We start from the raw sequence: 72,089 nt of genomic DNA on the forward strand, positions 1-72,089 counted from the left end.
GGTTCTGCCGCTGACATATGAAACATGCTGAGCGTGGGCTTTCCCAGCCAGTGCAAACTGTGAATCCACAGAACAGAAAACGATGCGTATACATCCAGTCACTTAAAACGTTAAAGAGGTAAATAATCAACCAGGGTTCCAAAAATATGAGTGTTACATGGAGGAAATTGTAATATAGAGGAAATGCAGTAAAGAGGAAAATTCAACATTGTTTATATGGGCTTTTCATTGAGACTGAAAAAACAGATGTAACATAGAGGAAAACATATGGTGGAACGTTATAAAGAGGTTTCACTGTATACCAAGTGATAATATGCAGCATGGGCTAGACTAAATCTAATGAAATAATTCGATACGCCAAGGCACAGGGTTGTTCCCTGTCACTGAAAAACTTTATTGCTTGCACCCACTTATAGTTCAGACAATTGTTTCTTCTCCAATGCTCAAATGTATATTCAACATTCTGCACATTTCAGTTTAAAAGTACAAAACCTGCGAAGTAGTACACAGTAGAAATCACTCGAGAAATGAAAATTTTCAGTTCTTATTTTCAGTCAGATTGTTTTGAACCAGAAGTAGCAGAGGTATTTTGTTGCCTACGAAATGCTTTGCCAGTTTTTCGCATAGAGCAATCTACTGAATGTCAAACGCCCTGCCGACGGACATTCAGTAGACAACTTGTCGTCAGTCCACTTCATCCGGTCGTACAGGATGAGTCAGCGGAATCATCGACTTTTTCTTCACGTCCCTAGATAGTGCTTTCCGCATATCTGAAAAAGAACCCAAATGTATGAGAAATGAACCAAGAAATATATCTAGAGAACCAGCTATTATAAATAACTTCTGTATGCTATATTAATTGCTATGTATATTATTAGCTCAGCTTAGCGTTTTGTCCACCCCAAATGGCTGCAAAGATTATCTCAGATACATCTCTGCACGACCAAATGAAGCGTCAGCCCACAGAATGGCTGATTTCAGGACCCCTACGCTAATCATCATAGCTAAATGTAAATAAAATTATTAAAGTTTGGAAGTAGTTTGAAGAACTTACCTTCAACATGTGCCAAAACATAGTTATGATTCACATTTAGAACACACACTTAAGCCATCACAATTTTATCAGGTTATTGCACCATATCATATTAATGTACAGTTATTAAAAATAGGTTGTAAATTGTTCAGTCCACAATGCTCAGCTATTTTACAGAGGTTCATTGTCTTTTTTTGTCTTTATTGTCAGCACGCATGACAGCCACACTAAATATCTACATCAATAAGGAGGTGTTATATGAATTCACTGCTGCGGGTGACATGTCAGGTGTGTCTACAGGATCCAACTTCATCCATAGCGTATCCTAACATTCTACAAATCTAGTATCTGTTGTTAAAAGGGGGACATCTGAAGACGTCCCCTTGAAAATAAATTAAATCACATTATTGCAGAGGCCCAGGAGACCAACATCATAACTAGTGATTAGCCTTGCCAATCCGACAGTCCCGTACAGATGTTTGTTAATACCAACATTTTGTTGGAAGTAATCAGCATCATCATTCTGCTTGGACTCAAAATTAAGGAGATGACCTGCTAGTTGAAGCATGAACTACCAATTACAGGTTCAGGTGAGAAAGGAGACAGACTTGTCTTGGCAAAATATGAAGTGCACATTCTGGAAAATTTTTGATTCGGTTTTTTCATGTCTACAACGGCATGAGCATTTCCTGTGCCCCAGGTACTGACATTTCTCCACTCTTAGAAAATGTTGCTTCCATTACTGAACATTAATTTTTTTTATCACATTACAACAAGTATTTTAGTGCAGAAGGCTGCTCGTTTTGCCTTGGGTGCTGTCTCAACTTCTGGGCAAGTTAAAGCCATTAAGTATACAGGACAGATAGTTTAATATGCCAGCTAGTGGACTTTCGACAATTATGAACTGGAGATTTCTCTGGACATTTTGCATCAGTGGATTAACAAGACGTTTTATGAAACACAAAATAATGATTTAACCAGCTGCATCAAATGTGATACGAAGTTCCTACAGGATGTTCCAAAGTGATCTTTACAACCTTGGGTTGGGTTGTTTCAGGGGAAGGAGACCAGACAGTGAGGTCATTGGTCTCATCGGATTAGGGAAGGAAGTCTGCCGTGCCCTTTGAAAGGAATCATCCCGGCATTTGCCTGGAGCGATTTAGGGAAATCACGGAAAACCTAAATCAAGATGGCCGGACGCGGGATTGAACTGTCGTCCTCCCAAATGCGAGTTTAGTGTTGAACCACTGCTCCACCTCGCTCGGTTTTACAACCTTGATCGCATATATTCCAGGATATTGTGTAGAGAGAGAGAGAGAGAGAGAGAGAGAGAGAGAGAGAGAGAGAGAGAGAGAGAGAGAGAGAGAGAGAGAGAGAGAGAGAGAGACAGTGTGTGGAATGCTTGATAGAGAGCAAATCTGACACCCAGGTCCAGCGGATGTTCCAGACATTACAGATACGCACACCACAATTATGTCTGGCACACAAGGTTCAAGAAATCTGGAAGTATCATGACGAGGACAAGTTCTGAGCATCCAATCATGAGGTATGCAGATGTGGAATGAGTGCAGCATGAATTTATCTACAGCCCAAGTAAATCAATCCAAGTGTGTCAACAGTTTCAGCTACCACTAACCACGGTGCACAGTAAGCTACACAGAAGAATGAAGATTGAAGCCTAGAAGGTGCAGCTGCTGCATGTACTCCAACCTGGTAACAGGCCAAAGCACAAAGCATTAGCAATTTAGATTCTGAAATACATACATGATGGCAGACTATCTTGAGAGGAAAGAAAGGCAGTGTTCATGGGTGAAGCTTGCTTTCATGTGTCCAGGAAGGTAAACTGCCATAATGTGAGGCTCTGTGACTCCAAGGACACCCAACCCTAGCATGAAAATATTGGTCCAAAGGTAAGGATGTGATGTGGTCTACATCATGACTGTCGCAGGTCCTTTTTCTTTGTAGAGGTATCAACCTTGGCTGTTTATCTGGGAGTGTTGGAACAGTTTGAATTTCTGTAGTTTGATATGCTGGTGCTTTGCGTGCAGTCTCCCAAACCACAGCAGAGGAACTGCGAACTTGCGCAAGAGCGGCAATTTCACATTAACAAAGGCATGCAAGGCCAGACGGTGCACACATTGATCTCTTTAACAGCCACTGAAATGTTAGGTATGTGTGTACATTATACCTGAAAACCACATCTTACTACCTATTCAATTTCTGAAATATGTTGTAAAAATAATTTTGCAACACCCTATATGTAATGGGTGCTATTTATGCTTTGCTCAGAAAAGGTTGTGCAATGTCAAAACAGCTCCTGATAATACAAACTGCATCATAAATTCCTTCTCTTGCAGCAATACCATTTTGAGAAACCCAGTGAATTAACAGACAGTAAACTTAGGAAGCAAAGGCAACTACTCACCAAAAAGCTGAAGCTTAAGTAGTAGATATTCACAAATATTAAGTTATTGGACAATATCCTTAGATGTGTGTGTGTTATTTGAGCTCAGTATACTTAAGTTTAAAAATACACAACTTGCAAAGTAGCACACAGTAAAAATCACTTTAGAAATAAATTTCTGTTTGAGACACAATTAGAGACATTTTGTTGTTTTGTTGTCTACAAAATGTATCAGTTTATGTGGCTGTTCATCTCTCAACACCTCTACTATACACTGAGACATATTTACTGTTTTCATTATATGTATTCCACCTATCACCTGCCTATACTACAAGACATCCCCATCCATTAAGTGGTACTAATGCTTCCTTCCACTTTTCAACTTACACTAGCATTGAAATTCTAAGAAAATTGTACACTGTCCAACAACAAACAACTCCTGCTACCAAACAACAGAAGCATTTTAATGAATCTTAATTTATCAATTTCTCATCTGGCACTTTAATACTTTTGTATTAGTTTCTAGAATAGATTTTTCTGCCAACTATCCTTAACAACGCATGTGGGGGTGGAAACTGAAAACATTAAGAAGGGACAATCAAACAGACAAGGTAGTAAAGCTCATTTTCTTAGTACATAAAGCAAATGTAATATCCCTTCTATTACTGATACTTACCAAAAGCATTTTCATCAGGATCACCTGAATAGTATTCCAAAACAGTTCTGTATACAATGTACCCTAGGGTCTTGTACATGTTTATTGCAACTTTGTTGGAGACACGTACGAACAGATCAACAAAGTAGGCGCGCTTTCTGTAACAAATTTTTGCATTTGAATGAAACAATTAAAAAATCTAAGTGATCTACATTGAATTAATGAGAAAAATAAATCTGATAACCTAAAATAAGCTATTTGGTTTTTTGAGCAATGAGACAAATCAAAATATAGCCACTATACAATGTGGTTAGTGATTCAGGACCTATTTTGAAAACAACACATGGCCAACACCAATAATTAGTGTAGTACCTTAATAAAAGTAAGTGATTTTATCCAAATTTTGACGTATAAAATATGAAAATTTAAACGGACAGAAAACATGTGCCAACTTCTCAAACCATTTAGTTCAGTGTCTCCCTAAAGCTGTTTTTACCTAAGTGGCTAGTCTCAGCTACACATGGTGAATCTACATCAGTGCATCTAGATTTGTGTATAAACAACAGTATTAAAATTGCTTGTGCCTTGAGTGACTGCTGCCTGCTGTACAGTTTGGCACCAGAGACAATTCACATCGGACGTAAATAAATGTCTTGAGGTATCTCCATCAACAGGTGACATTTTCACATATTAACACCAAATTGCAGTAAGGCAAAAATGAAGTCATTAGGAACATTTATCCGAACAAAAAATCTGAATATAGTAACAGCATTAAAGAACCAGCGATGGTAGAATATATTAATGACTAATGCAATGTTTGTAATGGATATAGTAGACAAAGGTCACAACACAGTACATTCTTCACACTGCTAGTAACAGAAAGAATGTGGAAAGTGTGGTCCAAACTTTTCAAACACAACTTTCACTCCAGAACTTTTATAGTTTTAAACATCAACCAATATTCTAAAGGTAACATGTGCTCCTCTCACTTTAGTAATTGTATCTTTGTAGTTCTAAGTGCCAGATGAATTCAAATTTGTACTTTGTAACATGAAAATACAAAGTGTACATTTCTCTGCACATGAAAGATCTTTTCAAAACACTTTTTTTGTGGCCAGGTTTCGTGTCCTAAAGTGCTGCAAAGTTCTACGTCACTGTATAAAATCTTTACCATTCAAAAGCTTGTTAAGTTTTAGAGCTTCAAGGGAAATTGTATTGTCACTTCACGCGAAAAACTGCTTTCATTTGGGGAAAAAGTGTGTTTCCAACTGAGGGAATTTCTTCTTCTTCTTCTTCTTCTTCTTCTTCTTCTCCTCATCCATGTATACACCATGTAAGTGCACATTGACAAATCAACACTTCTAATATTCAGTGAGTGGCCTCCTTTACACTTAAATTATTTACACTTGCTTTCAGATACTGAGGAAAAGTAACAATTTCTCATGAAACCCCTGCAACGAGTCATGAAAACAAAGCAATTAATGTATTACTATAAAACAAGGGAGTGTGGCGAACAGGCCGTAACTTTTGAGTTAACAGACAACTGTTTCTGTGCATACACGGTGAACAACATACAGGATTTTAGAACTTTGTACTTGACACAATCAATTTGCTGTACCCTTCGCTGTCCCCCCTTCACTAAAGATTATTGGCAGCTGATGTACACGCTGGCATGTGACCAACGAGGAGCTCATTCACAAACAAAAACAGTTCTTGTACAATAGGCTAAAGATAATATTATACACAAGTCCACCATGTATGCATACTTCTCAGACACGTCCTCGAGCCAGGCCATTAGTGTTGCCGCCAACCCCAGTCGACGGTACTCTGGCGACACCGTCAGTGCTGTCACGTGACCATGCCAGCTTTCTCCGTGGCCCTCTGCCTTGCCCATAACTGAAAATCACAAACTGCTGTATTATTTGATCCTTGATTAAACCCTGAAGCATTTTTTTCCTAATTATGTGCCAAAAAATAATATTTTTTATTAATGAAAAACATACTGTAGTGAATTATACGATGTATGGACATATTAAGGTAGCTTTTACAGCTTATAATAATGAGTTACAAAAGTTTGAATATCACCAACAATAAAATCCCAAGTATACTCGTGTACTGGACTTTGACTAAAATACCCTCAAGCCATTTTTTGGAGCCTGTGTAGCTATGATGTTAAACCATGACCATCCATCAATGGAGGAGCTGTCTAGGCACAGTGGATGTCTTTATTTCATATAACTAGCAAGCTCTTGTCACTCAATTGATTATCTATCATCTCTAATGAAATAACATCACATTCTTCTCCACTTTCTGAGCCACTAAATTCAATGTCAAACTCAGGATCAATACAGCCATCCTTTTTTGAAAGCATTACTTAAACAGCAACAATAACAATACACGAGAGAGACCAGGCACGTTTTGATATCAAATGGCAACTACCTCAACCAAAACACGAAAGCCAGGCTACAAATTTAGAAACTGATGCTCTCTAGCTATTAAATCCTAAACTATAAGTGCTCAGATATAAGTGGGGTTCTATTTTTTTTGAAGGTTTGTTCTTAAAATCCCAAGTATACTCAGGATTTGATGATTCTGTCAAAATAACAAGAACAAGACAAGAGGGTCTTAGCTTAAGGGTTTAACAACAAACAAAGTCTAAAAAAAAGGAGTACTTACAACTGCAGCACATGACATTTGTACACATGGACTATTCGAATAAATTTACTACAGAAGTTTCAATTTAATTCCAACTTGGGATGTTCCCTTGATATTTCAACATTAATATTCCGAATTGTCCTAAATCAATTTTTGTTGTATGTGAGAAATTTGAGTTGCCACATAACTTACTACTAGAGTACCAGTAAAACTGGTAAACTCTCATGTACGAAACAGCTTCAAACTTCTGATTACTTTACAAATGAGTCAAACATATATTCAGTGTTCATTGCAAGTCAAAATACTATCACACCCAAGTACTGGGGAAATGTAGTCTGAGCATCCACATGTGAAGAGTTACATTGTCTGAAGGTGAACCCACAGTTTCTGATTGTAACACTTCCAGTGTTCAAGATTATACCTCTTAATGAATTTATTATGACATTTTACATTCAGTCAATAATTACACAAAATTATGAAAAAATTTTGTTGCACCTGGAAGCTCTTCGATACACAGCCCTGCAACTGGGTTGCCTATCAGAGTTGGTGCCAGGAACAGGGTTAGCTATTTAGTAATATAGATTCAAAGTTTAAGTCAATAATTCTGCAAGTTAACAGGCCTGGCCACCCCTCAAAATTTCATTAACATTGCCCATCACCATTACCAGAACCTGTGGACAACCATGAATACTCCCGAGGTCACCAGGCAGACAATTGAGCAACGGATATCACAAAAATTCAATTTTGTTCTTGACTCTCCATTACAAGGCTCCACAACCTCTTGTTTTACTGACCGATTTATAACACAATTACTAGGAAGATTTCTTTCTGTAAACCAACAGTTCTATCCCCCCCCCCCCTCCCTCCCTCCAGAGTCTCTCAGAATTTTCCAAGATTTCCCTGACTTTTCCAGTAAAATCAATATCACTCTCAATTTGCAATTTTCCAGAGAAGTCACCGCCTTGAAATTACACAAAGAACAATTATATTCACATGCAAATGAAAGGAAATCTTGTTGCTGAAACAGTTATTTAGTTAATTTTTTGGGGGGGAGGGGGAGGGGGGAGGAGGCGGTGAATAGTTGTCAAGTAGCAATGCAGGGAAACACTCATAAATGGCTGATAAAGTACTATTTTTGGAATCCAGATTCCTTCATCTGGCTAAAGGAAGAAAGACCAACCAACTTATCAACAATTGTCTGAACACCTTGAGCTAAGGAAAACAGCACGGTAGAAAATAAAGAGGGAAATTTACACGAATTGGGAAAGGAAAAAAAATTCGCTAAAGAGGGTAAATGACAAGCCAGTAGTCCACGAAGTACTGACTGAAATCCCACAGAAATAAAAAGGAAACTGGAGGCTCTAGCAAGACAGTCTATTTTGATCTGGTGACAACATTTGCCATTTTGGGGCAGAGGAGATTTTCTTTCTGAATGGTTTCGATATCATCCACCAGCAGATTTAGCAATATAGCTAATCAAGCATCTATCTCTACCCTTTAAAAAGCTCAGCATGGTGCAAATATGTAGGACCTACTGTGGAGATTCACTCCTGCTTCCCATGAGTAACAGGCAATTTGAAAGGGTCAAGTTGTGGTCTTTCAAGTACCAGGAAGCTCCTTCCGAAGAACTATTGCTACACAAGGCTCATGTGCCACATCATGTGTAGTGAATCTGGGGACAGTGGACACATGAACATTTTCACTATGGTTTATGTGGTCCTGGATATCCATGAAATACAAATATAATTCCAGGGCTGTCAACAGTTGCAAATCAAAGTTATTAGAATTGAGCATACAGGCACACATTTCTAACCTATCTTCCACTCAAAACCTCTATTTTTTCTGAGTTGTTAGCTTTACTCCTAATTATGAACAGGCAATTGTTATCAAAAGCTCTAGCAAACCTCACAACAATTCCAGCTTTGAGAAGCCCCAAAAAACATCTTTGACTTCGACAGTCAAAATTTTCCACTTCAAATAGAACAAGTGCTGGCAGACTGGAGGAAAGCTTAGAAAATGTAAGTTTCTATGTAGTGTAGTTGTACAGTTTATACGAATCTGTTATGAACTTGAATATACAGGGACGTTGTGGCTCTTAGATAAAGGCTCTGAGCCGGAGCTGCCACAAAAGTATTATTACAATACATTTCTCAATAATGGATTATGGAATTTAAATAATCAGGCACATATTGAGTATTTCCAACACAAATTTATGTAGTGACAGTTAGCATTTTTGGATCTGCTGATATCGAGCAATATTTTTTGTACAGGTAGTAACTACTCTTAAGGTTGCACCTAGAAATGCCACTTAGTTCCATGTGGCAGAGATTTAGGGGCATGGTTCTACAGAGTAGAACTCTCGAGGTCCTCCCAGAGACTCATTCTCTTCAGCCTAGCCACCCCATGTCACGTTATGTCTGTCACACTAACAACTTGGGAGATGTTATACTGAATTTTCTCCTCATCCAAATAAACCCATAGGTAGGTTTTACATTATAACTTACACCCTATGAATAAATGTCAATTCAAAGCACTAACACACTCAGAATATCTTGAGAATATGGGGGGGGGGGGGGGGGGGCTGTAGTCACACGACATTTACATTTACCTTCACCTACTTCCTCTTCCCTTTACATAATATAGCAATTAAGTTCATTTCCCTCACGCATCCCTACATATGCCTTTCATCTTCCAGCTTTCCCTTCTTTATCTCATACTGGTTTTCCATCTGAGCTCTTGATATTCATGCAGCTGCTTTTCTTTTCACCAAATGCCCTTTAATTCTCCTGTAGACAGTATCTATCTTTCCCATAGCAAAATATGCTTCTAAACCCTTACACATATTGTATCATAATTTATTCTGATTAGAAACTGTAATTCCATATTTGTTATTTAATCTTTACATTTGATGAAAGCAGATTTCAAATGAAAGTAAAAAGTTGTTGCTGCTACTGAGAGGTGAACCAATAATTATGCAATACACTACAAACTCAGTTACTGGCAGCTCTCTTAAAATGAGTAACATGTTTTGCTCTTGACGGAACTCAGGTCTCAGACTTATGTCTGCTACTTCAGATTTAGTACTTTACCTGTCTTCAGCAACTGAAAGTGTATTTGTTGAAATACATCAGTACATATAACATGTGGCGCAATGGAGGCAAGTTTAGGAAGTATGTAATCACATAATTGCTGAAGTCCTAAATACGCTTTGTGAAGTAAATATAATTGGCAACATTTTATGAATTAAGTACAATAAGTCGGACTTCCTGATGCTGAATGATGAAGTCCCTGTTAACTGTAAACACTACTTGGATCTATGAAGTAAAGCACCATTACTGTTGTATTACATATCGTTCTTGTGATTTTTTAAATTTGAGGATTACAGTAATATGTTGCATAAACGTGCTTACTTTTGACACTTGCTAATAACATGATAATTTTAAGTATGCAGCACCTCTATCTTTAACTTTTCTTCCTTAAATTTTAAAATTTTATCAAGCTTGTACTTATTGGTGGTATATTTTTTCCTACAAAGTCGTCTTCAGAAGGGCACTAGGTGCCTGACACTGGCAAAGAAATGAAATTCTTTTGTGTCACTGGTTGCCTTTTATAACCACAAAGTTACATCATATGCCACCCACTGTATCGATGCAACACTGCTACCACTTTCCCTTCACTGCCACTACTTTCATCACACACACAGAAAATCTCACCTCAACAAATGTAAACTATTTTTCCAGTTTTTCCTTTTCTAAATTAACTTGTTTTGTTAATGTTCTCATGCAATGTGGCAGTTTTTAGGTAAAACTGAAAAATCACATGTTGTCCTTGTTTCATTGGATATATTGTTCCCTGCTTTGACTACATCATCTAAAGTGCTTAAAAACAAAGTATGTGACAGCTGGTTGCCCTTAGGGATATACCTTAAGAGTACAGGCCAATAGTCCACTACCAATGAAATCCTCCCATGCACATGAAATCATGTGGTCAAAATTCAATCAGAGCCTCTGCTGAAATTGGAATTGGGCAGGAGGGGCACGCAAATTTTCCAAAATTAACTATAAAAGATGGAATCAGAGAATCTGCAACATGAATATGGACGTTGGAAGTGTCCAATTCCACCCATCTGCTTTGACCCACGACGTAAGGGTGTTGTGGCTGTGATGTAATTATGCACGGGGTTTATGAGTTGGTTGTGTTTGTAGATGTCATCTTGTGTTTCGTGGTGCCCTCTGATGGTGTGTATGAATGTGCTGAGTATAATGTGTTGTATTGGGTTTATTTGAGCCTTGGTGTTGGATGTGTGAAGTCGTTGGCGGCAGTGTTTGTAATTCCAAATTTAAGGTTTGGAAGTTTTATCAATGAGTTATCGTTCTTGGCGTGTTTCGCCATTTTTGCCATATTGATGATATTATGCGTCAAAACAGACAGGTGGAACCCGACACTTCCGTAATTCCCTTGAATACTATGGGTCTGCATAAAATTTATTGATATTTGAAAGATGTCAGTGATATGTCCAAGTCACCCAACATCTAAAAGCGGCTGTTAAGTTTTCCTCTACATGCTAAGCATTTCTGGAAGGACAAAATTGTGAGGAGGATATATTGCTACTCGCCATATACAGGATATGATGAGTTGCAGATAGGCACAATGAAAAGAATGGTGTGCATTTAAGAATTCAGTCAAAAGGCCTTCTTCCAAAATCATGTGTGCATGCGCTCAAGAAACACTCTGGTCACTTTGGCTACACAGTGGTCACATGTGTGCAACTTGTGTGAATTTTCATGTGTTTTCTATTTTTGGAAGAAGGGCTTTTCATTGAAAGCTTTAATGTATACCAGTCTTTTCACTGTGCCTATCTGCAACTCAACATCTCCTCTATAGGCCCTATGGTAACAATACATCCTTTTCATATATTGCTATTCCATACTGGACTCTCCACTGAACTTTTGTAATGGTGACCTATGGAAAGCTATTACACAGTCTGGTGAATAAATATACATCTGAATGTTTAAATATGTCCACACAATGTTTAGGGAAGAATATGGAATCTTTTACCTCAGCTTAATAAATATTTGTTTTGTCTACAACTTATTTTTAAAAATCAAACAAACAATGGAAAACACACACACACACACACACACACACACACACACACACACACACACACACACACACACACACACACACACACACAAACTGTAGTCTCAGGCAGCAACTGAAGCCATGTTTTTATTTTTTTTAAATATATTCTTGGGTGAATGGAAGATTAAGGTAAACAAGTGTCTTCAACAACTGCACAAATAAGAATGTTCCCTTCCTAGTAATAGGGAAACAGATTCTTGTAGGATAAACTGGCCACATTATTCACACTATAGTTTTGGATAGGCTACTATTTAATTATTTTTTTTTTCAACTAATACCATTCACTTGTGGTCAGGTTCCACAGTCAGTATCCATACTATTTCATAAAATATTTGATTCCATTATATTTATAGCTAGATTAGTATTTAACTAAATCCATATCTATCAGACCTCAGCAGATAGTTTGGATCAGGGTATGGTCTAGTGTGATGTTGCGTAATGCCCCCTGGCCCCCCTCCTGCATTCTTCCATATTTGATGCACAGTATACGTACATAATATGTACTCAAATCCTGAGATCTGTGTGTTAATCTTACGGAAATTATAACTTTTCTGGATGTGCCGTGGGTCATTCCATGCCAGGTGGTCTAGAGGCTCCCACATGACCCTCATGGATTTTGATGAAATTTTGCATAAACATTCACACATGTTCTCAATGAACAGTGGTAAAGTTTCAGTTTCAGAAATTAAATACTTGCCCAACTGAGCATGAAGGAATGCTGTTCCCTTCTGCATCCATATCTAATCAGTAACTAAATAATGTATTTGGCCTCTTAAGTGCAAATTATAATCTGCTTAAATTTCAGACAAATTGCTACTGAATGAAATTATACGCAATGTATAATACCAATTAAAAAATCTAATAAGAGATATATGCTATAAAAGACACAATCAAAACAATTTTTTGTAAATTAGATTACAAACTTTGATGGTCTAACGAATCACTTAACAAGCCACACTCAGTCAAGAGAACCCACTCACTGCTACAAACACACCACTGAAATACTGATTGTTCAAACAAGGCTCACAATAATGAAACATTGTTAAAGTAATTGTTGCCATTATATTTTCTATAAACAGTGAATCTTGCGAATTTTCTCTGTGAAACTCGTGATTACGTATTTACCAAGGTAGTAAGCTAGATTTAAGTGTGATTAAATACAAAATTAAAACTCTTAGATGTTTAACCAACCAATTTAACATGTTTCCCTAATAACTTTAAGACAAAAATTTACAGGTTACAACACCTAGGTATTAATCTCTGCAATATTGATTGGAAAATTTACATCACTTGATGCATGATTCAAGCAAACATTCTTTTTTGGAAAAATGTTTTATACAATTGAATCCAAAAATTAGGTCTTCATTTTCCACTTTTAAATATTTACAATTTTGAGAAGTACAAAAAATATGAAGCTATTATTCATTGAATTCTTTATGATCTATCTTCTTCCTTTCTCTCTCTTTTACAAATGGGGAGAGTTTTATGCAGATGAACACTTACGATAAAAGCAGAAGGGCTACTTCTCATAGATAGTTTTCAAGTTTTTCTGACAAGTCTCATTGCCTATTTACCAGATTTTTTATTTCAATTATTCAAGGCACTAATAAACATTTATTAGGCATAATAAAAGGTTTCAGGTATAATTTGAGTGCCAGAAAAATGTGTTCAAACTTCCAGTGCGCCTCTTTGATGATGCTACTTTTTAGGGCCTTATATGCTTGCATTGCAAAACCATATCCACTTTTCTAGATAGTTTAGAATATGCTCTTTCTAGTGACCATAGTTTAGAAGAGTTTGGAGAAAACGCTTTTTTGAAAAATTTGACTAAAAATACCCATTTTTAGCACTTTTTGAAAAATCGTCAACTTCACCCTAGATTTGTGAAATAATGGAAAGCAATATGAGAATGAAATTTTATATTCCAAGACCGTGTGTTGGTGAGTTATGGTGTGCAAAGTTTCATGTACATCCCACAATTACTTTTGGAGATATAAAAAACTAAAGTTCGCATTTTTTTGCCCAACTTTGCTTCAAATTATCTATATGAAAATTGCTCAGAAATCCTTTTCTTAATATTTTACTTTAAAGAGCTCTAAAAGTTGTATAAGATGGCCAAGTTTTGTTTCTTTCATGCAAATACTTACGGAGATATCTCATCTCAAAGTTGCTGAAAGTTCAAGGATGCACTATTGGAAGCTGTGCTATGGTTTCAAACAAGTGACTATATCTCTGCAAGTATTGAATTTCTGAAACTGAAGCTTTACCAGTGTTCATTGAGAACATGTGTGAATGTTCATACAAAATTTCATCAAAATCCATGATCGTCATGTGGGAACATTTCTTGATATTAGACCACTTGGCATGGAATGCCCCCCCCCCCCTTGCAATTTTGGTTTTTATAGTGGAACGTGTGTTAAACATGGCACAAATATGGATCTCAGGCTACACTATACATCTATCTGTCAACACAATCAAGATATTAGGAGAACTGGGTGTGGGGGAGTGGAGGGGGCACATGGGGGTACTATGCTATTACACAAGTAGTGGTATTCCCTTTATTTGGCAGTCCCTCTTCTTTTGAACAAAGGAATGATAATACAATACAGGTTTGAATGTCAAGGCTGCACATACCCCCCTGGCTTCAAAACAAAGACTGATAAAGAAAAATTTTCCGTTTCACATCCATGAATACAATGCAGGAAAGTCTGTGTTATAGAAAATTCTCATTTTATTTTTTGGATTATAATTAGAGGGCTTTGTTGTCTAAAACAAATGTTGCAAATAAAACACCAAAAAACTACTCTAGAGAATATTTATGTAATTTCAACATCAGAAGTATACAACACGAAACTCATTTGAATATTATAAAAAAGGAAATACCCATAACATGAGCAAAATATTTTTGTTTAATACTTCAGAAATCTTTAAATAAAATTAAATTTTCTAAAAGAAAGCTGGGGCAGGAAATTAGATGGAATTAAAATCAGCAAGATAATTTAACAACTGTTAGTACATCAATTACGAAGTATTAGTTAGTGTGCTTTGGAAATGGAGCGTACTACACATCTACTGCAGCTCCAAGTCTAAATACCTGTAAGTTAGAAAGTGACTATTTACTTTTAATGTTTACAAACAACCTTGTAAACAACATGAACGTATCACTGATTAACTGAAAAAAATCTGCTATTAACATACTATTTAAAAGTCTACGAAAATGATTTAAGATAATTATTTTATTCCAAAAATTCATCATAAAAAGTAAATACAGTTATAAGTAATACACTACGTTCCGCACACCGTGAAACTTGAGCGCCGTATACAGGCCGTACTTACTGTAACCCATGATTTCCCCATTTGGTGATTCTGCCACTTGAAAATATTCTGGCCAGTGAGCCAGGTACTGCATGTAGAAAGACAATCCATACTGTACAAATATTAAGGAACTTTCTGGTAACTTTCGTACACTATAGTTACAACTAGAAGTTTAATATAAGGATACAGTTTCAGTCAGTGGGTCTAGATTCCTGCAAACAAGAAAAAACGGTGTGTTAGTGTTGCGATGTTCAATAAATAGACTCCTTCACACTTAAAATACTTAATGTAAATACGATACGTGAACGACGTACCATCCTACTACATCTTCACACTTTGGTGCCAAAGATTTTGATGAGGAGGGCTAGCTGATAATTCTCACCATAACAATGTTGCTATTATATAATTTATGCAAATACATTGGATTTTTCACACAGTGACTAGGTGGAAATAAGCACATGACTGTTACGGCAGAGACGAAATTATCAAAACTGAGCAATGTCATTACGCAAAATACACTTGCTTATACCTACGAAACAAGCCTACATAGTGCGTCTTCTACTTAGCCAACGAATAAACGTCTGTGAAGCAGTTTCTTAAGCCTCACTGCTGCACTACTGCAAATTTTATATTTACTTACACATTATTGAATTTGAACATGTCATTACAAGTGAAGGGCCTCAGGGTTGTCATGCTTACAACTTTCGAAAACAAGCTTCCAAGAACCTATTCAGTAATTGTACAATCAATCCATTTAACAGTGATACAGCACCGAACTCCGAGACACACTAGCATCTAATTATACTGCACCTAGCAGCATGCCAAGGGCTGCATTACCAATATCAGGGATCTTAAACAACTGCCGGCTTGGGTTGCAGGCTGCCAACATAGTGAATAAAAAAGTACTGGGAAAGAGAACGTGCCTTCGAATCTTCATTTCGCAGACTGCTAAGAAAATGGCAAAATTTGACGAACAATTATAATTTTATGTAATTAAAGTGAGTGCAACCAATAATTTATAAATGATGGTAATTTTGAAATATTTCAAATCTGTGGGTTCAAACCACATCTGCGCAGACAAGTTGGAGCGTGTGGACAGGAGATCGCCGCAAATCTGGCGCGAAACAGCTGTTTGTTCAGTCTAGTGTTTGTATTTGTACGCACAGGGCATTAAAATGGCTGATACTCGTCAGTGTTCTCGAGAGTTTGTCAGTGAATTCATTGAAATATGTTTGTGGAAGATTAAAAGTAAAGAATATAATAGTGACCGAGACAAAAAGACAGCAGCATACAATGCTCTAGTTGAAAAATTGCGGGCAGTTGACGCCTCGGCAAACAGAGAAACAGTAATAAAAAATAAAAAAAAAATCGTTGCGAACTGGCGAAATTATTTGTGGATGGATGTCGAAACTTATAATTATCTCTTAAAGCTTGTAACCCCTCACATTATGAGAAAAAATGCTTGTATGAGAAGGGTCATTTCTCCTCATGAACGGCTGGCGGTAAAATTAAGATTCCTAGCAACAGGAAGGAGCTACAAGGATTTGGAATTTTCAACTGCAATACCGAAACAAGCGTTGAGTGAAATAATACCCAACACATGTGAAGCTATTTACGCTGTCCTGAAGGATGAGTTCATGAAAGCAAGTCAAGTAAATCAAGTCTGTCAGCGAACTGTTTACTGAAAAGAGTTATCCAAGGTTCAGAAATCTAGAAGATCTGGTGTAGGAGTAGATCAAGTGTACCAGCCAACGTTATGGTATTTTGATCTGCTTGGCTTACTTAGTGATCAAGAAACGCCAAGACCAAGCAGGAGTACAATTGAAGATGAAATTGGAGTGTCAATGTGCGAGGAAATGGAACACGAGGTAATGTAAAACAAAACCGGTTCGCCCTGCAACTCTCGCAGTAAATTTACGTGAGAAAACTGCTTTCGCTTTAGCAGCCACTGTCTACAACATTTTGGCCGCTTTCTCTGTTTCCTGCGGTTGGTCTGAATGTTTTTTGCAACACAAGTTGCGAACACAGACCACAACAGAACTTCCTCCATTTCTATATTTCAAAATAACTGAATTAAATCTTTGACGTTTACGGGGATCGTAGTCGCTTGCCACTGAAATTTCTTTTCTACACCGACAGATGGCGGGCGAGTAGTAGATTGGGGTTTGTGTCGTGTGAACACACCACATCTGCAGCGATCTTTTGCATGTACAGACATCTGCGCCGATGTCTGTGCAGACAGATCGTTGCGTGTGGACTGGGCTTTAACGTCGTGTTACAGTACAGGAAACGTTAAAATAATGTACAATGAATTTCAAATGGCAGCATTCATGCAGGCCGTCAACGGAACGGAGCAGAACGGGACGCCAAGAAAAAGGTTCTTCAGAAAGAAAGAGTTGACGCTGGCACTGGTGTGTGGGCCGACCGACACAGAGACGTGCTCATATAGCCGAAGTCGTTAAGATCAACACTCGCGACAAAACGAGAAATCCGGGTCCTGATTTATGTGTCACTAATATGTGATATGTTCATAGTTAACGCGACCTGTTTCAGAAAGATTAAGCAGTTGCGAATAAATTTCATAAATTTATTACATATGCAAGATCGTCACCGATATCAGTTTCTCCAGACACTGTCGAAAATAAGAATTACAGAACTGATAATATATGTGTTAACACAAATCTTAAATGGTTTTCCCGACCATGATGGGCAGTGGGTGGAGATGCATGATGTTATCACTGTCAGAAAGATTAGTTTTATCAACGGATCTTCAGATTAATCAAAAGCGAGAATCTGGAAACCTTCAACAGGCATTTGCTGCAGTTCGAATTAAAACTTACATTTCTGAACATTTAAAGCATGTTGCCTTTCTTTGCACCTCTTTTAAATCGTCAGCCTATGTGATTGTTCCATGGCATATCCATAAAAAGTGTTACAACGATGTCAATGTGGCAGGCGACCTATTACAGCTGTGACTTGTCAATATTGTAGTCATAGGGTTTCATATTTTGTTTGTTTTGTTTTGTTTTGTAAAGTGCACAGTTTTGCATTTCTGACCATTTAAGGCAAGTTGCTGAGTGAATACTTTAGCAGCGTTTTCCCAGAGAGTACATAATTACAGATAATCGTGTAATCTGCGAAAAGTCTGTTTACTATTAATATTGTCTGCAGGGTCACTAAAATTCAACCTGCACAGCAGGACGCCCTAAACGCTTGCCTGGAGCCCGCCTGAAGGTACTTCTACATCTATCGATGGTCCTGCATCCAAGATAACATGCTGAGTCCTCCCTGCCAAGAAATCCTCAATCCAGTGACGAATTTTGCTTCATGCCACCTACTGTCATACAGTGTAGGTACTGAGTCAGATGCATTTCGGAAGTCAAGAAATACAATATCTGCCTGACTGCCTTGAACAATGCTTTCAAAATGTCGCATGAGAAAAGCGTATGTTGAGTTTCACAAGATCGATGTTTTCGGGTTTCATGTAGATTGCCATGGAGGATTGTACAACTCATGGAACATGGCTGGTCCCTCCCTATAATCCTTCTAAATGGATTGCGATGTGGGCCTGCTGTGCTGTTTTCAAAGGGAGTAATTTTCATAGGACTGCAGGTACTTTCCAGCTCCCAGTGGAAAGAAACATCTGAGAGCCCGGATAGGAAGTTGCACCATATAGGATTAGATAAATTCTATTAGAGAGAGCTACAGGAAATCACTACAGATTGTGGGACGTTATTTACTCGTACGTACCTACACAGGTTGGCGCGCGTATGCGCTTCCACACTCACACACACATATGATATATAACATCAAAATATATTGTAATAGTGTAGTAAATTAATTCCATTAGGTTAATTTCATTAGATGTTGCTTCAGGAGTAGAAGCAGTTACTGCACATTCTTACACCAAGATTTCTATACTTCACAAGGTCTCAAAATTCTGTGACTCAGTAGAAGCAGCTATCTAATAAGACTACGCTTAAGGATTTATAAAACAGTGGTAATAGAAAATAACTTTAATTTTTTGATCCTATAGGCCAAAATCACTGCAAGAATCATGTATAACACATTAATGAAATCCCTGGATAAGAACAAAATCCTCACTGGTGCACAACTGGTATTCAGAAAAATAACTTTGCGACTAATGTCACTTATAATTTTTTACAAAACGCTCTATATGCAATGATGGTATTTTATTAGACACAAGCAAAGCTTTTGACATCTTGTACCACAAAATCCTGTTGGAAACTCTCCAAGTATGGCGTTAGAGGTACAGCATTACAGTGTTTCTCCTCATACTCAAAAAATCGGTAACAGTACGCAGTAATAACATATGAACTAAATTATAGTACCAGAACGTATTTTTCAGATGCATAAGAAAATCGGGTCCCTCAAGAAACCATTCTTGGCTTATCCTTTTCCTTCTTTACATGAAAGATCTAGATACAAGTATTGAATCACATATAAATACTTTCGTTCTTCTTACAGGGAAAATCCCATGCCAACTACTTGTCCTTGACTGGACATTGACTTTGTGTTTTTGTCTGGTATCAGTGTTCATGTATATTAAAATTTCTATTTATCTGTTTTAAATTTTTTCTCATAGATCAACAAATTTCTAGAACAAAAATCCAGATTAATGAGAGGATAAAAGACTTTTGAAGTGGAGGCCTGCAGGAAGCTATTTGTTGTACACACTGCATTGTTCTTATAGCTCTTTTTTGTGTCAAGACGGTGACTGAGCTAGCAGTTGCAATACCCAAGTCCATAATCCTGTACTGTAGAATGATGTTGAACTGGGCAAAGCACGCAATTTGAACAGTATGGAAGCTGGCCCGATGTGCAAGTAAAAGTAGGCTGTAGGATACTTTCTTCAATGCCACATTTGCTTTTGTTATTTGTTGTCAGCCATTTAAATCTTGTTGATACCAAACCTAAAAATGTTGTTTCCAGTAAGGGAGTAACTCTGCTGGAATTTATTGTTAAAGACGTGATGGCGGCTTCTTTCTTCAGACAGAAGTTTTGAAACTTTGTTTTCGATGTATTTAATAACTTTTTCCATCAAAGCAGTCATTTAGCTGGTCTGTAGCTTTATTTATGTTTGCCTGTTCTCTTGGGGTTTTCTCTAAAGAAGAAACAAGGTATTTATTTGTGATTCAATGCTTAGATCTAAGTCGTTCATGTAAAGAAGGAAAAGAACAAGCCAAAGAATGGGTCCTTGAGAGACTCAACTATTTTATGCATTTGAAAAATAAGTTCTGGAGCTATCATTTATTTCATATTATTACCACTTTCAGTTTTCTATTTTTTATGTATGAGGTGAAACACTGTAATACTGAGCCTCTAATGCCATACCTGGAAAGTTTACAACAGGATTTTGTGGTACAAGATGTCAAAAGCTTTGCTTGTATCTAATAAAATACCAGCATTGCGTCTAGAGCGTTTTGTAAAGGATTAGAGATGATGTTGGTTGTATACTTATTTTTCTGTATAGTATGCTGGTCTTCAGTGAGGATTTTGTTCCTGTCTGGAAATTTTGTTAATCTCTTATACGTGATTCTTTCAGTGGGCCTGCAAAAATTGATAATAAAGAGAGACTGATCTATAGTTTCATAAATTCTTTTGTCACCTTTTTATGAATAAGGATCGTTTTCTCAATTTTAAGACTGGTAGGAAAGATTCCTGTCAGAAAGAATGAGTTGATTGTATCTTAAATTGGCATTACAACATTCATGATAAATCCCTTTATGATGCAGTCTGGAATATCGTCAGTTCCCAAGGATAGTGAAGATTTTCGCTATGTGAATGATTTTATTCACGGTTTTTTCATAAAGATGAATTGTGTGGAGCCAAGAATTTACTTTTTTCTCATGGTTTTTTGGGCTACCTCTCTTATTACTGATTATTATTTTTTTTGTAGTGTTTGCATAGTACTGCCTGAAGAGAATAGAAAGTAGTACATCAGGTTAGAAATGTCATGTGTAAGTGTAACTTATTCCTGAACGAATTTTTTACCCTTTATTGAAGCTGTATTTATGAAGGGAATTTCAAAAAGTACCGACTTCAGTGGCTTCAGGAAGCAATAGTACTCTAAGGGAATCAAAACATTCCATAAAAAAAAAGAATGCTTTATGCTACGAATTTTTTACCCTTTTTTGAAGCTGTATTTATGAAGGGAATTTCAAAAAGTACCGACTTCAGTGGCTTCAGGAAGCAATAGTACTCTAAGGGAATCAAAATATTCCATAAAACAAAGAGAATGCTTTATGCTTCACTCAGAAATTCTAATAAACCTACAAATTATACTGATGTATCCCAAAGAATGTCATTAAGAAAACAAAGAGCATATTTAATAAATATCACATTTGTAGTTCAAAATGTTGTTGTGGTCTTCAGTCCTGAGACTGGTTTGATGCAGCTCTCTATGCTACTCTATCCTGTGCAAGCTTTTTCATCTCCCAGTACCTACTGCAACCTACATCCTTCTTAATCTGCTTAGTGTATTCATCTCTAGGTCTCCCTCTATGATTTTTACCCTCCACGCTGCCCTCCAATACTAAATTGGTTATCCCTTGATGCCTTAGAACATGTCCTACCAACCATTCCCTTCTTCTGGTCAACTTGTGCCACAAACTCCTCTTCTCCCCAACTCTATTCAATACCTCCTCATTAGTTATGTGATCTACTCATCTAGTCTTCAGCATTCTTCTGTAGCACCACATTTCGAAAGCTTCTATTCTCTTCTCGTTCAAACTATTTACTGTCCATGTTTCGCTTACATACAAATACTTTCAGAAATGACTTCCTGACACTTAAATCTGTACTTGATGTTATTAAATTTCTCTTGTTCAGAAACCATTTCCTTGCCATTGCCAGTCTACATTTTATATCCTCTCTACTTCGACCATCATCAGTTATTTTTCTCCCCAAATAGCAAAACTCCTTTACTATTTTAATTGCCTCATTTCCTAGTCTAATTCCGTCAGTATCATCCGACTTAATTCGACTACATTCCATTGTTCTCGTTTTGCTTTTGTTGATGTTCATCTTATATCCTCCTTTCAAGACACTGTTCATTCCGTTCAACTGCTCTTCCAAGTCCTTTGCTGTCTCTGACAGAATTACAATGTCATCGGCGAACCTCAAAGTTTTTATTTTTTCTCCATGGATTTTAATACCTACTCCGATTTTTTCTTTTGTTTCCTTCACTGCTTGCTCAATACACAGATTGAATAACACCTGGGAGAGGCTACAACCCTGTCTCACTCCCTTCCCAACCACAGCTACCCCTTTCATGTCCCTCGACTCTTATAACTGCCATCTGGTTTCTGCACAAATTGTAAATAACCTTTCGCTCCCTGTATTTTACCCCTGTCACCTTCAGAATTTGAAAGAGAGTATTCCAGTCAACGTCGTGGAAAGCTTTCTCTAAGTCTACAAATGCTAGAAACGTAGGTTTGCCTTTCCTTAATCTTTCCTCTAAGATAAGTCGTAGGGTCAGTATTGCCTCACGTGTTCCGATATTTCTATGGAATCCAAATTGATCTTCCCGAGGTCGGCTTCTACCAGTTTTTCCATTCATCTGTAAAGAATTACGTTAGTATTTTGCAGCTGTGACTTATTAAACTGATAGTTCGGTAATTTTCGCATCTGTCTACACCTGCTTTCTTTGGGATTTGAATTATTATACTCTTCTTGAATCTGAGGGTATTTCGTCTGTCTCATACATCTTGCTCACCAGATGGTAGAGTTTTGTCAGGACTGGCTGTCAGTAGTTCTAATGGAATGTTGTCTACTCCCGGGGCCTTGCTTCGACTCAAGTCTTCCAGTGCTCTGTCAAACTCTTCATGTAGTATCATATCTCCCATTTCATCTTCATCTACATCCTCTTCCATTGTCCTCAAGAACATCGCCCTTGTATAGACCCTCTATATACTCCTTCTACCTTTCTGCTTTCCCTTCTTTGCTTAGAACTGGGTTCTCATCTGCGCTCTTGATATTCATGTAAGTGGTTCTCTTTTCTCCAAAGGTCTCTTTAATTTTCCTGTAGGCAGTATCTATCTTACCCCTAGTGAGATAAGCCTCTATGTCCATACATTTGTCCTCTAGCCATCCCTGCTTAGCCATTTTGCACTTCCTGTCGATCTCATTTTTGAGACATTTGTATTCCTTTTTGCTTGCTTCATTTACTGCATTTTTATATGCAGTTCAAATAATAAAATAAAAACAATTTGGAAGCTGATGAAAAGGGAGGATGGAAGAATTTCAGAGGATACTGAGTGTACCAGACTGTGTCATTATGGAGGCATGGTAGAAGAAGATGAAATAGTTGCCACTATCTCCAACTACAATTTTTTGATGGTAGTTGATAAAATTGGTTATAAAGGGCCTATGGCTGAAGCCATGAACCTTTTACATAAAACAGTGCACAACAAAATTAGCCTGTCACATGTACCCTACATCACAGCAGATAAGGCTGAGAAGGTAACAAGCGAAATGAAATGCAAAAATTCTACTGGTGTGGACAGTGCATCTTTCAAAGTACTGAAGTACTACTGTCAGTTTGTTCTTAAAGTTCTATGTCACATATTTCATGATTCTTTAAATCAAGGCAATCACCCTAATAGACTGAAATATGCAATTATTGTACCACTGTTCCAAAAACGTAATGAAGCTGATGTTTCCCGCTACTGGCCAGTTTCACTGCTAACAAGTCATTATAAAATTCTAGAGAAAATTATATTCAACAGAGTTATAGATCGTCTTAATAAACATAACTTTCTTCACAGAAATCACTTCCAGTTCCAAAACAGTATTTCAACTCAACAGGTCATTTTCTCATTTGTTCAAGCAACTTTCCAAATCCATAAACAATAAAATGTCACCAGTTTGAATTTTCTATGATCTGACTAAAGCATTCACCTGTGTAGTTCACAATCTTCTACATAGGAAGGCTGACACTATGGCTTAAATAGTAAAGTGGGGATGTGACTCGAGTCATATCTAGATGATAGAGAGCAGAAGGTAGTATTGAATAATTTTGAAATGGCACCTGTCTTCTCTGGCTGGGGCACAATGAAATATAGAGTGCTTCAGGGCTTTGTGTTTGGTCCCTTACTTTTCTTAAATTTATCAGCAGGCTGACATGGCGTATGAGCCAAAAAAGCATGCTTCACCATATTTGCAGATGACACATTCACTGTGATTGACAAAGTATCTGACTGCATTCTAGAGAACACTGTGACCACTATAATCAAACAAGCTCTAGATTGGTTCACTTGAAATGGTCTGTTTCTCAATATGAACAATACTCATTTCTTTCAGTTTCATGCAGAAAACAAAAGCAGGAAAATGTTGAAACAAAATGTGATGACAAAGAACTATTGACAGATGAGTCTCACAAATTTCTGGGATAAAATATTAATAACAACTTTACTGGTGAGTCCTCATCATTGACCTATGAAAAGACTGAATTTGGCAGCATTTGCTATTCAGTCATTCTGTTCGTAACTTGGAGACAATCAAAGCTGCTTATCTCAGATATTTTCATTCACTTATAAAGTCTTTATTACACAGAAGAAGGTCATCAGAATTATTAATAAAGTGCATACTAGATACTCTTGCAGAAATTTATTCAGCTGCTGGGGATCCTCAACATGTCACGCCAATGCATTTCCTCATTATCGTGTTTTGTAAACAAGAATTGTACAGTAAACAGTGTATGAAATGATCTAAGAACAAGAAGTAAACATGATCTTCACAAATTAGTAAAAAATCCCATCATAATACGGAAAATGGTATATTATTCAAACATAAAAATATGCAACAATCTTTCAGTCCATGGCAAATTAGTCACTGGGGCTATGAGAAAATTCAAAAGCAACTAACATTTTGATAGCTCATTATTTAGAGTAATTTTTTCACAATGTGTAATACTGTGTGAAATGGGTTTAATTTTAAGCATTACTATGTGATCTTACTATGTATGACTGGTGTATCACTTGTTGACTTTTTATATGAATTGCTATAGTTCAAGGGATCACACAAAGTGTAAATGGTTGCAGTAGTATGATAGACTTCTTAGTGACAAATAATTTGAACAAATAGGGAGTATCAGGATGAAATCGGATTAGTGACCACTAGGTCATAGCAAAATGAATACTGTAACTTCCATATCCACCGAAAACAAAAGTAAAAATATATCTATTTCAAAATGCAGTTTAAAAATTTCTTGCCCTCCTAAGCTCCATGCCTTCCCAAATAACTATGCAGGCATAGACCAGATGTGACTTAAATACAAAGAAATAGTATTGATGCCAAATGAGAGTTTCATACCGAGTAAAGTAATAAGAGATGGAGCAGATCCCTTATGGTGCACAAAACAGGTCAGGACATGTTGCAGAAGCTACAAGGAAAGCATGTCAATTTCGAAAGAACACAAAGTCTCCAAGTTTGGCGGTGTTTTATGGAAGCTAAAAGCTTAACACAGACTATAGCGTGAGATGCCTTTAATAGTTTCCACAAAGAAACTCTGTCACGAAATCTAGCAGAAAAATCAAAGAGATCCTGGTCATATTTAAAATATACGATTGGTCAAATAAATCAGTATTGTTCCTGCACAATAGCAATATTAGTGTTGTGAGTGCCGATGCAACTAAAGCGATTTCCTGAAATTCCTTCATCAAAGAGGTTGGAGTAAAAATTCCAGAATTCGAATCAAGAATAGGCAGTGGCATCAGTAATTTGGAAGTCGACACACTTGTGTAGAGAAGGAACTTATGTCATTAATAAAGACAATACTTCTAGTGCAGACTATACACCATTTAGGTTCCTTTCAGAGCATGCATATGAGATAGCTCCATTTTCTATCAATCATACACAACCACTCACTTGATGAACAATACTCACTTAAAACCAGTTTCAAACATGCAACATAAGTGTCACCACACATAGTGGCATATTGTAGTTGCAGTTTAGTTTCGTGTGTGAACTTTTATTTTTTAGTGGCGCAACTGAATAGCTGCAACTTTTGTTATGTCACAAAAAAGTTCATCTTCGTTGTACTTTCCAGAATGAGATTTTCACTCTGCAGTAGAGTGTGTGCTGATGAGAAACTTCCTGGCAGATTAAAACTGTGGTCCCAAGTTCGAGTCTCGGTCCAGCACACAGTTTTAATCTGCCAGGAAGTTTCGTTTTACTTTGTTGCGTCACTTTTCTTCCACCACTGCCCCCTGGTGGATGTATTTACAAACACGTTGCAGCAATGGTGGAGTAATTGCTGCTGCACTCCATTCTATGTCACAGCATTTTCATTGTACTACTAAATAAACAACAAGATTCTAAGAACTTGAATGAGTGACTTGCCTGTAGATGATATTCAAGTGCAGATGTTGGCTGGTTTGCCACAGCAGACAACATTTGGTCTCACAGTATTATTTCTTTTGTAAATGTGTTTGTGGGCCCTGATTTATCCCTACGCGAAATCTGTTTTCTGATCCAACATTTGGGTTCCGTCTTTCTTGTGTTTAACTCTTGCCACAACTCTGATACACAACCTATACTGTAGCATCGATACCTGCCCATGTGATTTCAGCTGATGCCATATTGAAAGCTGTGCACTGCGTAGAAGTTGTGGCGTCCTGTGTGAAAGGTATCTCACAGGACACTGCAGAAAGCAACAAGCTGTAGGGCCTCATCAGTTCTGTGTGTGAAACCAGCTTAAGGACTGGAAAATTACACAAGTGACACCAGTACACGAGAAGGGAAAAAAGTAATCCACTGCCATATTGACCCATGTCACTGACATCGATCTGCTGCAGGATTCTGGATCATAAACAGTGTCTGAACATTATGAAATACATAGAAGAAAACGATTTGTTGACCCATAGCCAGCAAGGATTCAGAAAATACGGTTCTGGCTCTTTGTTCACACAAGTAATGAGTGCTGTAGCCAGGGAATCTGACGTTGATTCCATATTTATTGATTTTCATAAGTCTTTTGAAACCATTCTTTGCAAGTGGAGTCTTATCAAATTGCGTGAAAATGGAGTATTGTCTCGATGTATGACTGGATTAATGATTTCTTGTCAGAAAGGTCACAGGTCACAGAAACTAACTATGAGACATCAATTGAAACTGAAGTGACTGCTGTCTACTGAAGTTATCAGAAGATAAAAATGAATTGCTGAAGTATGTAGATGAGACACGTTTATGGTGAGAAAAATGAAAGTTGACGCTAACCAATAAAAAGTGTGAGCGCTTTACCTGATTACTGAAAAGTATCCATTAAATTCCGGTTACGGAATAAATCACACAAAATTATTGTTTTCAACACATCTAAATTCCAATGGCTTACTGTCATGAAAAACTTAAATTGGAACCGTCATATTGAAAATGTAGTGTGGGCATATTACCAAAGACGGTTTTATTGGCAAACATTTAGAAGATGTAACAAATCTATTAAGGGCACTGCCTAACCTACACTTGTCCATCTTCTTCTGGAGGAAGTTCAAAGGAGGGCAACTCATTTTGTATTATTGTGAAACAGGGGACATAGTATCACAGATTCGATATGCATGTTGTAATGAAATTATTAAAACGAAGGCGTTTTTCATTGTGGCGAGATCTTTTCATGAAATATCAATCAGTGTGAGGGAATAGCTGAGTCTTTCACATATCCCTGTGGACGCAAGAATGATCAGCATCAGTTCAGCTAGCCAATAATCACACCACTCCCCATGGGATCGCATGCATGTAGTGAAAAAAATGTCTCACAACAGTAACCCTAGCAAAGATGAGACATGGGTGATGTACTTCAAAGAGGTAACAAACATACTGTTCATCTAACTATGAAATGAAACAGTGGTCCCCATTGATCCCAATTAATTGCAAAGTTCCCTGCTGAAATTCATGAATAGCAGATTATTACAGGAGCACTTGGATCACAAACAGTGCAGTGAATAAGAAAACTACCAGCTGTTTACATGGGTAAATACAAATCTACAACATGAATATTTTGGCAAAGATTGGCTAATTCAGGTGGATGGGACAAGACTAATCTACACACTGTTTATGGAGAAGTAAATTCACTGTGATTGGCTTTGTCTGCCAGAAGAATAAAAAACTATACATGCATTTAACATTTTCAGTTGATTCTTAATGAACCTGCAGATGATCACAAAATTAGGTACTGGATTGCAAAATGTGTCTACTCCTAATAGTATACCAATAAATACACATGAATTCTCTCATAGTGGCGACCAATGTTAAACAAAGTGCGTGCCACGATCTGCCACAGTCTATATAACACATCTGGCAAAATCTCAAGTCAAGTGTTCTCTTCTGTCTCCTGAATTCAAGTCTCTTCTGTATCTCACCCAGAAGTATCCTCTACTCTGCCTTGAAAAGAAGTGTTCTCTCTATCAAAGCTGAGTTCATTCTTTACTCTGCAAATCCACGAAGTTTTCATGCCTCAATAAAATCGGCTTCTGCAAAATGCTGGCCAGTGATATCTTTGTTAGTGAGTCAGCAATCTCCCCTCTGTGCAACATTAACCAGTAGTTACACACCAGGGCTCGAAGCTCTTAAACAATTTTGAGTTCCTCTCGCAGTCTTCAGCTAGTCTGATATTCTAGCCAATGTGACCACCTACACATAAGCACTTCTCCAAAAATGTTAACTTGACTTACTCTTCTTCCATATTTGTTTAGGTTGAACGATGACAAGACCTCTTACAATTTTTTACCTCAGATATAATTCACCTCACATAAAGCAGTAACAGAGAGTCGGCCCTATGGCCTACAAATAGAAAAGAATTCCTATTTAGGAATAAGGCCAGCTACTTCTCACAGCACACCAAGATATTTTTCTGTCACTGACTATCCCTTGCATATTATTCCAAGAGGCAAGTTCTCAGCGCAAAACAAAGTTCCTTTGAAGTTTGTTTTGCCTGGATGCCTCCATTTGTAAAAACTGTGACCATTTCCTGAGTGCAGTCGTCTGTCGCACCATATTAAATATTTATGTGAATGTAGCCCTAGACTCACGTTACACAGTTTTTGTTGTTGTGGTCTTCAGTCCTGAGACTGGTTTGACGCAGCTCTCCATGCTACTCTATCCGGTGCAGGCTTCTTCACCTCCCAGTACCTATTGCAACCTACATCCTTGTGAATCTGCTTAGTGTATTCATCTCTTGGTCTCCCTCTAGGATTTTTACCCTCCACGCTGCCTTCCAATACTAAAATGGTGATTCCTTGATGCCTCAGAACATGTACTAACCAACCGATCCCTTCTTCTAGTCAAGTTGTGCCACAAACTTCTCTTCTCCCCAATCCCATTCAGTACCTCCACATTAGTTATGTGATCTACCCATCTAATCTTCAGTATTCTTCTGTAGCACCACATTTCGAAAGCTTCTATTCTCTTCTTGTTAAAACTATTTATCGTCCATGTTTCACTTCTATACATGGCTACACTCCATACAAATACTTTCAGAAACGACTTCCTGACACAAATCTATACTCGATGTTAACAAATTTCTCTTCTTCAGAAACGCTTTCCTTGCCATTGCCAGTCTACATTTTATAACCTCTCTACTTCGACCACCGTCAGTTATTTTTCTCCCCAAATTGCAAAACTCTTTTACTATTTTAAGTGTCTAATTTCCTAATCTAATTCCCTCAGCACCACCCAATTTAATTGGACTACATTCCATTATCCTCGTTTTGCTTTTGTTGATGTTCATCTTACATCCTTGTTTCAAGACACTGTCCATTCCGTTCAACTGCTCTTCCAAGTCCTTTGCTGTCTCTGACAGAATTACAATGTCATCAGCGAACCTCAAAGTTTTTATTTCTTCTCCATGGATTTTAATACCTACTCCGAATTTTTCTTTTGTTTCCTTTAGTGCTTGCTCAATATACAGATTGAATATCATCGGGGAGAGGCTACAACCCTGTCTCACTCCCTTCCCAACCACTGCTTCCCTTTTATGTCCCTTGACCCTTTTAACAGCCATCTGGTTTCTGTACAAATTGTAAATAGCCTTTCGCTCCCTGTATTTTACCCCTGTCACCTTCAGAATTTGAAAGAGAGTATTGCAGTCAACATTGTCAAAAGCTTTCTCTAAGTCTACAAATGCTAGAAACGTAGGTTTGCCTTTCCTTTATCTAGCTTCTAAGATAAGTCGTAGGGTCAGTATTGCCTCACGTGTTCCGATATTTCTACGGAATCCAAACTGATCTTTCCCGAGGTCAGCTTCTACTAGTTTTTCCATTTGTCTGTAAAGAATTTGTAATAGTATTTTGCAGCTGTGACTTATTAAACTGATAGTTCGGTAATTTTCACATCTGTCAACACCTGCTTTCTTTGGGATTTGAATTATTATATTCTTCTTGAAGTCTGAGGGTATTTCACCTGTCTCATACATCTTGCTCACCAGATGGTAGCGTTTTGTCAGGAGTGTCTCTCACAAGGCTGCCAATAGTTCTAATAGAATGTTGTCTACTCCCGAGCCCTGGCAGGAAGGCGTCTGGTGGTCAACAACCCCGACAGTAGCCGGGACAGCACCCAGGATCTGCTCCTAGTGGTCGCTGGAGCTTGTGCTATTGTTCAAAAGGAACAGCCTACAGCCCCCAGGGTGGGAGGGGAGGGGGGGGAGAGGTCCTTCTGGCCCATCCAGATTGCCCAATCATGGATTCAACTAGCTTAAAAGAAAATTACATGCATAGCCTCCAGCAGAAAAAGAAGGAATTAATATACATGCACACAATTTCTTCTTGTATCCATTGGAATTATTCATTGCAGTCTTTAACTATTTTATCAAACAAATGGAATTAAATTCAGGTAGAAATGATTACAAATCAACTTATGACTAGCAACAGTTTTCTCTATTGACTTTTATATTGACTGGTGCACATTAGTTTCAACTATCACCTGTAAGTATAAAAATATTTTGTTGACTTCCGCCTACATATGGATAAATCACCATCACCAAACTCAGAGCTCGTACAGAAAGATCTAGGTGTTCATTTTTGCCACACTTTATTCAAGCGCAGAACACGCAAGAAATAGCCTGAAAAATGTTCTGCAGAACCTCTGCCAAGCACTTAATTGTGAACTGCAGAGTAGTCATGTGGATGGATGTAGCTATTATCATTTTACAGTACCACTGTTGTCTGCCTCATCTGAACCACGACTAGCACCATAATTGTATGATTAGCGATTACCATTAACTGGAATATATGCTTCCAGTTGGGACCTTCCTCTTTCTTATGTGTTGCATATCAGTTTTAAACAAGTAAATCATCAAATCCATGACTTTTGTGGATGTAGCACGTTCTTTAGATACTTAGCATCATTGCATTGTCTTTTCAGGTTTGAGAAAAATATATCACATACATTACACAATGGACACTGCTCATTATTCACTATCTGAAAAAATACAGGTGCTAAGACTGACACTGCCTTAACACAAAAACTGACTGAAATAAATGTTACCAACTTAAGTTCGCTGTAGCATGAAATCATTGACAACTATTCAAGTAACACACCTCTGACACGTTATGTCTCAACAGGCACATTTTCTCTGGTGTTTTGCAGATATTCACAATTTCGTTTTTGCAATGTGTAGCTGGAGTCACCCAAACAAATTCTACACATCACGTTTTTAATGCAACATCAAGTGTCGATGGAAAGTTTGTGTTTGTTCACCATTACAAACAAGATGATGTTGAAAACGGAATTTGACATGCATATTGGGCAGAGCAGTCCTAAATTTGTCTAATGTGATGCTCGTTTTATCAATATGTATTGAAAGGAACATTAAAACACGATTAATAATGAGTATTCCAGCATCTACAGCACTACCCTGGCCCACCATGCTACTGCCATTGAGCAGCAGTAATTGGTTGGTGATTGGTCTTCCTTTTAACTGCCTTGTATTTCAGCAAGCTTTCTTAAGGTAAATGGACTCATACTGAAAAACATAACTGCTGTTATGACCTCATCAACAGTTTTCTCTGTTGACTTTTGTATTGTTTGTTGCACAATACGATGTAAAGAATGTGCAAAACATGGTACATATGGAAGGTTAAAAAGTGTGGCAGTTGCCTTCATATTTGAATTATTGTCCATTATTACAACAGTGATTTTAGAGTTTTTTGCTGATAACAGCCTTTTTGACTGGAATATTCTCTTTCAAATTCTAAAGGTAGCAGGCGTAAAATGCAGGGAGAGAAAGGCTATTTACAATATGTACAGAAACCAGATGGCAGTTATAAGAGTCGAGGGGCATGAAAGGGAAGCTGTGGTTGGGAAGGGAGTGCAACAGGGTTGCAGCCTCTCCCGATGTTATTCAATCTTTATATTAAGCAAGCAGTAAAGAAAACAAAAGAAAAATTCGGAGTAGGTATTAAAATCCATGGAGAAGAAACAAAAACTTTGAGCTTCGCCGATGACATTGTAATTCTGTCAGAGACAGCAAAGGACTTGAAAGAGCAGTTGAACGAAATGGACAGTGTCTTGAAAGGATGATGTAAGATGAACATCAACAAAATCAAAACGAGGACAATGGAATGTAGTCCAATTAAGTCGGGTGATGCTGAGGGAATTAGATTAGGAAATGAGAGACTTAAAGTAGTAAACGAGTTTTGCTATTTGGGGAGCAAAATAACTGATGATGGTCGAAGTAGAGAGGATATAAAATGTAGACTGGCAATGGAAAAGGAAAGAGTTTCTGAAGAAGAGAAATTTGTTAACATCGAGTATAGATTTAAGTATCAGGAAGTCGTTTCTGAAAGTATTTGTATGGAGTGTAGCCATGTATGGAAGTGGAACATGGACGATAAATAGTTTGGACAAGAAGAGAATAGAAGCTTTCGAAATGTGGTGCTACAGAAGAATGCTGAAGATTAGATGGGTAGATCACATAACTAATGAGGAGGTATTGAATAGGATTGGGGAGAAGAGAAGTTTGTGGCACGATTTGACTAGAAGAAGGGATCGGTTGGTAGGACATGTTCTGAGGCATCAAGGGATTACCAATTTAGTACTGGAGGGCAGCGTGGAGGGAAAAAGTCATAGAGGGAGACCAAGAGATGAACACACTAAGCAGATTCAAAAGGATGTAGGTTGCAGTAGGTACTGGCAGATGAAGAAGCTCGCACAGGATAGAGTAGCATGGAGAACTGCATCAAACCAGTCTCAGGACTGAAGACCATAACAACAACAACAACAACAGCCTTTACCCAGTTTGAAACATTTTCTGCAGTGTGTTTCATCAGACTGGAAATACTCTAGAAAGTACAATTTTAATTGAATTTTATCATCTACAGAATGTTCTGTGAGTGCATACAAAATATTATTATCTATGGATGGCCACCAATTATAAGTCTGCTATAGCAGCACCACAATTTAAGATAGGGAAGTTAGATCTGGTGCGATATTTCGGAGTGCACAAGTTACAGCCAGGTGCGGGCCGGATTGCAGTAAGTTATACTGACCAGCGGTTGCAAAGTGGAATGGAGGCCACAGGGGCCATCGAACCACTGAAAAGAGTAAACACAGCGGTTCGCATGTCGCAAGCTATAGGCAGAAGGGGTCCACTGGCGCAACCAGGGTGTGGGGCGTACGTGACTCGGAGTGACATGTTAGCGAATCAGAGGCATGCAGCCGAGTATAAGTAGGTGATGTTTTCTAACGAGATTCATTCAAGTGTGGCAGCTCTCCTGGATGGCGGGGCATGTCACTTCGCCGGGCTACACGCAGCAACAGATGGGGCATCAGCAGGTCGTTGGTTCGACCCTCTGAGGCCGACCCAGGGTCTGCAGCCAGCCAGGGCAGGCCACTCTTCGGCTCGTTACCGTGGGTAGTCGTCTCGGCTCCCGACACACGCCGGAGACTTTCGTGGCGAGGTGCCGCAGATTCCGCTGCCAGATCGTGGACGGTCGTTGCTGCCGTGTTGCCAGCTATGCCAGCCGAGGAAGAAGCAGCAGCGGGGCCGGCCTCCAGCTCCCGCCGGCGCAGCGCAGAGTCAGTGGGGACGGTGGCCACTGAGTCGGCTGCTGGCACAGCCATAATGACGTAATCGGAACTCTACAGCTGGCGAACAAGGCCGACACGACACAGCGTTGCGTTGCACAGGTCGCTGGGGCAGTGGCCTCAGCATTGTGGGGCCTTTGACGTGGACCGATGTGAACGAAGCACTGTAGTGGAAACGAATAAATCATTTGAAGAGCTCGGCCGAGTTTTAATACGGCATCTCCTGGCACCCATCCAGTACATTTGGTGTCAGAATAGCGGACGTCGTCTGTCCAGTACGACGTTCAAGCCCACCGCGTACAGTACAGTCACAAGATGTGGTGAGTGCTGTCAAAATTGTTCTTTTGAGTGTTGGACGTTTTCTTTCTGGTTGGTGTTTTTAGTATGGCTTACCAGAAGCCCCATTGTAGATGTTTCGCGTATGCATATTATTTCTTTTGTCAGAATAAGTGTTAGTGTATTTGGGACAGTAAGATGTTGTTCTGATTACTTTGTATTGGTTTATGATTTTACTGAATATGATGATACGGAGATGTAGGAAGTCAGATTATTCTTGTACTTAGTCCCAAAACAAAACGACTAACTGAGAACGAAAGCAACACAATGGTAGAGTCAAGGACGCAAGGTGTGTCGGAACCAGAAGTGGTACAGATTTTAATGGAAAAGATAGCCCAATTGACAGTGGACAATACGCAGTTGAGAAATGAATTAAAATCTAGAAGTGAGTGGAAAACCGCATCTGATCAGTCGTTGTTGCCTAGGGAGCAGGAGATTGATCCAGCTGCTGTTAGTTTGATTATTCCGTTTTCTGGCAAGGCATCTGAGGATGTGCATTCGTTTGTGGAGGACTTGGAAATTTCAGCTGCGATGAGTGGTTGGTATGATGAGCAGTTGTTACATGTAGCCGAGATTAGACTAACGGGTGAAGCGAAAACATATGTAAGGCGTTCTGACGTCTTAAGGAAGGCAGGACAGTTTAAGCAGATAAAGGAAGGGCTTTTACAAAAGTACAAGAAACAGAATAGCGCTCGATACTTTAGGGATAGTTAAGTACAATGACAAAGCGACAGGGGGAGACGGTGGAGAAATTTGCGGACAGGATGAGGGAAGTTAATGAGTACACTTACGAGTTGGGTCAGACCGATGAAGCAAATAGTGTTCTGTTGCAGGAGGCCGAGCAAAGGGCACTTGATGTATTTTTGAGAGGGTTACTGGCGCATATGTCACGGAAAGTGCGTGAAGGGACTTGTAACATCCACGTGATAAATTTTTGGTTACAGTGCGACGAGAGGAAATTATGCCTCTAACACTTATAAACATTATGTATTCAACATATGAAAAACCAGTGAAAACTTATAAATATTAATTATTTATATAAAATTCTATGATGTAATTAGACATATCGATTTACAATGATAATTGTAAATTCCTTTTATGATCTGCGTTTTGTCTTCCTTTGTTGTTACCTTTGGTTGGATAGCTTTTGTAGGTTCAGCACGCAAGACGCTTATCAAACTGAGGTCTGTTAAGAAATTGTAATTATTTGTTAATTATTATTTGAAAATAGAGTTCATTATAATTATAAATATGACTGAATAATTATTTGTAACTTTAATTCCTCTCTCAGTAAGCATTATCTGTGTTAATTATTTCTTTCCGCTGCAAGGAGCGCAGCCATTGATGATAGCGATTTGTATCGCGTTTTTGTCTGTGTTTTCCTTAGAAACAAATCAAATGTTTGCTTGATGAAGTCTAAATAGTGCACAATACGAAAGTAGAGTTTCTGTAAAGTTCAATAAGCATTTAAAATAGTTATTTGCTCTAACAATAGAAAGTCTCTATCAACTGTCTGCCGCCATCTCAACAATTATCACAACGGCAAATTCAAATTACGCAACTCTGCAGACGTAAATGCTGAACGTAATACAAATGTGTAAAAATAAATGTGCACTGGTGGTTTCGAACTCATTTTAATGAAAATGATTCGAATCAGATTGGTTCTTTAAAAACAGTGCTCATAGCACTATCGTTATAACAAACGTTTCTAGCTGATGTATGGAGGCGAAATCAATTACGCACGAGTTGCGAAGAATATTGTTTCAGGTAACATATGTCAGTGTTATGCGCGGCTGATATTCGGTAGTTTTAATGATCATTTTGCTGAAAAAACTGCTTCCATCTTAATCAACAGTTGTAAGGAACCTGTTGTATGAACTGTGATTTAGTGACACTTACACAACTTACAGACAACACTTTAACACGACGTTAACTTGGAGTTCTTTAGCAACTTGATCAAATCTTTAGCAGGGAGAAAAATTATTTAGTAATTACTCAATGTAATAAAATAAGATTATCATTTCCATTTACAAATTAGTTAAATACCAAACCACTGACTAACACAGCGAACGCCACAGACTCCGAAAGATTTGTATTCGGCCATTCAGCTGGCAATTCAGTGTAAGGAAATAGATGTGGCAACAGGAGTACGCGAGAGGCAAACAGCATTTGCAGCGGGTATAAAATGTTATAAGTGTGGTCGTACGGGACACATGCAGAGGCAATGTACCCAGTCACCAAGGAATAGAGGAAGGGGTGGAAATCAGCAGTGTGGAGGATGGAAAGTGGAGATAGGAGAGGTGGACAATCGTTAAACGACAGATTTGGCCCAAGACCCACATAAAGGAGCTCCCGTTTAATTTCAATGCTATGAATACGTATGCAGAGGTGGAATGTTCAGTGGTAGGGTCCATAGGAACTAAAAGGTTTAAGATTTTGTTAGACACAGGGGTGCAAGTGTCAGTGGCTGCTAAGAATATAATGGGACGAATGAAGTTAGACCTACCACGTTATAGGTTGCGTGCAGTGGGGGATAAGGAGGTCACGCCTTTGGGGTCAGTGATAGTTGGCTTTCGCATAGAGGAAGTCCGATTTAATGCATGCATGGAGGTAGTACCATGGATGAGCGAGGGCTACGACATGATCCTAGGAGTAGATTTCTTGCATCAACATCACACCAAAATTGACCTTGGACAACGAACTGTGGAACTTGGTGGAATGTTATTTCCGCTAGGGGAAACTGTTGTCAATGCAGAGCTGTCGCGAGGGGCGTTCAACGTAATAAACAAACCATTTGAGCCGTGTACATTAGCATTAAGGCTTAATTCGCATGAGTGTGTGTCTAGTGGCACCGGGAAGTTGCTTTGGGTAAGTGTGGAGTCGAACCTACCTGTGGGTACAGTATGTGTTATTGAACCATTGGAGGATAATGAAGATTTGGGTTCACTGGGTTGTTTTGTGAAACGTAGTGCTGTACTGGTACATCAGGGGAAGGACGGGCGAGCAGTTCCCGTGAACGTGGATAATTTTAACGCTGTAGACGCGAATTTGAGGAAAGCAGTTTTAGTAGCAAATTTGGATGTGCCAGATGACGAAGACTAGTGTTCGAGGGGTAGGCGAAGCGATCAACCACTAACTGCCGATAAAACTGCTTTGTGTGACAAAATTAAGCATTTGGCAGGAGAAGAAAGGGAGCAGATGGAAGAATTATTTTGGGAGTTTCTTCCACAAGGGCCGTTACCAGTAACTCCATTAGTCCAACACAGGATACCAACAGGGAATGAAGCACTTGTTTACCGTAAGCCATACAGAATACCGAGGTATTTGCAGCCAATTGTGGAGGATTTCATTGATCAGCAGCTTGCGGACGGTATTATAGAGCATAGTAATAGTTGCTGGGGAACAGGCATTGTCGTTGTGCCTAAAAAATCTGTGGATGGAACTAAGAAATACAGGTTCTGTTATGACTACCGATACCTCAATAATAAAACAGTAACGGACGCATACCCCATTCTGACCCCCTTTGGATCAATTAGGACACTGCCAGTACATTTCTACGATGGATTTGACAAGTGGTTATCATCAGATAGAGGTGGCTCCAGAGGATCGTCCAAAAATTGATTTCTCTACACCTGGAGGCCATTAACAGTACATTAGAATTCCATTCGGTTTGAAAAACGCTCCGGCAACGTTTCATAGGTTGCTAGACAGTGTCTTGAGGGGTTTGAAGCCACGGCAGTGTCTTGTCTGTTTGGATGACATTATAGTGTTTTCAAGTAGTATGGAGCAACAGCGGTTAAGGGAAGTCTTTATGAGGTTAAGAACAGCTCATTTGATGTTGACCCTGGAGAAGTGTCATTTCGCATTAGAAGAAGTAAAATATTTGGGTCATATTATCAGTAAGGACGGAGTGCGAACAGATCCAAGGTTGGTACAGGCTGTAAGGAACTTTCGGGAACAGAAAACAGTTAAGGAAGTGCAGTCATTCACCTGAATTTGCAATTTCTATCGAAAGTTCGTGAAGGGTTTTGCAGATTTAGCACGGCCATTGACGCGATTTTTACGGAAGGATGTGAAATTTGAGTGGATGGAAGAGTGTCAGAAAGCGTTTGACAAACTGAAAGAAGTGTTAACATCAAGTCCGGTTCTTGTGTTTCCAGATTTTGAAAAGGAGTTTATACTAGCATGCGATGCATCGGATCAAGTATTGTGGTGTGTTCTTAGTCAGGAAATTGATGGGAAAGAACATCCTGTAGCCTATGCGTCTAGGAAGTTGAATGCAGCAGAATGGAATTACTCAACAAAAGAGAGGGAGATGCTTAGCGTAATCTATTGAATCACATATTTTAAATGTTATTTATATCGGAGAAGATTTCGGGTAGTGACAGATCATGCTGCGCTGAAGTGGTTGTTGGGGTTGAAGGATCCGTCCATTAGACACACTCGATGGACTGTGAAGCTTAGTGAATTCGACTATAAGGTGGTGCACAAGCCTGGGAAGAAGCACGGTAATGCGGATGCACTAAGTAGGAAGGTGGCAAAAGTAGAAGTCATAGGTGATGACCTAGCAGTACGGCAAAAATTACAGGACGCGGACAACGATTGTAAATTATATCGGACACAGCCACAGTTTAATTTGTACGATGGTCTTCCGTGCAGGGAAACGAAGTTAGGTCCAAGGGTAGTAGTGCCAGCGAAACTGAGGGACGAGGTTTTAAAGGAAGCACATGATCTGGTGTTATCTGGTCATGGAGGGTGTAGAACGACGAACAATAGAGTGGCGGAGAGGTATTGGTGGGGAGGTAGGAAAGGAGATGTGGATCAGTATGTCAAGAACTGCGTGCCATGTGCGCAGAGAGCCGATTTGAGTCGGAAACAGATACAGCTACAAGGATCACCGGAAGCAACATGTCCATTCTCTTTCCTGGGGACTGATGTCTTAGGACGTTTTAGGCGAACACCATCTGGGAACATATTCGTTCTGACAATAATAGACCATTTTTCAAGGTATGTGGAGATGGGGGCTATGCCAAGTCAACAGGCAGCAATGGTCATGCAAGCGTTAGTAAATAACTGGATTTTGGAGTTTGGTGTACCAGAGACAATAATTACTGACCAAGGCACCAACTTCATGTCGGATTTACTGACGGAATTATGTAAATTGTTGAACGTAAGGAAGTTGAGGACGAGAGCGTTGCATCCACAGGCCAACGGAAGGACAGATCGGGTACATTGAACAATCGGGAAGATGCTGAGTTTTTATGTGGATTCTCATCACCATCAGTGAGACGAGTATTTGAAGCATATTGCATGCGCATACAATGCAAAAGTCCATACAAATACCGGTTTGTCTCCATATGAAATAGTGTATGGGCGAAAAATGCCGTCACCGTTTGATTTAGTGAAGCTACAGAAAAGAAGGACTGGTGAATCTGTACGTCAATTCGCAAGGACAATTCGGGATGTTTGGAAAGGAGTACAAAAGGTGAATACAAAGGCTTTGGAAATGCAGGAAGACGCGTAAAGCGGAAAGGAAGTTTACCGCAGTATAGGGTGGAGCAATGGGTAATGCTGTCCAGCCCCTATATGCAAAAAGGGAAAACGAAGAAGTTCCTCACGAGGTTTCAAGGGCCATACCAAGTTGTTGAAACCACATCTCCTGTTAATGTTAAGCTTCAGCTGCCAACTAGAACGACGATAGTACACGTTGGGCGATTACGGCCATTTAAGGGTTGCCAGGATGTGATTCCAGGCGTGTCACAGAAAGGAAAAAGGGAGAAGAGAGGGTGAAGAGAGGTGCTAAGCGCAGAGAAAACAAGGAAGATAGAGTACTGTATGAAGTACCATAAGCTTTACATTCTAGAAAGTAGTAGAGTATTTGTAGTTGTTTTTCTTTTCATGTCATGTATCATTGGGTTTGCATAGATTAATTAGACATTGTATTTTATATGTGTTTTCGAGTATTGTAAGCCTGTTAGGGGCAGCAGTCCTTTTGAAGAGGGAGGAAGAGTGATGGTGATTCCTGTCCTTAGGTTACTTAAAAGGGAAGTGTAGCGTATGACATATGTGGAGTGTAGTTGAAGATAAATACGTCAGAGTAAATTTTGCGGCCAAGTCATAATAAATATGTGTTGAATGATGTCAGAGTCGTGCGATTTCTTGTTTAAAATTTTAGTTATCAACAGTACTGGGTCAGGAAAGTCGTGTTTATTGCACCAGTTCATATAATGTAAATTTAAGGATGAAAGTAGTCACACAATCGGTGTTGGGTTTGAATAAAAAATAGTGAATGTTGGAGGAAATTCCGTGACGCTACAAATATGGGACACATGCACAGTGCAGTTATTTTTAGACAGGGGGAAAGGAATAGACTGTCCAAGGAACATCATGAAACCAAAACTGAACTTGCAACGAGTCGGGATGCATTGGATCTTCTCCATCTATGAGAATTTGGTAGTGGTAGCAAGATGTTTAGAGCAAGGAGTGTTTACGGAAGCCAAACGTGTAGAGCTCGAAGGAAGTGGAATTTTAATCAATGTAACTAAGTGTAACATAATAGGACCAATCTTCCATCTGCCAACGTCAATTTCAGAAGTCACACAATTGAATGTTACACAGCCACAGCTGTACTGGCCAGAAACCACTTTAGAGTTTTTGCCAAGGCAGAATCTGACCTTTTTAAATCAAACTCTGGAGCCACGTCTGTTGAGATCTTTAAACCAGTTCATTTCAGACAAAGAGGGGCGCATATCAGCCAAACAGCTTGTTCAACATGTCGCGCAGTACAGGGAAAGGCAACGGCAAATAACGATCATTTTGAGCACCTCTGTGCCAAGTGTCATCGCAGCCTTTGTTATGTGTTATTTTCCTTCTGATCAGGTAGAGAGCTAATTCCAAAAGAGAACTAAGGGTAGTCCAAGTCCCAGTGGATTGGATACTGGGGGCGTGAGATGAGTAGGTAAGGGGTTGACTAAGCAATGGTCGTCCAGCAAGGAACTTTTACTTTTTGTTTCATATCATGGTTGTAAGAGGGCAGTAGACCATAGTTAACGTTTCTAATAGTAAGTAAGTATGTCATAAGTGCCAATCCAAACAAATTTAAGAGTTAGTTAAAGGACGACCCAGGGACCGGATATTCCGAAGAGGGGACTAATGTAGCGGCACCACATTTTAAGGTAGGGAAATTAGATTTGGTGCACGCTGACCAGCAGTTGCGAAGTGGAATGGAGGCCACAGGGGCCATCGAACCACTAAAAAATTAAACGCAGCAGTTCACATGTCACAAGCTACAGGCAGAAGGGACCCACTGGCGCAACCGGGTGTGGGGCGTACGTGACTCGGAGCGATGCGTTAGCGTAACAGAGGCGAGCAGCTGAGTATAAATAGGTGTTGTTTTATACTGAGATTCATTTAAGTGTGGCAGCTCTCCTGGATGGCGGGGCGCGTCACTTCGCCAGGCTACATGCAGCAACCGATGGGGCGTCAGCGGGTCGTTGGTTCAATCCTCTGAGGTCGACGTGGGGTCTGCAGCCAGCCAGGGCGGGCCACTCATCTGCTTGCTACCGCGGACATTCGTCTTGGCTCCCAACACACGCCGGAGACTTTCGTGGCGAGGGGCCGCAGATTCCAACGCTTGATCACGGGCGGTCGTTGCTGCCGTGTTGCCAGCTATGCCAGCCGAGGAAGAAGCAGCATCTACGGCTCCCGGAGGAGTAGCGCAGAGTCAACAGGGTTGGTGGCCGCTGAGTTTGCTGCTGTCGCAGCCATCCTAACGTAATCGGAACTCTACAGCTGGCGAACAGGACCGGCACAACACAGTGTTGCGTTGCACAGGTTGCTGGGGCAGTGGCCTCAGCATTGTGGGGCCTGTGACGCAGACCGAGGTCAACGAAGCACTGTAGTGGGAACGAATAAATAATTTGAAAAGCTCGGCTGAGTTTTAACACGGCACCTCCTGGCACCCATCCACTACACTACTAATGTCATTAGTAACAGCCAATGACTATATCAAAAGTAGTGCAGAGCTATTTTAACATTATTTTTAAGCTATTTTTATGACATAACATCAAATCTTGAAAGGATTTGAATGTTAAAAAACTATAAAAATTAGAGCTACTTACTGGTCTCATATAACTTTTTCTCATTACATTGTATTATGGTTTTCAGATGCTTGAAAATGGCACAAACGCAGAAACTGCAATAGTAAAATAAAAACAGTAACAGCTAAATGTGAATATGATGTCATTTGAAAAGTTTTATATAAGCTGTTTGCCCATAGTACAAGAAATTAACAATTTTATTTAATTTGATCAGCTTTATAGCATTGACAGGTTTTCTTATGTGTCACAAACGAAAATGTGTTGGGAGCGAGGGTATAGAAAAAGAAACTAAATTGGGATCTGATTGGGAACTAAATGGCAATGGTAGGTAGGAAAAAGACTGGGATTCACTTTGATTTCTTGGACTGGGAGATTTATCTGAAGTGGAAGCAAACCTTCATGATGATAATGTGCAATAACAACTTCTCAAATTTCAGCATGAGAGTCATTCGCTGATTCCGATCTTGATGAGCTCCTGACTCGCACTGTTCCTGGGGAGGTGTAGGATGCTTCAACATTAGATGTATCTTCAGGTTTGATCAGGAGCCAGAACAGAAAGCTATTGATGATAGTAATAACGTTTTACTTCTTTTCCGCAGTTTGATAAAATTATACCATATATCACTTGAAACTATTCTATGCAAAGAAAAATACAATATATGGCAAAATCGAAATACTTACTATGAAGATGCATTTTTTAAATAGTAAAAACTCAAAATGAGAACAAAAGTGCCACATTCTATTATACAAGGTGGTCCCCACGAACCTACTATGCTGTCATAATAGGAGGAGAGGTGATACTCCTACATGGCGCATCCCAGGTAGCGGATAGGGAAGTCCTCACCAATTTACCGGCGGACTTGAGTGGAATAAAATAGCTCTCGCAGACCAAACACACCCTCTGCGGTTAACAACCGTAGTTGTAAATCGGAGCTTGCTCCAACTAAGGTTGACAACCTTCGAAAGTCAAAAATGGAAAGGTCTTTTAGGAAAAAAATTCCACCGTCCTGCTCAAAAAGGCAGGAAAAGGCTACATCGGATTCGTTGGGTAGTCAACTAGAAGACAACAACGAATCGGAGCATTTGCAACCATCAAAATGCACACTAAAACACAAAAAGAAGATTAAACATGAGCAAATAAATTATATAGCAACACACAACATAAACTCACTACTTCAGACCGGAAAACTCAAGGAGCTCACAGATGAACTAAATAAACAAAAAATTTTAATAACAGGGACCCAAGAAATGAGAAACACCACAGAGGACCCATTCAAATCACAAGGATACAGAATTTATAATGGGAAACCAGGACCGAGGACAATGAAACAATGTCCCCAGTTCAGAACAGGGTTTTTAGTAAACATAAAAATAATAGATCCAGTAACGGATTTCCAAGCAGTATCACCAAGAATAGCGACTCTAAGCTTTAAAACAATGAATAAAACCTATACAATAATAAATGCTCATGCCCCAACAAACGAAAAAAATTGTCTAACAAAAACAGAGGAAGAGGTAGGTAAATTTTGGGACCTTCTAGAACAAACTGTGAACAGAGTAAATAAAAAGAATGTAAAAATCTTATTGGGAGAACTCAATGCTCAGTTGGGAAAAGAAAGGAAATATAAAAATATAATTGGAAAATGGAGTCCACATAAATTTACGAACAAAAACAGTCAAAGACTTGTAGAACTCTGCAGAGAACGCAACCTAATATCTAAATCAACATACTTTAAGAGGAAGCCAAGTAAACTTAAAACATGGAAACATCCAGACTGGAGGAAGGGAGAGTGGCAGCTACACCATGTCTGTATGGACAAAAAATTTCATAAGGAGATCCATAATGTAAAAGTACTGAGAGGAGTAGACACAGGCTCAGACCATTATATAGTTAAAATTAAAATCAAATTTACTCCATTGAAGAAGAGGACCAGAAAAACTACTAAAATAAAAAGGAGGTTTGACCCACATGAGCTAATTAAAAATAATAAATACCAACCAATTACACAAACCATCAAATTAACAGATGATCTAGAACAACTAGTGCCTAATCTTAAAAAAGAAGCAGAGAATCTAGCTCCCTTGAACCCCCAAAGGAAACATGCCTGGTGGACATCAGAATGTGACAAATTCCATGAAGATAGACACCAAGCATGGTTAAAGTTTCAAACACATAAAACTGAAGATAGTGCCATCAACCTAAAAAATAAAAGAAAAAAATTCACACAAAATATTAGATGAATCAAGAGAGGATTCCATAAAGATATTATAAACTCTATAGAAGGTAATTATCATAAAACCAACTCCAGAAACTACTATAAAATCTTTGGGAAACAACTACAACAATATGAGGCCCCTACATTAATACTGAAAGATGAAGATGGAAGAACGACACACAGTAAGAAGGAAAATGCAGAAATCATGGCAAAAGCATTTAACAAACTTCTGAATTGCGAGGAACCCAAAGAACTCTTACAAATCAACATAAATACCCCAATAAAAACCAAACCTAACAAACTAGACCCTCCAACTTTCCAAGAAGTAGAAAAAATTCTTAAAGAACAAAAAAATTATAAGGCATGTGGAGAAGATTAGGTTTTTGTTGAAATGTGGAAATATGCAAGTGACACAGTCAAGACCTCCTTACACATGGCTCTAACAAAAATTTGGGTAACGGAACGATTCCCCGAACATTGGACCACAGCTATCATCCACCCACTACACAAAAAGGGAGATAAGAGCAACCCAGACAACTACAGAGGAATCTCTCTCCTAGATTGCACATACAAAATTCTATCCAAGATCCTATATAAAAGAATCAAGGAGCAATTAGAACAGGAGTTAGGGGAATATCAGGGAGGTTTCAGGCCATGGAGAAGCTGTGCAGAGCAGATAATTAGTTTAAAATTGATTATGGCATACTACAAGAAACGGAACAAACCTCTGGCAATAACATTTGTGGATTTTAAGAAGGCATATGACTGTCTCCACAGACCTTCAGTATTAAAAATTTTAAGAAATCTAGGACTCCATCCAAAACTAATTAAAATAATACAACTCACTCTAACCAACACCAAATCAAAAGTGAAGTTTAGAGGAGAAATTTCGGAACCATTCCTTATAAAAACAGGCTTAAGACAAGGTGACTGCCTATCACCATTACTGTTCAACTGTGCACTGGAATACATAATGAGAGAATGGTACAAGGACAATCCAAATATGATAAGAATTGGAAGTGCAAAAGATGATATTAGCTTAAACTGCTTGGGATTCGCTGGTGATCTTGCCCTCCTAGCCAACACCGTTCAAGAAGCCAGGTAACAAGTGAAATCACTACAAGAAATAGCAGAGAAAGTAGGCCTTAGAATATCATTTGAAAAAAAGGAGATTATGCTAACTGATCCACCACTTGCAAACAAAATTACAATAGGAGAACAGGAAATCAAAATTGTCAATAAATTTAAATATTTAGGCGAAATAATAACATACAATCTAAATGAGAAGCCATCATGGCAGAATAGGATAAAAAACTGAACTACGCAAATTACATTACCAAAACTACATACATAGCATAACTTAATCATAGCTAACACTTGGTTCAAGAATCATAAAAGAAGGTTGTATACCTGGAAGAATCCTGGAGATACTAAAAGGTATCAGATAGATTATATAATGGTAAGACAGAGATTTAGGAACCAGGTTTTAAATTGTAAGACATTTCCAGGGGCAGATGTGGATTCTGACCATAATCTATTGGTTATGGACTGCAGATTGAAACTGAAGAAACTGCAAAAAGGTGGGAATTTAAGGAGATGGGATCTGGATAAACTGAAAGAACCAGAGGTTGTAGAGAGTTTGAGGGAGAGCATAAGGGAACAAATGACAGGAATGTGGGAAAGAAATACAGTAGAAGAAGAATGCGTAGCTCTGAGGGATGAAGTAGTGAAGGCAGCAGACGATCAAGTAGGTAAAAAGACGAGGGCTAGTAGAAATCCTTGGGTAACAGTAGAAATACTGAAATTACTTGATGAAAGGAGAAAATATAAAAATGCAGTAAATGATGCAGGCAAAAAGGAATACAAACGTCTCAAAAATGAGATCGACAGGAAGTGCAAAATGGCTAAGCAGGGATGGCTAGAGGACAAATGTAAGGATGTAGAGGCTTGTCTCACTAGGGGTAAGATAGATACTGCCTACAGGTAAATTAAAGAGACCTTTGGAGAGAAGAGAACCACTTGTATGAATATCAAGAGCTCAGATGGCAACCCAGTTCTAAGCAAAGAAGAGAAGGCAGAAAGGTGGAAGGAGTATATAGTGGGTTTATACAAGGGCGATGTACTTGAGGACAATATTATGGAAATGGAAGAGGATGTGGATGAAGACGAAATGGGAGATAAGATACTGCGTGAAGAGTTTGACAGAGCACTGAAATACCTAAGCCGAAACAAGGCCCCGGGAATAGACAACATTCCATTAGAACTACTGATGGCCTTGGGAGAGCCAGTCATGACGAAACTCTACCATCTGGTGAGCAAGATGTATGAGACAGGCGAAATATCCTCAGACTTCAAGAAGAATATAATAATTTCAATCCCAAAGGAAGAAGGTGTTGACAGATGTGAAAATTACCGAACTATCAGTTTAATAAGTCACAGCTGCAAAATACTAACGCGAATTCTTTACAGACGAATGGAAAAACTGGTAGAAGCGGACCTCGGGGAAGATCAGTTTGGATTCCGTAGAAATATTGGAACACTTGAGGCAATACTAACCTTACGACTTATCTTAGGAGAAAGATTAAGATAAGGCAAACCTACGTTTCTAGCATTTGTAGACTTAGAGAAAGCTTTTGACAATGTTAACTGGAATACTCTCTTTCAAATTCTGAAGGTGGCAGGGGTAAAATACAGGGAGTGAAAGGCTATTTACAATTTGTACAGAAAGCACATGGCAGTTATAAGAGTCGAGGGGCATGAAAGGGAAGCAGTGGTTGGGAAAGGAGTGAGACAGGGTTGTAGCCTGTCCCCGATGTTATTCAATCTGTATATTTAGCAAGCAGTAAAGGAAACAAAAGAAAAATTCGGAGTAGGTATTAAAATTCATGGAGAAGAAGTAAAAACTTTGAGGTTCGCCGATGACATTGTAATTCTGTCAGAGACAGCAAAGGACTTGGAAGAGCAGTTGAACGGAATGAACAGTGTCTTGAATGGAGGATACAAGATGAACATCAACAAAAGCAAAACAAGGATAATGGAATGTAGTCAAATCAAATCGGGTGATGCTGAGGGAATTAGATTAGGAAATGAGACACTTAAAGTAGTAAAGGAGTTTTGCTAGTTAGGGAGTAAAATAACTGATGATGGTCGAAGTAGAGAGCATATAAAATGTAGACTGGCAATGGCAAGGAAATCGTTTCTGAAGAAGAGAAATTTGTTAACATCGAGTATAGATTTAAGTGTCAGGAAGTCGTTTCTGAAAGTATTTGTATGGAGTGTAGCCATGTATGGAAGTGAAACATGGACGATAACTAGTTTGGACAAGAAGAGAATAGAAGATTTCGAAATGTGGTGCTACAGAAGAATGCTGAAGATAAGGTGGGTAGATCACGTAACTAATGAGGAGGTATTGAATAGGATTGGGGAGAAGAGAAGTTTGTGGCACAACTTGACTAGAAGAAGGAATCGGTTGATAGGACATGTTTTGAGGCATCAAGGGATCACAAATTTAGTATTGGAGGGCAGCGTGGAGGGTAAAAATCGTAGAGGGAGACCAAGAGATGAATGCACTAAGCAGATTCAGAAGGATGTAGGTTGCAGTAGGTACTGGGAGATGAAGAAGCTTGCACAGGATAGAGTAGCATGGAGAGCTGCATCAAACCAGTGTCAGGACTGAAGACCACAACAACAACAACAACATACAACAAAAAAAGCCTATCTATAGATGCAAAATTAAAACACTATAAAACAGTTACACAACCAGAAATAACGCATGCAGCTGAAACTATCTTCAAAACAACCAATACAGCAGAAATTGACAGAATACTAAAAATAGAAAGAAGAATAATTAGGACATGTATAAGTAAACAGTATAAAATAAATGGACATTGGGGAATAGCATCAAATGAAACAGTATATAAGAAAATAGAACCAGTTATGAGCACGATCAGGAAGAAACGCATCTCATTCTTTGGGCATCTGATGAGAACTCCAGAAAACAGAATTAGGAAAAAAATAATACAAAAATTGTGGAATAGCAAGAGCGACATTAAATGGATCACAGAAATTAAGGAAGATATAAAAGAACTCCAAATTACAGTAGATGACCTAAAAAACAAGACAGAGAAAACCAGAATACTGTAAGACCCGCAAACCAGACTACATACGAAAATCAATAAAAGGAATACAGGAAGAGCGGTCTCAAATGAAGAAAGAAAGAAAATATCTGAAAGAATGAAGAAATATTGGGCAGACAGAAGAGCAAAACACCTTTCATATAAGAATAAATGTTAATAATTATATTACTTAAATATCATATTAAGTTATTGTTGAGCCAAATTGTATCCCTGTGTAACAACTTGTTTATAACTTTGTATTTTTGACTAGAGTGGTCCAATGAAGGCCATAAAATAAATAATAATAATTTAAAAAAATAGGGTGGTCCACTGATAGTGACCGGGCCAAATATCTCACGAAATAAGCATCAAACGAAAAAACTACAAGGAACGAAACTCGTCTAGCTTGAAGGGGGAAACCAGATGGCGCTATGGTTGGCCCGCTAGATGGCGCTGCCATAGGTCAAACGGATATCAACTACGTTTTTAAAAATAGGAACCGCCATTTTTATTACATATTCGTGTAGTACGTAAAGAAATATGAATGTTTTAGTTGGACCACTTTTTTCGCTTTGTGATATATGGCGCTGTAGTAGTCACAAACGTAAAAGTACGTGGTATCACGTAACATTCCGCCAGTGCGGACGGTATTTCAAATGGTTCAAATGGCTCTGAGCACTATGGGAGTTAACATCTATGGTCATCAGTCCCCTAGAACTTAGAACTACTTAAATCTAACTAACCTAAGGACATCACACATCACCCAGTCATCACGAGGCAGAGAAAATCTCTGACCCCGCCGGGAATCGAACCCGGGAACCCGGGCGTGGGAAGCGAGAACGCTACCGCACGACCACGAGCTGCGGACTCGCGGACGGTATTTGCTGCGTGATACATTACCCGTGTTAAAATGGACCGTTTACCAATTGCGGAAAATGTCGATATCGTGTTGATGTATGGCTATTGTGATCAAATTGCCCAACGGGCGTGTGCTATGTATGCTGCTCGGTATCCTGGACGACATCATCCAAGTGTCCGGACCGTTCGCCGGGTAGTTACGTTATTTAAGGAAACAGGAAGTGTTCAGCCACATGTGAACCGTCAACCACGACCTGCAATAAATGATGATGCACAAGTAGGTGTTTTAGCTGCTGTCGCGGCTAATCCGCACATCTGTAGCAGACAAATTGCGCGAGAATCGGGAATCTCAAAAACGTCGGTGTTGAGAATGCTACATCAACATCGATTGCATCCGTACCATATTTCTGTGCACCAGGAATTCCATGGCGACGACTTTGAACGCCGTGTATAGTTCTGCCACTGGGCACAAGAGAAATTGCGGGACGATGACAGATTTTTTGCACGCGTTCTATTTAGCGTCGAAGCGTCATTCACCAACAGCGGTAACGTAAACCGGCATAATATGCTATTGGGCAACGGAAAATCCACGATGGCTGCGACAAGTGGAACATCAGCGACCTTGGCGGGTTAATGTATAGTGCGGCATTATGGGAGGAAGGATAATTGGCCCCCATTTTGTCGATGGCAATCTAAATGGTGCAATGTATGCTGATTTCCTACATAATGTTCTACCGATGTTGCTACAAGATGTTTCACTGCATGACAGAATGGCGACGTACTTCCAACATGATTGATGTCCGGCACTTAGCTCCCGCGCGGTTCAAGGGGTATTGTACAGCATATTTCATGGCAGGTGGATTGGTCGTCGAAGCATCATATCATGGCCCGCATGTTCACTGGATCCGACGTACCCGGATTTCTTTCTGTGTGGAAAGTTGAAGGATATTTGCTATCGTGATCCACCGACAACGCCTGACTGATTATGATTATGTGTGTGAAATCTTATGGGACTTAACTGCTAAGGTCATCAGTCCGTAAGCTTACACACTACCTAACCTAAATTATCCTAAGGACAAATACCATGCCCGAGGGAGGACTCGAACCTCTGCCGGGACAAGCGGTACAGTACATGACTGCAGCGCCCAAGACCGCTCGGCTAATCCGGCGCGGCAACAACGCCTGACAACATGCGTCAGCGCATTGTCAATGCATGTGCCAACATAACGGATTGCGAACTACTCGTTGTTGTGAGGAATGTCGTTACACGTATTTCCAAATGCATTGAGGTTGACGGACATCATTTTGAGCATTTACTGCATTAATATGGTATTTACAGATATTCACGCTGTAACAGCATGCATTCTCAGAAATGATAAGTTCACAAAGGTACATGTATCACATGGGGACAACCGAAATAAAATGTTTAAATGTACCTACATTCTCTATTTTTATTTAAAAAACCTACCTGCTACCAACTGTTCGTCTAAAATTGTGAGCTATATGTTTGTGAGTATTACAGAGCCATATATCACAATGGAAAAACTTGTAGAAGCCGACCTCGGGGAAGATCAGTTTGGATTCCGTAGAAATGTTGCAACACGTGAGGCAATACTGACCCTACGACTTATCTTAGAAGAAAGATCAAGGAAAGGCAAACCTACGTTTCTAGCATTTGTAAACTTAGAGAAAGCTTTTGACGATGTTGACTGGAATACTGTCTTTCAAATTTTAAATGTGGCAGGGGTAAAATAAAGGGAACGAAAGGCTATTTACAATTTGTACAGAAACCAGATGGCAGTTATAAGAGTCGAGGGGCATGAAAGGGAAGCAGTGGTTGGGAAGGGAGTGAGACAGAGTTGTAGCCTCTCCTCGATGTTATTCAATCTGTATATTGAGCAAGCAGTAAAGGAAACAAAAGAAAAATTAGGAGTAGGTATTAAAATCCAGGGAGAAGAAATAAAAACTTTGAGGTTCGTCGATGACATTCTAATTCTGTCGGAGACAGCAAAGGACTTGGAAGAGCAGTTGAACGGAATGGACAGTGTCTTGAAAGGAGGATATAAGATGAACATCAACAAAAGCAAAACGAGGATAATGGAATGTAATCGAATTAAGTCGGGTGATGCTGAGGGAATTAGATTAGGAAATGAGACACTTAAAGTAGTAGAGGAGTTTTGCTATTTGGGGAGCAAAATAACTGATGATGGTCGAAGTAGAGAGGATGTAAAAGTAGACTGGCAATGGCAAGGAAAGCGTTTCTGAAGAAGAGAAATTTGTTAACATCGAATATAGATTTAAGTATCAGGAAGTCGCTTCTGAAAGTATTTGTATGGAGTGTAGCCATGTATGGAAGTGAAACATGGACGATAAATAGTTTGGACAAGACGAGAATAGAAGATTTCGAAATGTGGTGCTACAGAAGAATGTTGAAGATTAGGTGGGTAGATCACGTAACTAATGAGGAGGTACTGAATAGGATTGGGGAGAAGAGAAGTTTGTGGCACAACTTGACTAGAAGAAGGGATCGGTTGGTAGGACATGTTCTGAGGCATCAAGGGATTACAAATTTAGTATTGGAGGGCAGCGTGGAGGGTAAAAATTGTAGAGGGAGACCAAGAGATGGATACACTAAGCGGATTCAGAAGGAGGTAGGCTGCAGTAGGTACTGGGAGATGAAGGAGCTTGCACAGGATAGAGTAGCATGGAGAGCTGCATCAAACCAGTCTCAGGACTGAAGACCACAACAACAACATATCACAAAGCGAAAAAAGTGGTCCAATTAAAATATTCATATTCCTTTACGTACCATATGAATATGTAATGAAAATGGGGTTTCCTATTTAGAAAAACGCTGTTGATATCCGTTTGACCTATGGCAGCGCCATCTAGTGGGCCAACCATAGCGCCATCTGGTTTCTCCCTTCAAGCTAGACAAGTTTCGTTCTTTGTAGTTTTTTCGTTTGACTTTTATTTGGTGAGATATTTGGCCCAGTCACGATCAATGGACCACCTTGTATAATCTATAGATTCACACACACACACACACACACACACACACACACACACACACACACACATACACACACATCATCACCCACACCCACATCCACCCACCCACCCACACACACACACACACACACACATATACATTCAGCAATCACAGGCCCTGTGGACCACATGCTGCTTCCAGAAACTGCCTCCATTCCCTTTTATTTTGTCCTCGATTTCTCCAGGTGTCTTCAATCCCTAGAGCTGCCGGGTCCTTCGTCAGGTCATCCTTCTTGTTCTGCCTTGGTCGAACCATGGGGCGTCTGGTGTTCGATTTCCCTTCAAGTGCTTTCTTCGCCTGTCCTTCATACAGGCTATAAGGCCTGCTCAGTGGGTTCTTTCTTCTTCATCTTCTGTAGTATTGTTGGACGTTGCATTACGAGGCAGATTTCTTCATTCATCCTCCTTCTCCATTCTCCTTTATCTAAGACTGATCCCCATATCTTTCTCATTAACCTTCTTTCTAATACTAATAGATTTTCCTTGTCTCATTAATTCTGCACCCTGTTCCTGAACTGTAGATGAATGTTGCCCATACAACTATGATATATATCTTAATATTCGCTGATATTGATTTTGAGTTGAGTGTCTCCAGGAGGGAATACATGCATTTCATTCCGACTGCTATTATTTCCTTGTTCGTTTCTATGCCATTGTCGGTGGTAGACCGAGATCCCAAGTATTCGAACTGGTGAACTCTCTGGAGTCTCATGCCATCTATCTCAAGAAATTATTGCTGCTTTTGTCTTCTTCCTTATTGTGTGAACTCCATTTTGTCTTGACACACCTTTGGCCCATCTTCTGCATGTAGTTGTTCATTTTTTGGTCATCGACATCTCTTTCAACTCATGGTTTGATTCACTTAGCAGTACGGTGGGATCTGTATATGAGAGGCAATTGAAAGTACCATCCATCTGTACTGCAGCCTATTCCTGTCGCCTACACTACCTTATTACTTGTACTTTCTGTAAGAAGACATTGAATGGAACACATGAGAAAGCATCCCCATGTCTGTGATCTGTCTTACAAGTAGAGGTCTCCTGTGATGTGATAGACTTCTTTAAAATATCTGTACAGTGATGTAGGTTAAGATCCCAGGTATCACACAGTGCAGCTATTCACCCTGTGGTCGTCATTTGCGAGTAATTGACAACAAAAAAATCGTAATTTTGTACGACACTGAACAGTCTTAAGGAAGAGATGTTATATAGTCTGGATCTGTGGTATAGTGGATAAGACAACAGTTTCAAATACAGGAGGTTACGGGTTTGAATCCAGTCAGGTGCAGGAAGTTTTTTTTTTGTTTTCCAAATCTTTATCGAAATGATTTTGATCATCATTTTTATTCACTTGATTTATTTAAATGTATGTCTTTTAATTTCATTCATTTGTCATATAATTTTAATTATAACATCAACTACTTCGTTTGCTCTCATTTTTCATTCTTTCTCCACTTAACATCTTTGTTAATGTATTTTTAATTAATTTTTTGCATTAATTTCGGTTTATTTTCATTTATTTTATCACCCTGCTTTTTCGTCCACATTGTTACGTTCATTATATCTATTTTTCATTTTGCTTGAATTTCGTTTTACTTACAAAGCTATCTTTCAATGAAATTTTCATCTGCATTATTTTGTCCACAGTGCAATAGGTATTTTGTTGACGTTTTAAATGGTTGTACGACGATTACTATGTAAAAAAACTGCAGATCTGGTAACAGAAATACATTTCTCATGCCACTGCATAAATATAAATAGATTATTTCGTCATTTGTTTTTTAACTGGTAGATCAAAAATTGTTATTGGAAAAAGAATGATATCAAGGAAAAATGAAATAAATGAAGAGGTTCATACCATTATCTAAATAATGTCACAAAGGAAAAGAAATAAAAAATTACATTTAATCCGTTAATTGAATAAAAACGATGATCCAAGTCATTTTGGTAAACATTTGAAAATAAAATAAAACCTTATCACACGTAATGAGATTTGGACACTCAACCTCCTGCAACCAAAGCTGTTAACCAACTCATTATAGCAGGCAAGGAGACTGTACGACGCGATTTTCTTAAGGCTTTTTTTTGCATCAGTTACTCGCAAAGGATGGTCCACCTGGATCAATGGCTGCAGAGTATTATACCTGGGATCTTAACCTACATCACCATATACATTGGTTCAAAAAGTCGATCGCATCGCTAAGGACTCTCTTTCTTAGTCTAGAACATTTCTGTCATGACCCATCGGAAATGCACTGCTGCCCTTGATCCATCCACAGAAGTTTGCACCAGTTTCACCAGCTTCTCAGGGATTCTAAAGCCATGAAGTGCATTGAATAGGCGACTCCTGTGGATGCGGACGTGAGCATGCTGAAAATCGACGAACAGACTATGGGTATCTCTACTGTATCTCCAGTTTTTTCCAAACAATTGCCAGAGTGAAAATGTGATCTACTGCAGTCAGTTTAGTCGAAAGCCGGCTTTGTATTGTGTTTGTTGTTCTCTGTGAATGGTTCTGATTTCCTGAGGATAATAATAGACACTACCTTGTAAGTTACATTTAACAATCTGATGCCTCTGCAGTTCCCACACTTCATTTTGCTTTCCTTCTTATATATCAGGTACATTACGGGCAATTTGCATTCTTCTGGCAATGTCTCATTCTTCCATATCAACTAGATCGGTTTATATATATCTAAGTACAAGCTCTCACCTCCATTTTTGATTAATTCTCCTGTTATTCTGTCATCCCCTGGGGCCTTGATGTTTCCAGCCTTTTGATTGCAGTCTCCACATCTTCTTCATTGAGTTCCCATTCTTCGTCATCTTTCCTTTCCTCCATAGTGTCTGCAGATAGCATACCACCTGGGTCTCGGTGATTCAAGAGTTCTGAGGTGTATTCTCTTCATATTTATACAATTCTTTCCCCATCATTTATCAAGTAGCAGTTCTTATCTCTAATGAAAAAGGTTGGATTCTGAAATCCACATCTCCGATTTTTGAAGCGTTCGAAAATTTTTCTTAAATTCTTGCTGTGGCTCTCTGCCTCAACGCCTTTTAATAAACTGGTTGGACATATTCTCTCTTCTATTTTCATGATTCTTTTCGCCTTCTTTATGTTGAGAAAATGTTCCGTTTTCTGCTCATTCTCCCTGCCAGCCAGTCATTCCTCTCTGATCTTCCTGCTCTTTTCTGTAGCCTTCTGGCATGTCTCATTGTACCATTTTCTTCATTCTCTTCTTTTTCCACAACATATCCTCTACTACACTTAGTACTGTGTCTTTTATTCCTCTTCACGCTTTCTCCATGTCCTCTCGTGCTTCTAGGTTTTCTAGGCCATGAACGCTTTTGATTTTTGTAGGATATTGTTCTTTAATTGCATTTTCTTGCAGTTTCCAAATATTGAGAGCAGATTCTAATGCCTCCTTCTTCACTATTTCACTAATATATATGTGCAAAATTTAATAATGTAATATAATAGCATTATTGTTACAATAAACAGTATTGATGGTGAGATGAACTCGAATGGAGAGCAGTGAGTCTAAGAATCAGCTTGAAATGCGAGCTGAATCAGTGAATGGGCCAAGAGCACTGCAAGCCAAATCAGTGACAGAGCCAAGAACACAAAACGCATGGTGAGTGCTGAGTCACCTTGCAGTCAGCGTCATGTGGAGGCAACAGCAGTGAGTGGCTGCCGGGTGCCGAATCAATGAGTTCGCCACGAGTACAGTGACTTGCAAGTCACCTGTAGTCTGCTCTACGCTGAGTTGGGAATGGTAGGAAGCTAAGCACGTTTGCTTCACAAAGCAACGTCTTTCCTGGTGAAGCATCCAATAGGACGATATGGCAGCTTCTTGAAAGCTATATTTTCCAATAAAAAAACAGAAACAAATGGTGAGAAAGTGTTTTCTGCCCTAGTGCAGTGTTCTATGGCAGTGACCTTTCTTTGCTTTCTTTTCATTCCTTGACTGACAAAAGCTGTTCACAACAGCAAGTCACATAAATGGATGTGTAACACACTGCATATAGCACATTTTTTCCATTATGTCAGGCACATGCAACCTTTGCTGACATGTGGGCCTGATACACATACTTTCTTAAGGATACGGGGTACTTTTCCAGCTCAATATTATGTAAAAATCAACACTTATTTCTTTAAGGCACTGTTTATAATGTATACAGGCTTTTTGTTGATATCAGTTAACGCAGTGCACTTTCTAAACAAATCAGAAGTATTTTGAATATTTTTGAACTTGCTTAGGGTTATTAAACAACATTCAAAGAAAGTGATGCAATTTTTTTCCAAAATGCTTTCTCAAATTAAGGTTCCATTTAACCCAATGTTATACATTTGAGGGAGACCAAATTTTGACCAGATATGCACGATATGATGGCTGAGGCACTAGACCTATTTAATTCCACCTGTTATGTATATTAAAAGGATAAAAATATCACATCTTAAATTTAAATTTTTATAATTTTTTCAAATAAAAATGTTATTTTTTCTATAATTTAGTTGATTCTGTAATAAAGCTTAGGACTACTACGTAATTATGGACTATTGCAAGTTACAGTAAAAAATTAGAGCAATGCTTTATAAACTTTGGGAACTATTTGTAACTGAGTTCTGAGAAATACAATTTGCAGGAAATTGAGACTGAAGATATGAGTCCAATTAAACTGTGCCTCAGAACATTCCTGAAGCATAGTCTTCATCCTGCAGCATTTCTTCAAGCTTCCTCTTGGCATTCCTTTTAGGACTTCTTGCATCTTTGGTAACTTGAAGAACAAATCTTTCATCTTCATGTACCTGTTGTCTGTCACACACAAGCAATTGATCTTCCGCATTAGAGCCACATTTTATGCCTAAATTTCCAACCTTCCTATCACTCCATCATTGAAACATATCACTGCATCTAGTACACCAACTTTTAATGTCTTTGGTACTACACGAACATTCTTGGGTAATCTTTCCCATATGCAATGACTGAAACTTTCATTTGTATTCTGAGTGCCCATATGAAGACATTTACTAAGCAAAACACAGTCACTCAGGTCTCTAAAAATTGGTTTTATTTAGTTAATAACAGACTCAGGAAGAGAATGCTTATTATGGTATATTTGACCACTTTCTACCTCTACATCTACATCCATACTCCGCAAGCCACCTGACGGTGTGTGGCGGAGGGTACCTTAAGTGCCTCTATCGGTTCTCCCTTCTATTCCAGTCTCCTCTTTCTTTTGCTTTTTGATAACCACACCAAGAATTTGCTCCTTTAGGGCAAAGTCCATGAACAGGGTAGTCATGTGTGGACAACTTACGAAAGTAGGTGCCCCATACAGCTTTTCTCATTGCTGTAACTTCATTTAGAGGTGCAGTTCGTCTAATGGCCAGTCCATAATAACTCTGAAGAAGGACTATTTCAGTTTCTGCCAATCTGCCTTGGGCAGACAGAGATTTTCCATAATATAGCAGCTTTCCTTTCATTTCTCTTCGTAGCTTCCTCAATCTAGCACCCATCCTCTTTTGCACATGTCCACAACACTCCAGCTTTTTTACCAAGGTATCACCATAAACGTAGAACTCATTAATTTTATTAAAAGCTTTAGAGCCACCATCGCCTAGGTACTTCCAATATCTAACTTTATAAGTGGGCACCGACCTCTGAAATATTTTTAGAGCTCCATCACACTCCAAACCTCCACTGTAACCATCATAATTCTTAGAAAACTGATGTAAAATATGTCCTTCATTGTTAGCATGGCAGGTGTGGCAGTACTTAGATAAGCACTCAACATCAACAACTTTTCCATTCTCCAGAGAAGTAGCACTTACAACACCATTCAAGGAATAATGTCCTTGTCATTCCCATGTCCCTGGTTCCACTAATATTTACAGTTTCTTCTAGTGCACGTTTCATAGATGCTTTGACACAACCATCAAGATACCTAAAAGTATTTTTATGTACTCGTTGAACCTACTGGGAGGAGGAGAAAGTCCCATCAAGCCACAAATCGTTTGAGCAGCCTTTTTTCCTGTTCCTATTGCATGCGTTGCATACACCAACTTCAAATTCACATCATATGAATTATGCACAATATTCCAAGTCATTTTCGAGGTAGATTTATTGCAGGATCTTCACAGAACAACTAATTTTGACGCTAAACTCTTCCTGCTACTTTGTTGTTCAGTTATTGCCAGACAACCTACTCCATCACATTGTTTACATTTCACCACTTCCTTTATCAAAGAAGATAAGATGCTGACATCAGCAACAACAAATTCACTACAAACAGCACGATTGTTAACACAAAATGTGGGAGTTCCTTCCCTGAATAACTGATGCATAGGTTGCTTTCAACAGTGTGGCTTGCTTTGTTTATAAACTGATACCACGGAATTTCCTTTTATTGAATTTTTTGATGCGTGATGTTGTTCGCATTTATTGCACACTAAAGTATATGTACTTCCACCAATATATGTAGCACTTGGGCAACAAACATTCAGTAACATGTGAACGAATAAACTGCTTCAGCGAAACAAAAGTAAATATTAGCAAAGATCATCATCTACAGACACTAGAAACCTGCACTGTTACCAACATATGCAATGTATCATACATATAATCGCTGGAAACAGAAAGTCACAGTTCTTTCCAAAATAATAGTACTTTCTATAACAGAAATAACCCCCTTTATTTCTGTTATAGAAAGTACTATTATTTTGGAAAGAACTGTGACTTTCTGTTTCCAGCGAATGACATATATATATATATATATATATATATATATATATATATATATATATATATATATATATGTCATTTTTCGTTTGAAACCCTATAATGTATTTATCAATGATATCAGGAAAGACTATAGCATTTAATAAAGTCATAAAAAAATTCGATATTTCCACCACTTATGAGTACCCTGTATGGCTCATGCGCCATTTCTTCACATGACATGGCAGCAGTGCTTCTAGATTTGTTTGCAGTGTTTTACAAGGGCTGTCTTAAAAATTTCCTTTGCAAAATGGTGCAGCAGCTCGTTCACTGTAACACATTTTCTCCTGTGGGACCACACTGAAAACAATCTTGGGCCAGATCTGGCCCATAGGCCGCCATTTACCAACTAAATCAGCATGCTTGGTGGGGCACTATTGTATCGTCCTCCCTAGAATCTTCTTTCTGCACGCCAACGTCACTGGAAAGATACAAAGAGATACTGCTGCTTTTCTCTGAGTCACTTATCGCTCACTCTGCGAAATGATCTAGCTCTCTGTATCGCTTCAGGAGTGGATCACGCATCTGTAACATGAACAGGATCTGAAATTATTAATTTTTCCTTATTATCCACTCTGTGGAGTGGCTGTCTATACTGGACCCAAAAAATATTCTTTGCGCTCTTTTTCATAATACCTCATGTCTTTCCTGATATCTGTTCCTAAAGTGAGATACACACACTTAACTTAAGTGGCGCCACAGCTAGTGGCATTCAGCAGTTGCACCACAGATAGTTGCATGAACACCGAGTTTTTAGTGATGTCACTTAATAGGAGCAAATTTTGTCACGCCATAAAAAGTTCAACTCGGTCGTACTTTCTGACGCAACTAGCCTTCTCCCACCACTGAATTGTATCATTTGATGGCTCCCTGGTGACTGCATTTCTAAACACTAGAGTTACGTCGCAGTTATGGGATAATAATTGCTTCCGAACTCCGTTCGAGTTCAGTGTGTTGTAATTTTCTGACTGCGAAAAGAAAGTCAAACAGTGGTCTGCAGGTACACTTTCGCAGCTTATGGAACTACAAGAAGAACAAGCTGATATTACAGTTGAATTTTCTGCACCAGCAACTCTACGTGTGTGCAGAAATATTCGTACACAGTATTTGCAAATGAATGATGTATCTCACAATCTTGAAAAATTTTTGAATGAAGAAATAAATAAACTTAACATGCACTGTAACCATAAAAAAGAGAAATGTGTACACCTCGTTGTTTGTGAGACCAAGCCCTGTATAAATTGTGAATTGTATGTGGTAAATAGCCCCCAAGTGATGTGGTGGTTGTGGAACTAAAGATTAGAGTACCCATGTTCGAAACGCCTACATCAATGAAAATAGTAAAATTCTAAAATCTTATTTACATGCCAGCTGTTGGTAGGTTTTCTTTAGCAGACTGCATTTTCGTGTTCAAATGATATTTCTTTCATAAATGTGTGTGTTGCCATTATTTTATTATTGCGTGAAATCTATTTTCGGTTGCAACATATGTGTTTCATTTTTCTTGTCTTTAACTGATGTCAGTCCTAATGCCATAACCTGCTCTATTAACATTAATATCCACTCGTATGTTTTCTGTTGACCCCTTATTGACAACTTTGCAGGTACTCATAATTTGTGAGTGTCGCGAGCTCTGGCATCACTTTAGTTGCATGTGCGAACACGCCTAAAGTCATGGTTTCCACTGAGCCGATACAACACGTTGCAATAACAGGTAACTATCATGTTTCCAGAGGGGCAATACAAGAAGCAACAAGATGCAGCACAGGGCAATAGCATTGGCTATGGTGCATCACTGCCGGCCTTGTCACAGACAACTTTCAAATATGTCACTTACTTATTCAAGACTGGAAGGAGGCATGGGTCTCCATCCAGCGTTAAAAACAATTTCGATATGTTAGCTAAATTTGGTATGCACCATTGTCTTACCTAAAATGCATCTACATCTACACGGATACTCTGAAAATCACATTTAAGTGCCTGGCAGCGGGTTCATCGAAGCACCGTCTCAATAATTCTCTACTATTCCAATCTCGTACAGCGCGCTGAAAAAAACGAACTCCTGTATCTTTCCGTGCGAGCTTGATTTCCCTTATTTTATTACGATGATCGCTTCTGCCTATGTAGGTCGGCGTCAACTAAATACACCCGTCAAAAAAGTTTTGCATCACCCCGGTTTCGAGAGTTCCGGAACGTGTTCAGAAAATGGGAATGGAGATCAACAGAAACATCATTACCGCCCTTTTTATTTTTAATGAAAACCACACATTGCATGTTGTACTACCATACAGCGAGACCTTCAGAGGTGCTGGTCAAGATTGCTGTATATACCGGTACCTCTAATACACAGCAGCACGTCCTCTTGCATTGATGCATGCATGCCTGTATTCGTCGTGTCGTACTATCCACAAGTTCATCAAAGCATTGTTGGTCCAGATTGTCCCACTCAACGGCGATTCGGCGTAGATCCGTCAGAGTGGTTGGTGGGTCACGTCGTCCATAAACAACCCTTTTCAATCTATCCCAGGCATGTTCGATATGGTTAATGTCTGGAGAACATGCTGGCCGCTCTAGTCGAGCGAAGTGGTTATCCTGAAGGAAGTCATTCACGAGATGTGCACGATGGGGGCGCGAATTATAATCCACGAAGACAAATGCCTCGCGAATATGTTGGCGATATGGTTGCACTATCGGTCGGAGGATGGCATTCAGGTATCATATAGCCTTTACTCCGCCTTCCATGACCACCAGCGGAGTTCCTCGGCCCCACATAATGCCTCCCCAAAACAGCAGGGAATCTCCACTTTGTTGTACTCGCTGGACAGTGTGTCTAAAGCGTTCAGCCTGACCGGGTTGCCTCCAAACACGTCTCCGAAGATTGTCTGGTTGAAGACACTCTTCGGTGAAGGAAACATGACGCCAATCCTGAGCGGTCCATTCAGCATGTTGTTGGTCCCATCTGTACCGCGCTGCACGGTGTCGTGGTTGCAAAGATGGGCCTCGCCATGGTCGTCGGGAGTGAAGTTGCACATCATGCAGCCCATTGTGCACAGATTGAGTCGTAACAAGATGTCCTGTGGCTACATGAAAAGCATTATTGCACATGGTGGCGTTGCTGTCAGGGTTCCTCTGGGCCACAATTCGTAGGTAGCGGTCATCCACTGCCGTAGTAGACCCTGAACGGCCTGAACGAGACGTATCATCGACAGTTCCTGTCTCTCTGTATCTCCTCCATGTCCGAACAATATCGCTTTGGTTCACTCGGAGATGACTGGACACTTCCCTTGTTGAGAGCCCTTCCTGGCACAAAGTAACAATGCGGATGCGATTGAACCGCGGTATTGACCGTCTAGGCATGGTTGAGCCGTGTACCTCCTTCCTTGTGGAATGACTGGAACTGATTGGGTGTCGGCCCCCCTCCGTATAATAGGCGCTGCTCATGCATGGATGTTTACATCTTTGGGCGGGTTTAGTGAATTTTCTGAACAATCAAAGGGACTGTGTCTGTGATACAATATCCACAGTCAACGTCTATCTTCAGGAGTTGTGGGAACCGGGGTGATGCAAAACTTATTTTGATGTGTGTATTTTCGCATTCAGAGGAGTAAGTTGGTGATTAAAATTTCACGAGAAGATTCTGTCGCAAGGAAAAACGTCTTTGTTTTAATGATGTCCACCCCAAATCATATATTAATTTAATGATAGTCTCTCCCCTATTTCGCGATGATGTAGAACGTGCCGCCCTTCTTTGAACTTTCTTGATGAACTTCGTCAATCCTATCTGGAAAGGATCTCACACCGCGCAGCAGCATTCTAAAATGCTCGTGATGATCATTTCTCCCTACGTAGGTGGGTGCCAACGGAATGTTTTCGCAATCGTAGGAGAAAATTGAAGATTGAAATTTCATGAGAAGACCCCTTAGCAACGAAAAACACCTTTGTTTTAATGATTGGCACTCAAATTCACGTATCATGTTTGTGGCTCTATCTCCCTTATTTCACGATAGTACAAAATGAGGCGCCCTTCTTTCAACTTTTTCGACATCATCCGTCAGTCCCACCTGATGCGGATCCCACACCGCACAGCAATACTCCAAAACAGGGCAGACAAGCGTGGTATAAGCAGTCTCTTTAGCAGACCTGTTGCACCTTCTAAGTATTCTTGCAATGAAACGCAGTCTTTGGTTTGGTCTACCCGCAACTGTATCTATGTGATCGTTCCGATTTAGGTTGTTTGTAATTGTAATCTCTAAGTATTTAGTTGAATTTACAGCCTTGAGATTTGTGTGACTTATCGCGTAATCGAAGTTTAACAGATTTCTTTTAGTGCCCATGTGAATAACTTCACACTTTTCCTTATTCAGCATCATCCTTATGATTCCTTATGACAGCATCATCTGCAAACAATCTAATAAGGCTACTCAGATCGTCTCCTATGTCGTTAATGTAGATCAGGAACAATAGAGGGCCTAAGGGCCTATAAGACTTGCTTGGGTAACGCCGGATATTACTTTTGTTTTACTCGATGCCGGCCGGAGTGGCCGAGCGGTTCTAGGCGCTGCAGTCTGGAACCGCGCGACCACCACGGTCGCAGGTTCGAATCCTGCCTCGGGCATGGATGTGTGTGATATCCTTAGGTTAGTTAGGTTTAAGTAGTTCTAAGTTCTAGGGGACTGATGACCACAGCAGTTAAGTCCCATAGTGCTCAGAGCCATTTTTTTTTTACTGGATGACTTTCCGTCTATTACTACGAACTGTGACCTTTCTGACAGGATATCACAAATCCAGTCGCACAACTGAGGCGATATTACATAGGCACACAGTTTTAATATAAGACGCTTGTGAGGAATGGTGTCGAAAGCCTTCTGGAAATCTAAAAATATGGAATCAATTTGACATCGCCTATCGATAGCACTCATTTCTTCGTGAGTATAAAGCGCTAGTTGTGTTTCACAAGAACGATGTTTTCTGAATCTGTGCTGATTATGTGTCAATAAATCGTTTTCGTCTAGGTAATTCATTATATTTGAACACAGCATATGTTTCAAAATCCCACCTCAAATCGACGTTAGTGATATGGGTCTGGTATTCAGCGGATGACACCTCTTTCCCTTTTTGGATATTGGTGTGACCTGAGCAGTTTTCCAGTCTTTTGATACGGTACTTTCTGTGAGCGAGCGGTTGTATATAATTGCTAAATATGGAGCTATTGTACCAGCATACTCTAAACGGAACCTGACAGGTTTACAATCTGGACCGGAGGCCTTGCCTTTATTAAGTGATTTAAGCTGCTTTGCTACACCGAGGATATCTATTTCTATGTTTCTCATATTGACAGTTGTTCTTGATTGGAATTCAGAAAGATTTACTTCGTCGTCTTTGGTGAAGGAGTTTCGGAAAACCGTGCTTAATAACTCTGCTTTAGTGGCACTGTCATCGGTGACCTCACCGTTGTTATCGCGCGGAGAAGGTGTTGATTGCGTCTTGCCACTGGCGTGCTTTATGTACGACCAGATTCCGAGACAGAGTGTAGTGTAGTGTAAGTAGTCTGTTTAGCGGATTTTTTACGTTTTCTAAGCGTCCTGACAATAAAACGCAGTTTTGGTTAGCCTTCCTATAATATTTTCTACAAGTTCCTTCCATTTTAAGTCGTTCGTAATTGTAATTACTAGGCATTTAGTTGCATTTACGGCCTTTAGATTTGAGTGGTTTATCGTGCAATCGAAATTTACGGATTCCTTTAAGCACTCATATGGATGACCTCATACTTTTCGTTATTTGCGGGCAGTTGTCACTTTTTGCACCATACAGATATCTTTTGTAACTCGTTTTGCAATTTTTTTTGGATTTTCTGATGATAAACAAACGACGGCTGCTCAAATTGTCTCCTAAAACGTTTATATAGCCAAGAAACAGCAAAGGGCCCATAACATTATCTTGGCGAATGCCAGAAATCACATCTGTTTTACTCGATGACTTTCCGTCAACTACTACGGATTATGATCTCTCTGACAGGAAATCACGAATCCAGTCGCACAACTGAGACGGTATCCCACAAGCAGAACTTCACTACAAGCCGCTTGTATGGTACAGTGTCAAAAGCCTTCTGGAAATCTAGAAATACGGAATCAATTTGAAATCCCTTGTCAATGGCACTTAACACTTCATGTAAACAAAGAGCTAGTTATGTTTCACAAGAAAGATGTTTCTAAATCCGTGTTTGCTGTGTGTCAATAGACCGTTTTCTACGAGGTAATTCAAAATGTTCGAACACAATATATGTTCCAAAATCCTGCTGCACATCGACGTTAATGATATGGGTCTGTAATTTAGTGGATTACTCCTACTACCTTTCTTGAATACTGGTGTAACATGTGCAACTTTCCAGTCTTTGGGAACGGATCTTTCGTCGAGCGAAAGTTTGTATATGATAGTTAAGTATGAAGTTATTGTATTAGCATACTCTAAAAGGAACCTAACTGGTATACAGTCTGGACAAGAACAGTTGCTTTTGTTAATTAATTTAAGCTGCTTCGCTGGTCCCAGGATATCTACTTCTACGTTACTCATGTTGGCAACTGTTCTCGATTCGAATTATGGAATATTTACTTCGTGTTGTTTGGTGGCACCAAACGTAAACTGTCCAGAGACTACATTTTTATTGCAAACTTTTCAAACTATGCTCGGTGTTTCACGTAATTTCGAAGTATCACAATAACAGGGAAAAGAAAAGCTGTTAATTATCAATTGTTTCCTCAAAATTTAATGAGAAAGACTGCATAGAATGAAGAATATTGAAATTTCGATGTATCGATGCAAAAAATTTGTTTTTAAATTCAGATTATAACTTATGACTGAACGTTTTATTTAAAATTGTGGGTTTTATTAAATGGTAAAAAGTTAAGGCACACCAAATTTAATGCATTTATTTTACATATTTTTCTTAAAGCAGTGGGAATACCTACTTGTAGACACACTGAATAAGCAGCTGACGAATTTGAACAAACTACAGGACTACAAGCAGAATTGAGAGGGCTGCTTACTGTATATCACACTATCAGAGATTTTGAACAATGAATCCGAATACTTGGATTTTTCTTTTTTTTTGCATCAAGTAAAAGTTGTACTGTGAAAACAATTGTAGAGATGGATGTAGCATTGGGCTCGTCAGATGCGTTGAAATTTCCCCCCTCACGTATCTAAGATGCAGTTGCATGGAGCAACCAGCACTCCTTGTAGTGCTGCGATATACGACAGAGAATCGGATTGGTGTTTATCGATGTCGTTTGACCTAGGGAGGAAACTGGACTACCCCCCATGCAGCAGTGTTAGCTGTAGTGCTGAGGTTGCGTGATGGCTAGCGTTCTGGAGCAATAAGTAAGTAGGCCTGCGTCAAGTCCTGGTGGTTATCACACAAATTTTGATTCATCCCTTCAGCTTACTTCACTATCGTAGATAAAGATGAGACTCAAATGTCTCGAGAAAATTTAATTATACACATCGAAAAAAGTTTTGCAGCACCCCACTTCCCATAACTCCTGAAGATAGACGTTGACTGTGGATATTGTATCACAGACATAGTCCCTCTGACTGTTTACAGATGTCACTTAACCCGCCCAAAGATGTAAACAACCATGCAAAAGCAGAGCCTGTTAGACGGAGGGGCTCCGACAGCCGATCAGTTCCAATCATTGCACCTGGCACACGGCTCGCGTTGTCTGTAGTTCAACGATGCCTAGACGATCAATACCGCGGTTCGATCGCGTCCGCATTGTTACTTTGTGCCAGGAAGGGCTCTCAACAAGGGAACTGTCCAGGGCCGGCCGGAGTGGCCGAGCGGTTAAAGGCGCTACAGTCTGGAACCGCACGACCGCTACGGTCGCAGGTTCGAATCCTGCCTCGGGCATGGATGTGTGTGATGTCCTTAGGTTAGTTAGGTTTACGTAGTTCTAAGTTCTAGGGGACTTATGACCACAGCAGTTGAGTCCCATAGTGCTCAGAGCCATTTGAACCATTTTGAACTGTCCAGGAGACTTGGAGTGAACCAAAGCGATTTTGTTCGGACCTGGAGGAGATGCAGAGAGAGAGGAACTGTCGATGAGATGCCTCACTCAGGATGCCCAAGGGCTACTACTGCAGCGGATGACCGCTACCTACGGATTATGGCTCGGAGGAACCCTGATAGCAAAGCCATGTTGAGTAATACTTTTCGTAAAGCCACAGGATGTCTTGTTACGGCTCAAACTGTGCGCAGTAGGCTGCATGATGCGCAACGCCACTCCCGAAGTCCACGGCGATGTCCATCTTTGCAACCACGACACCATGCAGCGCGGTACAGAGATGGGCCCAACAACATTCCGAATGGACCGTTCAGGATTGGTATCATGTTATCTTCACCGATGAATGTGCATATGCCTTCAACCAGATAATCATTGGAGACGTGTCTGGAGGCAACCCAGTCAGGCTGAACGCCTTAGACACACTGTCCAGCGAGTGCAGCAAAGTGGCGATTCCCTGATGTTTTAGGGTGCATTATGTGGGGCCGACGTACGCCGCTGGTGGTCATGAAAGGCACCGTAACTGCTGTACTATACGTGAATGCCATCCTCCGACCGATAGTGCAACAGTATGGGCAGCATATTGGCGAGGCATTCGTCTTCGTGGACGATAATTCACGCCCCCATCCTGCACATCTTGTGAATGACTTCCTTCAGGATAACAACATCGATAGTGTGGCTAGCATGTTCTCCAGACATGAACCATATCGAACATGCTTGGGGTACACTGAAAAGGGCTATTTATGGACGACGTGACCCACCAACCACTCTGACGGATCTACGCCGAATCGCCGTTGAGGAGTGGGACAATCTGGACCAAGAGTGTCTTGACGAACTTGTGGGTAGTATGCCACGACGAATACAGGCATGCATCAATGTAAGAGGACGTGCTACTGGGTATTAGAGGTACCGGTGTGTACAGTAATCTGGTCCACCATCTCTGAAGGTCTCGCGCTATGGTGGTCCAACATGCAATGTGAAATTTTCATGAGCAATAAAAAGGGCGGAAATGATATTTATGTTGATCTCTATTCCAAATTTTTGTACAGGTTCCGGGACTCTCGGTAACGAGGTGATGCAAAACATTTTTTGATTTTTATGTGTGAGATCTACTGAACGAATAAACTCGCTTCGATTACATTTCAGCACACTCCACCAGTGTGGATTCAGTTGCGCATTAAGAATTGAACTGCACATTGTATTGCATATTGTGTCACCTCATAGTGAGTCGTACGCATTTGATATCCATACAGCAATATAGGGATCATGACTGAGTGACAGGGGCAAGTTATGTAGAGTGTTACTGTACCTGAATACCGAAAAATGTATAGTGTCACCTTTCAGCTATTACACTTGCTATATTACTTCAGTTTCGTAGATATTGGGAACAATTAGAGAATGTGACTATGCAATTACCGCCCATGTTCCCAAATAACCTCTGTAAGCAATGGTCTGTGTAACTTATAAGTCCACTGTTTTCTAGTTAAATCTTAAATCATATGTAGAGTACTGAATTTATATAAATATCAAGACATTCATTCTATGTTCTCATATTTAAGCACTTTTAACTGCTGTTATCATACTACACTACTGGCCATTAAAACTGCTACACCACGAAGATGACGTGCTACAGACGCGAAATTTAACCGACAGGTAGAAGATGCTGTGATATGCAAATGATTAGCTTTTCAGAGCATTCACACAAGATTGGTGCCGGTGGCGACACCTACAACGTGCTAACATGAGGACAGTTTCCAACCGATTTCTCATACACAAACAGCAGTTGACCGGTGTTGCCTGGTGAAACGTTGTTGTGATGCCTCGTGTAAGGGGGATAAATGCGTACCATCACGTTTCCGACTTTGATAAAGGTCGGATTGTAGCCTATCGCGATTGCGGTTTATCGTATCGGGACATTGCTGCTCGCGTTCGTCGAGTTCCAATGACTGTTAGCAGAATATGGAATCGGTGGGTTCAGGATGGTAATACGGAACGCCGTGCTGGATCCCAACGTCCTCGCATCACTAGCAGTCGATATGACAGGCATCTTATCCGCATTGCTGTAACGGATCGTGCAGCCACGTCTCGATCCCGAGTCAACAGATGTGGACGTTTGCAAGACAACAACTATCTGCACGAACAGTTCGATGACGGTTGCAGCAGCATGAACTATCATGGCTGCGGTTACCCTTGACGCTGCATCACAGACAGAAGCGCGTGCGATGGTGTACTCAACGACGAACCTGGGTGCACGAATGGCAAAACGTCATTATTTCGGATGAATCCAGGTTCTGTTTACAGCATCATGCGGTGAACGCACATTGGAAGCGTGTATTCGTCATCGCCATTTTGGCGTAGCACCCCTCGTGATGGTATTGGGTGCCATTGGTTACACGTCTCGGTCACCTCTCGTTCGCACTGACGGCACTTTGAACAGTGGACGTTACATTTCAGATGTGTTACGACCCGTTGCTCTACCCTTCATTCGATCCCTTCGAAACCCTACGTTTCAGCAGGATAATGCACTACCGCATGTTGCAGGCCCTGTACGGGCCTTTCTGGATACAGAAAATGTTCGACTGCTGCCCTGGCCAGCACATTCTCCAGATCTCTCACCAATTGAAAGCTGGCTCGTCACAATACGCCAGTCACTACTCTTGATGAACTGTGGTATCGTGTTGAAGCTGCATGGGCAACTGTACCTGTACACGTCATCCAAGCGCTGTTTGACTCAATGCCCAGGCGTATCAAGGCCGTTATTATGGCCAGAGGTGCTTGTTCTGGGTACTGATTTCTCAGGATCTGTGCACCCAAATTGCGTGAAAATGTAATCACAGGTCAGTTCTAGTATAATATATCTGTCCAATGAATACCGTTTATCATCTGCATTTCTTCTTGGTGTAGCAATTTTAATGGCCAGTAGTGTGTAAGATGGAGAGTGACAGTAATGATTTTGTAGCTTGTTTGTTTGTTTGATATTTAAAAGTGCTGGTGAGATGTGATACAACATTTCTTACCATTGGGCGAAATACCAGGTGTTTTGATGTGATGTGGAACCATCATGTGGCAGCTTCAAAGAAATGGTAATTTGTGGTAAGTTCTTGTGGGACCAAATTGCTGAGGTCATCAGTCCCTAAGCTTACACACTACTTAATCTAACTTTAACTAACTTACGCCGAGGGCGACCCGAGGGAGGACTCGGACTTCCGACGAGTGGAAGCCGCTCGGATCATGACAAGGTGCCTAAGCTCCGCAGCTACCTCGCACAGCTGGCAGTTTCTAGACTGTCTGTGTGGAGAGATACTTACACCAAGACGAAGGCACTGCAGAATGTGTGGAAACATCGACAGCCAAGGAGTCTGTTACTTTTTGGACACTAGGGCAGATATTTGTGGGGATTTTTCTCCTGATGGTGGTTGGTTGGTTGGTTGATTTGGGAGGGAGGAGACCAAACTGCGAGGTCATCGGTCTCATCGGATTAGGGAAGGACGGGGAAGGAAGTCGGCCATGCCCGGCATTTGCCTGAATCGATTTAGGGAAATCACGGAAAACCTAAATCAGGATGGCCGGAGGCGGGATTGAACCGTCATCTCCCGAATGCGAGTCCAGTGTCCTGATGGTGGGTCAGTGATTTTTGGCGCTGTTACCTTGTTATTATTTCAACATCGACGTCTTATGCCGTTGATGCTGGCTCCATAACCTCATTCCTGTGCTACGGAAAAAGTATACAGGATGAGTCACTAACTATTGCCGCCAGGAGTAACTCCGAAAGAATGATAGGAGCTGAAAAGTTTGAGGGACAAATGTTGCATGGGACAACGGGGGCCGTAATATGACGTTGGTTTTTTTGTGGCCAGGTGGGGTCGCTTCAGAGATATGAAGGTCAACTTTGTTTGTCTTTTTTTTTTAATGGGGTGCTACATTTTGGTACTAATTTTCTGATAGCGGCTATCAAGACGAATCCAATGATGTGTAAGGTCTTTGAAGGTCAACCAAGGTCACAAAGGTGGCACGAACGTCCATTTGCAGATGGTGTTCGAAGTGATGACCATTGGTATCAGTGCAGTGCTGCAATCTTCTTAGCCGGCCTGTGTGGCCGTGCGGTTCTAAGCGCGTCAGTTTGGAACCGCGTGACCGCTACGGTCGCAGGTTCGAATCCTGCCTCGGTCATGGATGTGTGTGATGTCCTTAGGTTAGTTAGGTTTAAGTAGTTCTAAGTTCTAGGGGACTGATGACCTCAGTAGTTAAGTCCCATAGTGCTCAGAGCCATTTGAACCATTTGAACCAATCTTCTTATCATGGATTGAATGGTATTCCTTATCACATCGGCA

General features: G+C 39.7%; 1 protein-coding gene across 2 annotated transcripts; it reads right to left on the reverse strand.

Annotated features, from left to right (window-relative positions):
* Window positions 1-356: 356 nt before the first annotated feature.
* Window positions 357-16,048, reverse strand: LOC124717336 (N-alpha-acetyltransferase 20). 2 transcript variants are annotated; one of them, XM_047244166.1, is made up of 6 exons: window positions 15,848-16,048; window positions 15,395-15,419; window positions 15,229-15,319; window positions 5,859-5,988; window positions 4,114-4,250; window positions 357-770 (listed from the first exon to the last, which is right to left on the reverse strand). In XM_047244166.1, the coding sequence occupies exons 1-6, from the start codon at window positions 15,898-15,900 to the stop codon at window positions 685-687; spliced, it is 522 nt and encodes a 173-aa protein (XP_047100122.1). In that variant the 5' UTR covers window positions 15,901-16,048; the 3' UTR covers window positions 357-684. The 2 variants fall into 2 exon arrangements, with proteins under 2 accessions (XP_047100122.1, XP_047100123.1); XM_047244167.1 differs by lacking the exon at window positions 15,848-16,048 and adding an exon at window positions 15,522-15,822.
* Window positions 16,049-72,089: the final 56,041 nt, after the last annotated feature.

Source organism: Schistocerca piceifrons, chromosome 9 (genome assembly GCF_021461385.2).
Source record: "Schistocerca piceifrons isolate TAMUIC-IGC-003096 chromosome 9, iqSchPice1.1, whole genome shotgun sequence".
In the NCBI taxonomy this organism is placed as follows: domain Eukaryota; kingdom Metazoa; phylum Arthropoda; class Insecta; order Orthoptera; family Acrididae; genus Schistocerca; species Schistocerca piceifrons.

What these genes read in the sequence shown, in the direction of transcription:
- LOC124717336 (XM_047244166.1), bottom strand. Translation starts at nt 15,900, where the DNA reads ATGACAACCCTGAGGCCCTTCACTTGTAATGACATGTTCAAATTCAAT. An exon ending in TAGACCCACTGACTGAAACT is followed by an intron (nt 15,320 to 15,394) that starts GTATCCTTATAT and finishes ATATTTGTACAG; the next exon opens with TATGGATTGTCTTTCTACAT. An exon ending in CTCGAGGACGTGTCTGAGAA is followed by an intron (nt 4,251 to 5,858) that starts GTATGCATACAT and finishes AATTTGTTACAG; the next exon opens with AAAGCGCGCCTACTTTGTTG.